The sequence below is a fragment of the Solanum dulcamara genome, chromosome 8, assembly GCF_947179165.1.
Source record: "Solanum dulcamara chromosome 8, daSolDulc1.2, whole genome shotgun sequence".
Classification (NCBI taxonomy): domain Eukaryota; kingdom Viridiplantae; phylum Streptophyta; class Magnoliopsida; order Solanales; family Solanaceae; genus Solanum; species Solanum dulcamara.
In genome coordinates this window covers 67212429-67273376 of record NC_077244.1, presented here as the reverse complement: position 1 = coordinate 67273376, position 60948 = coordinate 67212429, and the positions used below count along the sequence as shown (strand labels likewise).

Sequence of the window (60948 nt, the reverse complement as noted above, 5' to 3'; positions counted from 1 at the left end):
CTCTTTCTATACGTATATAATAAAAAATATTCGTTCTAATAAAATATTAAAATGACGATTATAAATAATTGTGATAGTTTGTTTCGAGTGTTTGATCCTCAATTTAATTTATTGAGAAAATCACATTAACAACATAATGTAAATTGTATTTAATATAAAAATATATAGGATATGGTGCTGAAAAAGAGTACCTATCAAAAAATTTAGAAGCTTATGAATTTCTTTTAAGTTTTATATATTTCTACATCTTGAAATATGCTCTCCTTTAATTTAGTAAAGTTTTTTTTTTTTAAACTTTAAGAGCTTAATATCATTTAATTTTTTAAGATCATTTATACATTAATATAGTAAGGTTATTTATTGTAAAGGAATAAGAATAATTTTTAGAAAAAGCGCCTGCACAATTCATCTATTTTTGGTGTGAGTTTATTTAATAATTTTAATATATTTTTAAAAATTACATTGCAAATATCATAAAGAAATAATTAGTTTATAGATTAAAAATGTAGCTAGCTTAATCACATCTAAAAGTTTATTATCTCTTGTTAGAGTGGGAGAATACTTGTCAACTATTTACTCCATAGAACTCAACATATCATTTTTTTATATCTTAGCAATACCAACAGATAACAAAATGTACATAAAGAGCCTTCTACTCTTCTGTTACTCCATCTTCTTTCTTTACCTCACCTTTTTTTTTAAAAAATAAAACTTTGAAAACGGCAACAAAAAAATCACCTGAAGAGAAAAAAAAAGAAGGTACCTTTCGCCGGAAAAATCCACCGATGCAACGTGGAACTGCCGGTGCCGGAGGTGGTGGACTTTCTCGTTTCCGTTCAGCTCCGGCGACATGGTTAGAAGCACTTCTTGAATCCGACACTGAGAACGAAGTTATTCTTAACCCTTCTTCTCCCATTTTACACACACCTAGTAAACCACCACCTCACCCATCAACTCAGAAGCTCCCGGAGCTTAAACTGGAAACCGGTGGCGCTACCAGGTTCCCTGGCGATCCGGGTCTGTTTGAATCAGGTGGCAGTAGCAATTTTCTCCGGCAGAACAGTTCTCCGGCGGAGTTTCTTTCACATATCAGCTCTGATGGTTACTTCTCAAACTATGGAATTCCGTCTAGTTTGGACTATCTTTCTCCATCCGTTGATGTTTCTCCGTCCGCTAAGCGAGCCCGAGACGCTGATTCGGAAAGTTCCCCCAGAAAATTATCATCCCAGTTGGTTAGTATACAGTTTACCATCTTACCCAAAAGTTCGACTTTTTTTTTTTTGGGGGGGGGGGGGGGCGTGGCTTGAACCCACCATCTCTGTCTGCTTGGATATATTTGAAGAATTTATGCTAATCATTTGGATTTTAGTTCATTTAATGAGTTCTATTGAAGAGCTATTACTATTTGTACGTTGATCGTTTTGTGTTTTCCTGCGTCTTTTTGCAATTCCTTGCTGTTTTCTTCGATTGTGTGTAAGATGCTTAGTAAATTAGCATACTACCTTGCTTTCCTAAAGTGAGCTTGGAATTTTTATATGCCAAAGTTAATTCAACCTTGAAAAGTAATGATTTTTACTTGTAAATTAACACTGTCTTGATTATTCATCTCATCCGAGATGGGATACATGAATTGACTTTCCTTAAAAAGGTTTGTCTACCCTTTGTATTGTATTTTATGTTTCCCTGGAAGTAAGGCCATCTTTCTACTTGGAAGAAAGTGTTCCTAGGTTTCTGAAATATATACAGATGATTGTGTTGTCTGAACCTATGTGCAGACTGTCGGGGAGTCCGACATATGTTGGCCTTTCTATATGGTTCTTTTCTTTTTATTATTTATGTCTGGATTGATCTTCAAGTCTTTTGGTTATTGTATAAATTTAACGTATGCTGAAAGATCAATATATCGGGATAATAAAATTGGTTCCTTAAGATTAGTGGTGAGAAATTATTACTCCCAGTTAATGACACTAACAACCAGTAGTTGTTGGAAACTGTTGTGCATAAACTTTGAAGCAAGTCTGTCTAATGTGTGTATCATCTGAATTTTTTTCCCACTCATGAATCCCTATTGTTTTTATTTTAATATTTTCGTACTTATGGTTGTTTGTGTTGGGAGTTGTAGAAGGGAGAGCCAAGGGGGCAGTTACATGGTTCTGGTGGGTCACTGGATGCTGAAATGGAGAATCTCATGGATGATTTGGTGCCTTGTAAGGTTCGAGCAAAGCGTGGCTGTGCTACCCATCCTCGCAGCATAGCGGAGCGGGTAAAGCATTTTTTTTCACTTCTCTCTTTTTGCTTGTAATTACCTGTGTTTATAGGCAATTTAAATCAACCAAACATTAGTCTAATAAGGTTGCGCTTGTACTTCTCTTGTGCAAGGTTCGTCGAACCCGTATAAGTGACAGAATTAGGAAGCTTCAGGAACTGGTGCCAAATATGGACAAGGTAAGTTATTTATGGGAACTCCTTGTACATCTTTTAAAGTTGTGCATAAATAGCAATTTCATGAGGGCTTTGACTTGTGCTAGCTTGAGGGATTTGACACCTGAGATTTTCACACTTGTATCGTGTCTCCCTCTACAGGAAAAATGATGAACAAGACACCCATCTTTAATCTCAAATTGATAATCAACTTCTTTATGACATCAATGGTCCTAATGGGTGAGTCTACCGAATGCATGAAGAAAAGTAGCTATGAGGACTAATAAAACATATTTTATGGCATTTGAATCCAGTTTTGCTGACAGCTGATTCTATATAACACTATTCAATCTTAAAGATGATTTTAGAAAATTCGAAGAATAAATTGTCCAAGTTTTAGCCATAGTTAAAAGGTCAACACTTTTTTAATACCAGTGAGTCCCTCCCAAATGGTTTGCCACTTTCTATTGGGGTGATCAATACTCATTACTCGCCATTTGAGAGATTAGTTCTTACCTATTCACCAAAGTTCAACCATCATTTGAGTCAGTCTAATCTTTAGAAATTGTAGGAAATAAGATAAATTCTGTTTATCCTCGTTGAATGTCTCCTTTGCTTATTCCCAATCCATTTGTGATGAACTCACAAGTCACAATAGCCATTTAACATTAAAAAACTGAGTTTTTGCTAAGCAAAGCTCCAACTCGATTTTGTCAAATCTCAACCCTCTTGTTGCCAGTTGAAGTAAAGGCCAGATCTTAGGCAAACTAGATTGATTGATTGGTTAGATATTTTAGAAGATTACCCTTAAGTTGTTTGATATGTTCTTCACTGGGATGAACATGTCGGGAGTTCCAAAAAGTACGATCGGATTATCATTTCAAAACAAGTATTTTGGTCAAACATCAATTACTATGTGGGTTAAAATGAAAGCCAGATTTAAGCAACAATACATTCCCGCACTTCAAAAGATACAACCAATAGATCATTGTGTAACCTTAGGATATGACAACTAATATCATCAGATAGGTCTTGATCTCATGATCTATATTCTTAAGTCTTTGTTAAAGAATCCATATATGTTATTGTTTTTAGGTGTATAGATGAGTCCTTACTTTATAAAAAAAATGAGTTTTTATCTAATGGATCAAGTGCTTAACTTTAAGCAATGACCAATAATATGACCAAGTACATCTTGATTTGATGTATAATTTAAATCTGGGTTAAAGAATCCATATATGTTTGTTCTAAGTGTATAAATGAGTCTTTACCTACTCAATTAAAAAAATGAGTTCTTATCATAGTAAGAGCAAAGAGAGCATTCTCCTGCTTCTTTATAGAATGCACACCAAAATGCTTTTTCCGCCTGAATGCATACCAAAATATTTTAGATTTGAGAAGTAATTTAAAATGTCCTTCCATTGACGGACATTCAAGATTGGAGAATACGATAGCTTAGATTTGGCCTCTCAAGATATCTTAGAGTTTGAGTAGTACAGCACCCCCCTCTTTAATATCTCAAACTCTCTCACTCTTCTCTCTTTATACCTTTTACTCTCTCTCTCTCTCTCTCTCTATCTATCTATCTATCTATTTATCTCTCTCTCTCTCTCTCACACACACACACACCTTTTCACTTCCAGATCATTTGTCGAGCCTGCAGCCGTTGAACTTCTTTTAGACCTCAATGTTAATTTGGCTGATGTCCTGATCTATCCCTACTTCTTATAAATGTCTATGTGATCCTTAGTGTTTTGACTTCACTAAGAAACATTGCCTTGCTCATTTTGGATATTTTTGTGCTGGACAAGATGTCATGTATGTGGTTAATGATGATCAGCAGTTAAGAAGGTACAGAACAAAGAAGAAAATCTATCTTACAATAATGTGATATTTAATGGTGGTAAAATTTGATTTTCTTTGATTAAGAATGAACTGGTGAAACTAAGGTTAGTAATAAAAAGATAATAAATCTCGGCAGATTTGGGATGAACTAGAAAGGTTGATTTATCTCTAGTTGTCTGTGCTGTTCTTATTGTACTTCAGGCAATTCATGACTGACATCGAGTTTTTCCATCCACAGCAAACCAACACAGCCGACATGTTGGAAGAAGCAGTTGAATACGTCAAGTTTCTGCAGAGGCAGATTCAGGTAATTCACGAATTCACTCCAGTGATTGAATATCCTGAAGCTCACTGGAAAAGGAAGTGAGTTAGACAAAATGAAATAACTTGTACAAAAAGAAATTTAGTGGCGTAGTCAAATCTTTTCCGTCTATAACCTCAGAAACAACAACCACATGGTTCCTAGCTTCTGTACGTCAGCAGAAAAAGTGAGTCAACGCCAGCCCCATGCAATTTCTTAGCTGGTCGTTCATTTCTGCATAGAAATTGCTTCCAGTTTCTGATTAATTACATTCGAGTTATTACTTTATGAGATCTTTCAAAATAGTTATGTCACATGATTTGATTAATGGTAGTTACTGGTCTAGTGAAGCATGTACTTAAAAGAATTGTCACAATTCTATCCAAGGGGTGGGTTTCATTTTTGAAATCTAATCCTGCAGGAACTTACGGAGCATCAGAAGAAATGCACATGCTCAATGAAAGATCAATAATGAGAAGAAGAAAGTTCCACTATAGTATATAGGCAATAGTTTGCTTAGATGCATGCAGTTTAGACATGGTAATTCAGTCCTCCATATCCTATTCTTCTTTATGTGTAGATATTTATGGAAATTCGCAAGAGCTTTGCTTCTTTAGAATCCAGAATCAGCTTCGGTTTTTAATTATTAAATTTAGGATGTACACTTTTCTGGTGTAGTTGTATCATGTTGTATATGTAGTGTCAATTTGCTTGATAGTCAAATTTCTGCAGCAGAAACACTTCGCTCTCTGAAGATTTAATCATGATTTGCAGACATGTCATGTTGAAAGCAAAATCAAATCAATAAATATTGTTGCTTCAGTGTGAAGTTTAACAGTTGGATCTCTTGGAAAGACAATATTTTTTTGATTTTTTTTTTCAGGGAGACTTGTATTTTTATCTATGTTTCTCTTTCCATGTTAACAGGTTGGGATATTTTGTACTTTTAGGATTTAGCGTTCAGATGTTGAGTCCCCAAACTTGCATGTTTATGAAGTCCATATAGATGCTTTTCTTAAACTGAAGGTGCAGTATTACTAATCCAGCTTTGTCTTTTCAAAATGGGGCCTTTTGTAATCTTTCATTTCTCTGATTGTGCATTTTTACATTGTTGATAATACAGGATTTAGTTTGATTATGATTATTTATTAGTTACTAGTCTGACGAGGTTCAGTTGCTTTATTAAAAAAAATGTACTTGGGTCTTAAAAAATTAGAGGGGCTGAATATATCGACTGTGTTGATCTGAAGACCTTATTGACATTTACCATGTTATCCTTTGAGGTTTAAGACTGCTTAAGAATGTCTTCTTATTGGGTGATTGTACTTATTTGTACACGTTGATCAATGCCTGTTAAAGCATGAACACTTTTGAGTAGAGGCTGATCTAGAATTTCTAGAACATGGTTGCATCACTAAAAAAAAAAAAGGAGGAAAAAATGCATTAAGTGGGAATTGATTCCTACTCCTTTAGGTAAATAATTCGACATTCAACTAAGTGCACCATTCAATCTTCTTGGAGTATGGGTGCCAACAGATAATATTATACCAATTCTGAAAGAATGTACATAAAATACCTAGTTTTACGGAGAGATCGTGGGGTCATGTGCACCAAAATCTACCTAATAAATCCGCTCCTGCTTTTGAGATGCGTTTAATGGTCAAGTTCCTAGTTATATACTTGAAGGTCTTGAGGATGCCCCAAAAGAGAAGAAAGAAAGAAAGAAAGCCAAAGAAAGATTTCAAGTGTATTTTTCCCCTCAGTAAATACTGATAATATGGAAGGTCAAGTGTATCTTTTCTGTTACACACACAAATAGACATTCTTGTGAAATGAATATTGATGCTGGAAAAGTTTGGGTCTACACTTCAGTCATTCTCCATTTAGTACTGATAAAAGTGCAAGTATGCCTTGTCAATAGAAAGTGGAAGTTTCTTGTAAAAGTGATACATGACACATCATAAAATACTATACATATTAAATTTTAACTTGTAGGAAAATCATTATGGAAGCAACTGGCGTGTAGATTGGAAAAAAGCTCATTGCAGGTCTATTAATGAGAGAAATTGAATGAGGTAGCAGCCTTTCTAGTATTAGTTGCATATGCAGAACTTGAATAAGTAGGTTAATGTTATCTGCTGGAAATAAGCAGTTCTTCATAAATCATGTTTTGCTTGGGAAGTGAGGAAGAGCTGAAGAAATTATAATGTTTTAGCATGTATATTATCCCCATATACATGTGGTCATAGAATATTATAAACAGTGCTGTTGCAGGGACCAACTGCCTGCTATTCACTCTTTCCCTGGTGAGTAATCTTCTTATTTGTATAAAAACATAATAAGGTATTACAACATTGCTTTTAGATACTTAGAGCCCGTTTGGATTGGCTTTTGACCAACTTAAAGCCCCTTTTAAGCTTTTGGACGTGTTTGCCTAATGCTAACTTTAAGCCAGAAAGTTCTTAAAGTCAGTCAAAAATGAAAAGTTAGGATTCCTAACTTTTTTTTTTTCTAAGTGCTTAAAGTCATTTTCTTTGACCATGGAAATCACTTTTATATCCCTTATATTTTAACTAAATTTCCAAACTACCCTTTTTATTCTTTTAACCCTAAAATTCACATAATTTTCCTCATTTAAGCACTTTTATCCAAACACTCAACTATTTATTTATAAAATAACTTTCAGCACTTTAAAGTTCTAAAAGTACTTCATACATAAAAGTTACTTTTTTTAAGCCCATCCAAACGGGCTCTTACTCTCTCTTGCTAGATTTGACTCAATATGTATCGAACCAGTGGTGATACACGACATTGTAAGGAAAACTGACATTAGGTTAATTATATCACTCTGGGTTATGAAAGATGAAATGGAATACCTGTATTTGGCGAGGCAATGAAAGGAGGGGGAGGGTGTGTGTTATTGCATAATAAAAACATCCACAGAAAGGAAATTATCTATTTTAGTTTGTGTTATACATCTGACATTCTAAAGAAATTTTCTTCTGTTTTAGATAAAGAATGTTGTTTTGTTGAATCTTGTTTGTTATTTTCTATTATTCTGCCAACAACATATATAAAAAATTATGATTGATCCAATCTTCAGCATGAGTACAGTACAATTACCTACTATCAGAAAGACTTGGGCCCTGTTTGTTTGTTTAGATTGAGGTGTATGAATTTGTAAACCTATCTAATTATTAAGGTATTGTATCTAAATATGGACGCCAGATAACTAAGACATTTTTTCCCATAGCATTTAAATGTGTGTAATTCATCTTGATATCAATTTTAAAGAGAATCTTATTCTATGTACTCTTTGTTTGGTTTGTTTTGACTTGACACGAAGTTTAAAAAAGTAAGAAGACTTTTGAATCTTATGGCCTTAAACTAAGGATACGTAGATTCAAAAGCATTTTGGTATCATTTGCCTTGAACAAGGAAATGACAACATATATTAACTTAAAATTCAATTGAATAAGTTCTCCATACTCCATAGAAAAATCAAGAAGGCAAATTGTAATTATCACTGCTAAATACATTGATTATTCCATTTTGTACATAATTATACTTTGTATACTAATTTAAAGTTATAAAAATAAGATAAAGATTTTTTTATTGTTATGAATTTTGTAGATTGTTGTGTGGCGTAAAAATTTCATAAAAAAACAAACAAAAAAAACTAATAGGCCGAAGGACCATTGGCATTTTGATCACCAAAAATAATTTTATTCACTCGCAATATACATGTTTATCTCGCATAATTTATCCGATTCAATAATAATTTAGCCACATGAACTTTTGAAGTAAAAAAATAAAATGTTAATAATAGTTTTGAACCAGGTGCGTGGATGAATAATTTTGGAGTAAAAATATGAAATTTTAATACAATTCTATTAATAAATTTACTACCATATAAAAGCGGCTAAAATCAGACATCTATTCGTCGACATACCTATTTTTAGCTGAGAGTATTTCTGAAAATTTATTATTCTCTTTGTTTTAATTTATTTGTCTTACTTCTTTTTAGTATGTTATATATTTCATAATTTATGTAAAAAGTACTATACATCATAATAACTTTTAACTTAAATATTAAAAACTTATATAAAAATTTGAACTCTTGAAATTATATCAATATCATATAAATTGGAATAGTGAGAGTAACATAAAATATTTGAAAATTGAAATAAAAAGCACTATACATTACAACAAGTAATAACTTAAAATATTTAAAGAACATATAAATTTTTTTGAGTACTTTTGTAACTTTATCAGTGCCATATAAATTGGAACAAAGGGAGTGACATAAAATATTTAGAAATTACATAAAAATAATTAACAGCTTAAAATATTTTTAAAATATATATAAAATTTGATTATCTTTTCAATTTTCATCGATGTCACATAAATTAGGATAAAAAAGCAACATATATTAGACGTATGGATTTATGTATTTTGTAAATATAGAAAGATGTTGATATTATAAAGACCGAGTTATCTATTCTATAGATGCTATTAATTTATTAAAAAAATCAAGAAATTAGAAAGAGTGAGATAGGGTTGACTAACAAATAATGCATAAAAATGGCGATAGAGAAAATATTTTTTTTTCCAAATATGATTAAAAAAAACAAAAGGATCTTGAACTCATTTTAAATTACCGAGTATATATATTTATTCTTCAATTTTTATTTCTCACTATGTATACACTAAATGTCCCCTCATAAATGCTTTTTATGTGATTACTTAAATTGAACAATTAATGAAACTTCTCTCAATTATACAAATTAATTATCAAAATAATTTTAATCGTTCAAAAATATATACTTAAACTGAAGATGTTCTTTAATCGTAAATCTTTTTCGATTATTCTACTTATTACAATCCCTTAATATGCATAACTGGTCAACTCGTTCATTTTTAATTTGGAAAATTGATAAAGTGGGAAAAAATAAGAATTTTAACAATTAAAAGTTTTACAATCACATTTATCAACTTTATTTAATTTTTACTATTAATTTTTTTTTCTAAGATTCCTTTTTAGTTTATTTAAAAGATGGAGCAAATTGTTTATATTAAGAAAAACAATTATGAAGTAGCTAAAAATAGTAGAGATTATACCACATTGTATAATTCATTTACAAATAAATAGTGCTAGACATGAATGTAAAATTTACACTACAAACATGGATGTGAAGATTTGTAAAGAAGAAAGGAAGATGAGAGTTGAGAATAAGAAGAAATAGATGGAATTGCTCCTATTTGCATGTTCGGAGGATCCAGAAAAAACAAATCATATACACAAAAATGATATACCTGATTTTCTTGTTTATTTGGACATGAAAATCAATGAACTTGAGGAGGCAATTGAAGCTACAAAAGTTGTTCAAAATTCAACAATGGAAGGTGAAAGTAGCAATTGATGATGATTTTATTTTCCTTTGAAATGGGATATCTATCTTAATGTGTTCTTGTGTTAGTCTTTTCTATTAATGAAAAATATTTTTTTTAATTTAAAAATCTTTTCTAGTTTTCATTTGTCGTTACATTCAATGTAGTTATCATTTTTTTCTTGAACGATTCTGTTGAGAACGTCGTCCTCAGAATTGGATTTTGCGATGTGCGAATTTAATTTAATTGGGGCAAATTTATTTTTTTTTGAATCCTAATATGAATATCAAACAATGACCGAGAAACTAAAAAAAGAAAGAAATGACAATATACTTAAACTTCAATTTCAATTGAATAAGCCCTCCTTATGTCATGACCCAAATCAGGTTATGAGTGACACCCACACTAATCCTTTAGTGGGAGAACCAAAACTATACCCTAAACTAACATCCTAACATAGAATAGATATAAAAGATGTGGAAATAATTTTTATATAAGTTTTAAATTGAGTTCCCATGAACTCAGGAAATAATACTCAAACGCAGTCATAAAATAGTCAAAACATGTGGAAGTCAATCTCCTAGAAATTGAAAGTCATTGTATCAAAACTACTAACAAAGTTCTAAGATAGGGGATGCAATCCCCGAAATGATAAACATTAAAAGTCTTGAAATAGTCTAAAGTCCGAAAAGATGGACTAAGAACTTAAGATAGATCCACGACAGCCTGAAAGATCTGGCTCACCCTTAAATCCGTACAATCACTGGTTTCCTGGCTGAGGTCTGTCAACAGCTGCTTGAAGATGCCTTGTACTCAACAAGGAAAAGACAAATGTATGTGTACTGGTAGGATCACGAGGTCAACCCAGTTAGAGAAACATATAAAAGCAACTACAATATAGTAAAGACATGCATATATGAAACACATTACCAATTAACATTCCATAAGCATTACTCAGTTCATTGTGTCAATCTCAATACAACAATCAACAATAGTCCTCTCATGGGACCTATACTCAAACTGTTAGTTTCTGTTGTGTGTGTGTGTATGTGTGTGTCGAAATGTGACAACCGATCCAATATGTATATGTGTCAGAACGTGACACTTGATCCAGTATGTATATGTGCCGAAATGTGACATCTGATCCAATATGTATATGTGTCGAAACGTGACACCCGATCCAATATGTATATGTGTCGGAACGTGATACCCGATCTAATATGTAAATCGCAGTCACAAACACAATCACAGTCCACAACAGATACTTTACATGCTTGCATAATCAAGTAACATGTTCATTGCATGAAATTGATAACAATAGTCATTTTACCAAGTTTATTATACTTTTCTAGTTTCACACATGCAGACAATACTATCAATTACAATAACAAACACATGTAGCACAGACAGGAATGTAAAACCATCACCTACCTCAAAATCAAGACTTGAGAACTCTAATGAATCGGAGTTTTTCCTTCCCGAAGTCTCTTGGCTTGTTCTTGGTCTAAAATTAAACAAGAAATACAAAAATCAATGAACCATTGGCCTGCAATACCCACGTTACATCAAATTTCTACACCATTTTGTTGTGGTGTGTGAGGACAGCTACTCTGATGCAAAATCCCTTGAGCTTGAAATAGTTCAGTACATTGAGAATTGAAGAACTCAGTTCTATTATCAGATCTAACAATTTTAACATTAGAATCAAACTGAGTCTTGACCATTTGAAGGAAAGTTTTGATAGCCACAATAGTCTCAAATTTGAACTGTAACAATTGAATCCACACAAATTTACTATAGTCATCCACTATAGTCAAGAAATAGTGTTTTTTGTCTAAAATAGGGGTCTTATAAGGTCCCCAAAGGTCCATATGGACTACATTAAATCTCATGCATGCTTTAGAATTACTGATAGGAAAAATAAGTCTTGGCTGCTTAGCTAATAGGCAAACAGGACAACTAGCTAATAGTTCACTACTTTTATTGCTGGATGCTAGATTTAAAGACCTGAAGGTTTGTTGTGATGGGTGTCTAAGTCTCTTGTGCCATAGGTTGATATTTGGAAATATTGCTCTTGCAGCTACCACTTTCTGAGTGCATTGTACAATTTCTTTTTATTTCAACGCTCTCTTGAATATGTACAGACCACCTTCTTCCTTACCAATCCCCTTCACCCTGCCACTGAAGAGGTCCTGGAAAATAAAAAAATTAGGGTAAAATGATACAAAGCAGGACAATTCCTTTGTGATCTTGGACACTGACAACAGATTGAAGTGAAAGTCTGGTACATATAGGATATTCTTCACCACTTCTTTGTCAAATATAGATACTTCTCCCACATGACTGATTTCTACTCTATCACCTGTAGGTAGATGTACTTGATTCTTCTGTGACTTAGGCAATTCATGACTCTTTGTTAATAAGTGTTTATTTGCTGTGACATGATGCGATGCACCAGATTTGTAACAACCCCTAAAATGTTGTATGTCGGTATTTCAATTGTCGATGAAAATAATATAGCCTCTGTATTTTAGGCATAACTTTTTATAGGTTGGTCCAAATTAGGTGATTCAAATTTTTGAGTAACCACAACATCATTACCTACAACTTTCATGAAGAACACATCTTAATATTAGGAGTATAAGTAGATCAAATAAATTAATCTTTGCAAGATATAGTGCTGTGACGGAATTGAGTGTTTATAGAAGAAAATTAATATCTCACTGTAGGTTGCTCCAAATTGGTTGATTCTTGAATGATATGAAACTAGACTTCCATATCTAATTTTCTTATGAAGAAACCAAATCCTAATAAGGAATTTATCTTATTCAAACGCAGCTTCGAAAAAGAGTATTCTGTTAAAAAGAACTCATCTTACCTACCATGGAAAAATCTAGATACATTTGACATCATTCATGACATAAATTGTCTTCCATTTAAAATTATCCATGAAATCAATATATTCCATTAAATTTTCAGATTTTTCTTTATAATTATTTTATTTATTGTTAGGTCCCTCTTTCCCACCTATAAATACCCACCTTATTTCCTCATTTTATTCATCAAGCTTTCTTAAGCATTTCTTCTCTCTATATGCTTTTTCTCAAATATAGTTTTAGTTTTAGTAGTATAAAAATACTACTCCGGTTATTCTTATACTCCGGGTAGTACACAAAACGCTCCGGCGAGAAGAAAAGGCTAGGGGTCCAAGAGTGTTTCAATTCGGAGTAAACCTTCGGATTTAAGATATGTAAGGCTTTCATAGCATTGGATTGAGTTCGTCCATGCGCCCAATATTTAAATTCATTATAATTGAGTTATAGTTGAGTTTTATCCAAATCTTGAATTCTAAATAAATTAATTTTTCTTCTATTGAGTTTGATATATTTATGCATTAATATTATTATTATTGTTATCTCTCATATTATTGGAATTATTGTTCATGGCTATTTTCCCATGAATCCTAATTGATTTGATGTTCATGAATATTTTTACACATATTTTGAGTAAAAATGTTGGCTTTTTATTATTTTCATTGATAAAAAGAAGTTATATGAATTAATACTATATATGTATTTTATTGAGTTTTGAAAGAGCAAAAGAGTTGAATTTGAATGAATTTGAGCAAATGATATTTTGAGCAAGATGTTTTGATGAGATGTAAATGATGTTTTTGGAAGTATAATGATTGATGAACATGAAATGAGATGAGTTTGATGATTTAAATTAAAGTCCAATGAGACTAGATGATGAGTTTAATATGAGCAAATATTTTGGGAGTAGTATTGAGCACCGAGTTGGGTAAGAGTTTAATTGACTCAAATCCCAGAACTACGTAGCCAGCGTAGGATGGAGTCTATGCCTCTTGAGTCCCAAAAAGAGGACTTTGATGAGTGGATCCAAGATGGTGATGTCCTTTACCCTGGCAAGGTATTGAATGGATGTGGCAACGACATCGCTTCGTTGTATCATCGCTAACTCATAAGTGATGGTTGTCGGTTAGAGAAACTCCCAACTGAGTAAGCATTGCTTATTACTATTATTTTTATTATTATATTTTAAACTTGCATTACATATTGATGTTGAGATGATATTGAGTTCTGAGCTGAGTTTTATTGAGAGGAGTATCTTGATATCTGTCCTTACCTTCCTGCCATTTTACATACTCGTACATTCCACGTACTGACGTCATTCGACTTGCATCATTTTATGATGCAGATACAGGTATTAGAGATCCTCAACAGGCGCATCGTTGAAGATCATTTCTTTTCGGCTATTTGGTGAGTCCTTCTTGTATTCGAAGGAACTCCTTATCCTTTTATTATTGTTGAGTGTGATGTTTCTTTTGAGGTAGCCATGGACATGTCATTGGCACCATCTAAGAGTATTAGAGGCTTCATAGACAGAGTCTGATGATGTAATCAGAGTAGTTCTCCTTAGAAACTACTTCTTCTAAGAATTATCTATTTTTCCTTTGATTATGACAAGCCCACATTAGTATTCTTAAGTCTTCCGCTGATGAATAAATAAGAAATGAGACCAAGTGGTTCTCTCAGAAGCCAAAAATGGTTTCTGAGTGCTGGCCACGCCTAGGGTACCCTCTCGGGGCGTGACAAGATTCTACTATCCACTCATGAAAAAGAATTCTTGACATTAAACAAGTAGCAATACTTGCCATATTGAGTCTAGGTTCTTGAACATCTCTATTCAAAATATCCAGTATCTGTTTATATTCTTTGTCAGTGAATGTTTATCCTTTGGCTGTGATTGGATGATTCTCTATTTGACTAGTTGATGCCATTTGGGAATGATCATATTGTCTATTGGTAGCATTGTTTACTGAGTGTTCCTGCCCTCTATGACTGCTAGCATGTAAGGAGTTGGCTATGTTTCTTAGATTATTTGTTGTGATCTGTCCTCCTCCATGGCTATCAGAATTGTTCCTCATTCCACCATTTTCATAACCCAACTTCTTCCTTTGCTTCCAATCAGTTGGATAGACAATTAGCTTCTAGCAATTCTCTTTGGTATGACCAGTGAAGTGGCAGTATTCACATTTCCTTCCTTTGTAATACTCCCTTCCTTGGCTCTTGTTCACATTCATTATTATCGAATTTGTTTTTTCAACTACATTAGACATGCAAGTTGTGTATTGAATCTCGTCTTCAATGAACATAGCATAAGCTTGATTGATAGATGGTGTAGCTCCCTTCAGTAAAATCTGTCTTTTAGCCTGATCATATGCTTCATTTAGACCACTCAGAAATTGAATTAATCTCAGTTGTTGCAGGTGATCCATATATTCCTTTGATTGAGGACATAAGCAACAAGGACTTGGCATCACTGCATCATACTCATTTCATAATGTCTTCAATTTGATAAAGTAATGAGATACAAAATTTGTGCCTTGTGCAAGTGTAGTAATCTCCCTATGTAATTGATATATTCTCATGCGATTTACCTTGTCAAATCTTCTTTCAGATCTGTCCAAATTGAGAATGCAGTTGTGGCATAAACAATACCACTGAGAAGCTCATCACTGACTGTGTTCATCAGCCATGAGAGAACAACTGCATTACAAGTCTCCCATTGTTCATGAAGCTCTTCACTGTATAGTGTCTTAGTGCAGGCACCTGTCATGAAACCATACTTTCTTTTTTCCAACAATGCGATCCTTATTGACCTACTCCAAAGTCCATAGTTTTTGGATCCAACAAGCTTGATTGGAATCAGTACAGCACCAGAGGTATCTGAAGGGCCAATGTACAGAGGATCGTTTTGATCAATCTTTGTGATTGCCATTTCTGCAAAATTTAGTAACAAACCAAGCTATTATCTAATAGAGATCTAAACTCTATCAATCTAACTCTAATCAGCCAGCATCGAATGCTCTGATACCATGATAAAATGTGAGCTTTAAGAGCTCAAAACTCCATTACAAGCTAGAGAAGAAACATAGAAGGAAGCAGAAGAGAGAGGCTGAGTATTTTTTATTTATCTGACCCTCTTGAATGAGCTGTACAACAGCTTTTATAGCCATGGTGAATTACAAACAAAATATCTTCTAACTAACAACTAGCTTGCCATGTGCAGCCATGTGCACTGTGTAACTAACCATGTGCACACTTCTTCACTGCCTTCATTGCACTGTGCACGTGTAACTAACTTTCGGAATGATAATACAATGTATACAACATATTTGAACAACTCTATTAACATTTTTTCTAAGATTATTTCACACAAAAAGAATTCTAAATTAATTTGTTACGATCGTCTTTATTCCTTTTTAGTCTATTCTAAAAAATTAAATAAATTTTATATATTAAGAAAAAAAATTGCGCAGTAGCTAAAAATAGTAGAGACTACACCATATCTTATAACTTCATTTACCTATAAATAGCGCATGGATGTGAAATTTGCACTATTAACTTTTTGTCTAAGATTATTTTCACACAAAAAGAGTTCTGAATTAATTTGTTACTATCGTCTTTATTCCCTTTTAGTCTATTCTAAAAAATCAAATAAACTGTATATATTAAGAAAAAAAATCAAGAAGTAGCTAAAAATTGTAGAGATTACACCATATCATATAACTTCATTTACCAATAAATAGTGCATGGATGTGAAATTTGCACTATTAACATTTTTTCTAAGATTATTTTCACACAAAAAAATAATTCTGAATTAATTTGTTACTAACGTCTTTATTCTTTTTTAGTCTATTCTAAAAAATCAAATAAATTGTATATATTAAGAAAAAAATTTGCGAAGTAGCTAAAATTAATAGAGATTACACCACATCATATAACTTAATTTAACTATAAATAGTGCTAGAAATGGATATGAAATTTGCACTACAAACATGGATGAGAATTTGAAACTCCTTTCTTCTGTTGCTATCAAGATTGATGAAGAAGAAAGGAAGATGGAATTGCTCCTATTTGCATGCTTGGAGGATCCAGAAAAAACTAATCATATGCACAAAAATGATAGACTTCATTTTCTTACTTATCTAGACATGAAACTCAAGGAGGTTGAGGAGGAAATTGAAGTTAAAAAAGCTGCTAAAACTTTGATAATGAAAACTAAAAGTAGCAATTGATGACGATTTAAGAAATAATTTCTTTTCCTTGAAATGGGATATCTATATTAATTTGTCCTTGTGTTAGTCTTTTCTATTAATGAAAAATCTTGTTTTTATTAAAAATCAAGTATGTTCTTGTTTTTTCTAGTGTTCATTTGTCTCTAATTTCAATATAGTTATCATTTTATTCTTAAACAGTTTTATTGGGAGCGCCACACTTCAAATTGGGCTCTGTGATGCATAAATTTGACTTTAGTCGAGCGTCAATCTAAATATCAAAAAAATTAATTTCACTTTATTAGTGAGAGGTCGATTTTGCACCTTGTAATTTCATTTCTTACCCTCAAAATTTTAATTTTAATTTTAAAAAAATATTGGACACTGATTTGAAAACCTAAAAAAAGGAAATGACTACATGAACTTCAATTCAATTGAATAAGATCTCCTTAGAAAGAAAAAAAGGAATTATTTTCATATTTTTAACCATCAATAGTTTTGGTAAGTTATTCTTGGGTGACGTTTTCACCATGTGTTTGGCCATAGTATATTTGGAATTCTTTTTGACTTTTTGAAGAAATATAATTTATACTCATAAGTTTTCAAAACTATTAAAAATATTGAGATTTTTGTATTATCATTTTAAAATGAACATGTTCCATAAAATATCACGACAATGAATATAACTAATATGAATCTGAAAAAAGGGAAAGAAAAAGAAAGAAAATTTTTGTTGATCTTAGAAGTGGTTTTGGAGACCAAACTCAAATTAAAAATGTATAAAATAGATATATAATTGTATAAAATTCAGTCCAAGATTATACAACAACAACAACCCAGTGAAATCCCACATCGTGGGGTCTAGGGAGGGTAAAATGTACGCAGATCTGACTCCTACCAATGTAGGACGACTGTTTCCGAAAGACCCTCGGCTCAATAGAAGCATAGAAAAAAGTCAGACAAGACTATTAAAAGTAGGTAAGTAGATAACGAAAGCGGTCCAAACAATAGTAAAATCAAAGCACCAAAAAAACAGTAGATATTGTTAGATAATAACATAAATACCATAAATAACATAAGATAACATAACATACGTAACATAAATAACATAAATCAGAGTACAAAAAATCATAGTGCATTAATACGTCTATGGATAAGGGGGAATAATGCCAATATGTACTAGCCATCTACCCTAATGTGTGTCCTTCACACCCTCCTATCTAAGGTCATGTCCTCGGTAAGTCGTAAATGCGTCATGTACTGTCTGATCACCTCTCCCCAATATTTCTTCGGCCCACCCCTACCTCTTCTGAAACCATCCATGGCCAATCTCTCACATCTCCGCACTGGTGCGTCTGGGACTCTCCTCTTCACATGCCCAAACCATCTCAATCGCGTTTCACGCATCTTGTCTTCCACACAGTCCAAGATTATAAATAATGAATATATTTACAAAATATAAAATTTAGGGCAGTTTTTAAATTTTTAAAATTTTTCAAAAATAGAATTTGGCCCTAATAGAATAATGGATAATTTTACAGAAAAAAGCCTGCATGTTAATTAAGGAATTATATCTACCATAAATAAATATATCAACATCTTTATCATGTTTTTTTACCTACCACCAAATAACACTATTCTCTTTATCTTTAATATGAGGTCTCGAATTCAAATACTCTGAATATGAAGTTATTTTTATTTGGGAGCGTTTTATCCTAATGTAAAACTTTTCAATGTAAATTTTAATTAGTAATATACGTATCGAAACCAAATGAAAAATAATAACGATAAAATGATTCCATGGTAGGGCATAGTAGTGCACAAAAATAAAGAATGCTTTCCCAATTTAGAAATTTCCTAAAATGGAAATAATTCTTAACGTTTGGGCTACAATGTGCCTACATATCAACATTTTAATTGTGTAACATTGTTTGATTTACATAAAAAAAATTAAAAAAATTGTGGCTTAATAAAAAAAGTAGTACATTTTCTATATTTAGTATTTCTCGCATTTTAATTTGTTGTCTTACTTCTTTTTAGGCCGTTTAAAAAAATAATATTTTTTTGATAATTTTTAATTTTGACTTTTCACATGATATATTTAAGAATACAAAATTAAAATTTTGATATATTCTATATATTTTTAGTGTACCATCAAAATCAAAATTTTTTTTTACTTTCTAAAATTTCGTGCTAAAACTATAATCAAACAATATTTTTATTAAAGATATATAAAATGTTTCAAAATAGCAGTTAATCTAATCATCTTGCACATGTCAAGTGAAAAGTTAAAATAATTTTTTTTTAAAATAACTTTAGAAAAAAAAATATGATAAATGATTTGAAACAGAAAACAAAACTTTATTCACCGTAGAGTTGTCACTATGAGCTAATCAAAACCCATCCGAGCTAGCCAAACCACAAGCCCTTTGGAATTTTCCATCACTAGTAAATCTGTCCGCGCGAGGATAATTAATATCGATTGATTTCCTAATGATTATAAAGATAATAGTCCTCAAGTCTCAATATATCAGATTTTATATTTTAGTTCAACTTATCTTTTAGGTGAGACGATACATTTCTTCCAACTTTTGCCTTTTCTCTTTTTTCTTCTTTTTTACTTCTTTTTCACACGTTCATTTTTTTCGAGGAAAATATCAAATCTCCCTTTTCTTTCTTCTTCATTTTTTTTTATATTAAAAGAAGTGAGGCTACTCAAAAACATAGCTGAAGTATGCAAGTAATGAGACTGAAATCTATAATGAGGCAATACAATTCATGGGATTAATTGACGTTATGCTTTATCCAAAATATTTTTGAATGATAGTCTTGTCATATATATTCATGTGTCAGAAGAAGAAGACTTTGATGGCTTCCTGTCTATTTATCTACTTTTATACATAATGTAAAACAAGATTGGAGATCATCATGCAATCCAAGAAAAATAAAAAATAAATGAATGAAGAGTACAATTTTTAATTTGAAATGCTCTGTCATTAAACAATTATTCTCTGTAACTGAACTACTCAAAGAACACGTGAATATTGAAAATTTGAATACCTGATATTTGTCCACCCTCAGAGAAGAAATCACACAACCAACAAAAAATGGTAAGATAATAGTTAAAATAGAAGAATTTAGAAAGTCAAAAATTGAGTTCTGCTCTTCAAGATATCGTAGTTTGGCTTTACTTATCGAGTCGAGTCTAATTGCTCACTTGTGAAGATCCATCCTATATTAGGTTCAAGCTGACAATATTTTATCGTTCTCATTAATAGTGATCTTGAAACCTTCCTCCAATATGTGTCAGCCTTCTATCTCGTAGAGAACTCTTAGTAACTTATCTGTCCACCCTGCAAGAAAATGAAATGTCATCACATAAAACATCATGCATGACAATAATATTTTCTTTTTCTGAATTTATAGTAAAATTAAATATCCTAAAAGTATGCCATAGAGTACAATATTTAAGTTGATTAGTATATTACTGACCTTGTCAACGTCTACATCTTGTATAATAGCATTGATAACATTTTCATTGTAGGTCTCAATCTCATCATCTAAGGCCTCCCTTAATTAATTACTTAATTTCTATATATTATGTTGGCTTTTATGAAAATTTCAAACGCCTTCTTCAGGTGCTTCTTATTTGTCATCTTTCTTAGGTGGACTAACATGACTCAAAATGGCCCAAGAATCCATCTGTATCAATATCTCCCTGCAAAAACATCACGGATTAGTTGCATGTGTTCTTTGCAAGCCCCATTTAACATTAAATGTATGTGATGGCTAATATTTTTATGTAGTTATTATAGAAGTCATTTTTTAACTAAGCCCTTGATGCCTTGCAAGGGGGCTTGGAGTACTCAAAACTATACAACATAAAACGTATTCAAAGTATTGAATACTCAAAACTATACAATATTAATCTATTAAAGAATACAAAAAGAAGAAGGTCCAGCAAGAAGAAAACTAAATTGCAAATGAAATTACGTACAACAAGCGGGAAAGCAAAACGACTCGTGCTATTTTTATGGTATTTGTATACATCTTAATTTCCTCGTAGAGTTGTCAAAGGTTGTTGTACTGAATCAAACCTCGATGAAATCAATTCTTTTTTAACTAGATTGTCTGTCTATCCTGACTTTTTTTTCCTTTTGTTTCCAATAGAGAGACTACATGTTCACATAAGTTAAAAAAAATTGAAATGGCTATGTATATAGTATTTGCATTGAGGAGTAAAACACAAGCTCAAAATAAATATATCTTATGAAGTATACCTTTTTAGATGAAGATTCTCAAATAGAATGAGATAGATGCTTATCGTTCTAGATAACTTATCTAGTCTTTTAGTTCAATATATTCTTCAAACAATACCTTCACCAGATAACAAAATTCATAATAATATTAAGTCAATATAAAAAATCAAACAATAACATGGCAGAAAATGAGAAAACATATAAAGGGTTTCATCGAGAAGGTAGAATTGAGTGCAAGGAAAGCATGAAAAGTCACTACTAAAAAGAGTCCAAAAAGCAACAGAAAAAAAGCAACGGACAACGTCGCAAATAAAATGTGACGGATAAAACGACGTTGTCAATCGTTTTTATTTATTATTATTTTTTTACTAGGAGCGACGGACAGTGACGCTTAGTCCATCACTTATTTTGGCAATTTTTAAAGCTAAAAATAAATAATATTTTTATATAAATATTTTATATATTTATTAAAAAATAATTTTTTATAAATTAAATATTATTACTCTGTCCATCGCAAGTATTTATTTTTATTTATTAATATATTTTTAACATAGCGACGGACAGGATCGCTAAGTCCACGCTATTGGTCAAAAGATTTGATCAAAAAATTTAAAATAGCGACGGACTGGATCGCTTTGTCCATCTGTTTTTGGTCAAAAGGGCGGTCAAATATTTTTAAAAAAGCGACGGACTTAGAGACGTTGTCCGTCACTTTTATTAAAATATATCTGAAACAGAACGTTGTTTTTCTGTTTCCCTTCTCTCTAAATTCTCTCTTCTCTCTCCCTTCTCTCTACAAATCCACCACTTTCCGTCGCCGCCCCGCCTCCCACCGCCATCCCCCACCTCCATCGCTGTCCCCCACCTTCGCCGCTGCTGCTTTAGGAATATTATTCATCTAGAGGTTAGGGCTTAAATCTTATAAAAAATTCAATTTTTTTATTTGTCATTTGTTAGTTAGTTAATTAGTTGATTACATTTAGTTTGTTGTAGTTCATTTGTATATTGGATTGTGAAATTAGTGAATGTAGTTATAGTTTAGATTTTAGGGCTTAAGTTAGATTTGGGTTGTTGAATTAGATTGTAAATATTTTAGTAATTTGTGATGTTGTTAGTTAATTAGTTTATGCCATTTAGTTTGTTGTAGTTTATTTGTATATTGGATTTAGTTTGTTGTAGTTTATTTGTATATTGGATTGTAAAATTAGTGAATCTAGTTATAGTTTTGATTTTAAGCTTTAAGTTAGATTTGAGATTTTTATATTAGATTGCAAATTGGATAGTAATTTGTGATTTAGTAGTTACTTAATTAGTTTATTCCATGTAGTTTGTTTGTATATTGGATTGTAACTTAGGAAGTTTTGAAGTTTGAAACTTAGAGAAAAATATTGGAACTTAATTAGAGGCTTGAGTTTTAGGACTTTAGAACTTACAATTAAAATAATTTAGAACACCAATATCAAACAACAATGGAAGGAGATCAATAATTCGTCGCTTTATATTAAATAATTATTTTTTTTTAAAAAAAAGACGGAGCCCGTCATTTTTTTATATGTATATTTTTAATTAAAAAAATTTAGGGGCGACGTAGTCCGTCGCTTTTTGCGACCCTGTCCGTCTCTTTTTTAAAAGCGTCGAGCAAAAAAGCGACGAAAGTGACTGCGTCGCTTTTCCGTTGAGTTTGACCAAAAAAGCGACGTAGCACTTTAGGCCTGTTCCAGGTCAGTCGCTCAAAGAAAGGAAAGTACGTCGTGAGCTGCGTCATTTTTCCACATTTTTTAGTAGTGAGTTTTGAATTGAAAAAAAAGAATACTATCTATGAAAGCTAATGCTAGAGACTAAAGTTTTGATTCATTTGTTCAATGATAACATAATAGCAGGAGCTCAACTGCAAGATCGAGAATTCAGAGCTAAAATAGGAGTTCAACAAAAGAACTCGAGCAAAATAGTAAATATAATAGAAAGAGAGAAATGCACTTGAAGGACTGTAATTCAGCAAAATGTAAATGTAATCATGATCATTCAGTAGTAGGAATATATCTCTACATAGCTATAATGAAATCAGATCTAAAAGCTAAGGCTAACTGATACTAACAAAATTTTCCTCCAACAGTGTATTCAAATCAACTCCTAACTAACATAATAAACTGAAATGTTGACATGGCTTCTCCTAACTAACTCGATCCCCAGACTAATTCTAATCCTTACACCTGCATCTGTAAACCATGTATCATCCAACGGAAAAAAAAGAAGAAGATTTGCAGCATGACTTTTCAAAAAATATCTAAATTTCATGTTCCTCCAAAAATTGATTGTTTGATAGTTCAAGAAATCACCAACAAAACTTCTGTAGTGTTTCATTTAGGGTTTATTTGGTATGGGGGATAAGGAATAATTCCAGATTAAAATGAAGGATTATTCCATCCTATGTTTGGTTGATGGTATAAGTAATCTCATATATATATATATTGGGATAACTAATCCCATGATATATCTCAATCCATGGGATAATTTTATCTACCCATCCCCATACCAAGCAGCTCCTAATCTTTTTAGTTATTTAGAAGTCAATATGGACTAAACATAAATTAGAGGTATATTAAATTCACATGAAAATGAATTGCAAGAGACACTCTGGCAGCCAAAGTTGAAAAATCTTCTTCGCCACTTGACAAGGACGGGAAGAAATAAAATATACCTGCACAACAATTAAACTATAAATTACAAACAATAAAAGGATAAACTACTGACACCCTAAAGAAATACAAATGACGAAATCAAAGAACAAAAAGTCTCAAACAAGCATTTTGATAATAAACTCATTAGTATGTTTCATAGTTTTATAAATCACATATAAAATTTACCGATAAGGATAATTGTTAGCCTAAAGATTTTCCCAAGTCTTTTGGTTTTTTCACTGCAATGGATGTTGTTGGAATCGAAAACCTGAAGTTAATTAAAAAATATTAACTATCCAGAGTTTCTACCTACAACATTCTATAGATCACCTTAGTAGTACGACCTCTTATATGTTCATATTGAGGTACAATCCATATTGTTGTATTACAAAATCAAGGTGCGATTTATATTATGACGACAGTAGGGTTCAAATAACTTTTTTGGTCTCCACTTACACTCATATTTTAGACATATTCATGAACCTATTGATGGTCTCTTATCTCTCTGTTTCTTTAAATTTGTTAGTTCATCCAGAAAAGGAAAATATTGTGTCTACAACTCGATTAAAAGCTAAGCAATACTAATTTGCGATGCATTGGTTCATTTTTTTATTGGTTGCATCTGTTCATAATAAGTTCTATATTCACAACTGAATGCACACAAAATCTTATCATTTTAAACAACATTCAGAAGTGCTAAAATTGTTATACCAAAGTTCCCATGAGACATTAAGACAAACCAAATAAATGGTCAAGTAAAGTTGCACAAAACAAACTCTCATCCCAACCAATTCAACAGCCTGCAGGTCAAAATGTATCTTGATAGCATTGATGTACGTAAACAATTAAAATAATTGTATTGTTAATGAAAAACGTTTATATACCCTATCAAAGAACAAAAAATTCAAATTTGATACCTTTCGAGGATTGAGAAAATAAAATAATGAATCTTTTACTCTACCCCAATCCATGTTAACAACTAAAAGCCTCTTAGTTTTCTAGTTTGTTTCACATTCTCCTTTTGTTTCGCACCAAAATTTTAAAAAGAATTTAAAAAATCATTGGACAAAAAATCAAAATATCATACCCAACCACAAAAGAAGATCTTTTCAATTGTATACCTGCATAAAAGCTTCTTCCTTCTCTAAGTAAACCTCATCCATTCCACCATAAGAATCCTCTGGACTTGCCAATGAATCATCACTTTCGTGGTCTGGTGGCGTTTCAAGTTTCTTCAATTTATGGTCCTCGAATTAGTCCTCTCTTGATCAATTGTCACTCTATATTTCTTTCTTTTTCATCACAGCTTTTAGATTCAGACACATTTGATTTCTCATCTGCCTCCTATATCATTCACCCACAATCTTTTTATTCATCTTCAATAGGGTTTTGAGAGGAGGAGTTGTGGGGTTCTGCCTCTAATATAATATAATATACAGAACTTCGAACTTTCAAATATTGAAAAATTCATGATACTAAATTCTACATCCAATAGGAAATTCATACACCTATAAAAATAAAATCAAAAATCAAAAAAGTTCTTGATGACCTTTCAAACTATATCCACCCCTGCTCTGCTGGTACTGATAAACTGAGTGTTTGAATTAAAATATTATAATCAAAGTACAAGAATAACCCTGAAACAGTAAGTAAACAGAAAAAACGCTACAAGTATGTTTTTACATGCAAATAATTACAGAGATAACAGTATTAATGACTGGTGGAATGCAGGAGTTGGCTTAGGTAAACAAGGTGATAAGACAGACCCATTAGCGTGAGTGTATTGAGTACGGATGAGATTACATTCAGCTTCTTTAGCGTCTGACTCAATCTCTCAACTTGTGGTTTCAATCTTGCTGTTTCCTCAGACAAACCTTCTTGTGTTTCAATAGGTTCATGACTTACTGTTTCCCCTGTATTAATCCCTGTTGGATCCTTCAAAGCATCCACACTTGAAATGCTTGGTTCTACATCAAAAACATCTTTCCCTTTCCTTTCCTCTTTCTCCAGTTTTAGTCTCTCCCTCATCACCTGCAAATGAATAGAGGTCATTTTGCCCTGCTTTTGGAATGGGGAGGGGAATTACCAACAATAAAAATTTAGGATGAACCACTAAGATTTCTCATTCGGGCTGGCTGCTTCTTAAAAACAAATTGGAGGCCAGAAGGAAAATATAGAAGGGATTTCCAGATGGGGAATGGAACAATGAAAGTTTAGGCAGACAATCAACTGATGTACTAAAATTTCTCATTCGAGCCTGTGGTTAATTTTGACTATAGGCAGGGAAAAAACAGTGGTGGTAAATGCATACCTTAGTGGCTCGAGGCTCCAAGTACAAAGAATTGAACATAGTCATGGAGAATATGACCAGAAAAACAAGACCCTGGATTATTTCTGTCAGATTAGAGTAATATGGAAGCATATGGCCCAAAAATGCCGCGGCGACACCATAAGACATAGTCTTGAAGTAAACAGGGTAAATCTTACTCTGTACCATTGCAAATTGCTGCTTCGGCAAAGACCTTGCCAAGATATTACTTGATATGAAAGTCATCCAAACACAAACCCCGTAAGACAATGCAAATCCAAGCAAATGGATTATTCCCATCAAAGATCGAATGTTCTTGGAGGAGAAGATGTATGCTGACACATGAGAAAAGAACCTGCGAACAACATGATAATCCTTTTTGCCTTCCACTGTAAGCCTTTCTGCGTCTTCTTTCACTTTATCTTTTATCAAATCAAGATCTTCTGAAGCATTCTTCTTCAAATGAAGTTTCAGTGTATGTGCTGTGTCAACTGCTTTTGTTCTCACTTCCTCAGCAGTTTCCTTAACCCCTTCTTTCACTTCATCCACTTTCTTGACAACATATTCTTTGGCTTTTTCTTTCAATTCACTTGCCTTTCCTGATGCCTCATGGGCTTTATCTTTCACTTTCTCAAAACCCTCTTTAGCCTCTTCTTCAATTTCATGCACTTTTTCAGAAACAGAGTCTTTAGCCCCTTCAAGTGCACTTGCTATCCTATGTTTGCACTTTCCAAAAGCATCACAAACAAGTTCTCTAGCATTCAACCTATGAAACCCAACATTTTCTTTAACTTGCTCTGCTTTTTCTGATAATTTATCTTTGACATCTGAAACATACCCTGTTTTTTCTTTATGCTCTGTTTCTTGTGGGGAAATTGAGACCTTGGTTTGTCCATCACTTGGCCCATATTCAACAACTACAACTCTGTGACCTTCTTTGACTATAACATCTTCTTTGTTTTCTGGGTTTGGAGAAAAGACCCCTGCTGTGAAAAGTGTGGCCAGTACAAGAGAAATGGCGAAAACATTCATCATCTTTGTGAAAAAATGGAGAGACGGTTAAGCAAAGTGTTGGAAAAATGGTTTAAGTAGAGTGGAAAGAGGGAATTTGGGGATTTGAATGAGGAAGTTAAACTGGGAATGCCCCATGTTATTCGGTGATGCTGGATGGAGATGAATACGTGTACGTCTTGCATGCGGTTCTTGGAATTCTACGTGGCTCTTTGCTGAAAAAGTGAAGCAAGTGCGTTAAACTGTAATATTCTTTTGTTTTGCATCACTAAAATCCGAATTCAGTCCCCCATTGACTGATAAAGCAATCTTTGATAAAAGCGATTTCATTTTTAGCGGACTTAAATTTAAAATCTACGTACCATTTTCACCATATATCTGGTTGCTACCAGTAATATTCTTATTCTTGAATGTTATCTGTGAAGGATTTTCTTCTTTACTTCTTGTTTTCGTAATTTATATGCATAATTTGATTTTGAGAGTTATGTTATTTAAATATTAATTGTATATTTAGGTATATAATTTTTAAGATTATTGAAAAATAATGTGTATCCAAAAATTACATAATACTTAATCTATGGCATATTAACTGAATTTTTAGAGTTTGTTTTATTATTTAAAATTACATAATACTTAATCTATTGAAAAATAATGTGTATTCAAAAATTACATAATACTTAATCTATTGCATATTAACTGAATTTTTAGAGTTTGTTTTATTATTCAAAATTACATAATACTTAATCTATTGAAAAATAATGTGTATTCAAAAATTACATAATACTTAATCTATTACAAAGTTATACTCCAATAAGAGACTATTTGTATTTATGTTTTCACATGTAATCATCTTTATGAGGATGATTAAATAAAAGAATAATAGAGAAAAATATGGTTCAAATTTTATCCTTGAATGCTTTTCTTAATATGTGTGCATTACCTTAGAAATTCAGTTAATATGGAATAGAGGGAATATGTGATAATTTTTGAATTTTGAGATTTAAACAAATTTATTTTTGATTGTAAATTTTTTATATATCTTTTAAATATTTTGAGTTGTTAATTATTATTATTTATAATATTTTTTACATAGTTTACAAATATATAAAACTTATTTTAAAAAATTTGACCAGGTCAGGATCCTATTGATAAAGGGTTTATGAACCCTATCTAGGGGGGTTCCATGGGTTCGCGTGAATCCATGCTCCACTTCCTAGATTATAAATAGTAGTGTTATATTTTTTAATTAAGCGATCGCCCGCTTAATTAATAAATCATATTTTTAAATTTTTAAATTTTATAAATTTAAAAATCTGAATTAAGTGTAGTGAGTAAAGAGTAATGACAATAACATTCATCATGTTCCTTAAATCTCTCTTTTTAAAAAAATTTAAAAATATGATTTATTAAGTGTAGTGAGTAAAGAGTAATGACAATAACATTCATCATGTTCCTTAAATCTCTCTTTTTTTTTACCTTTGTGAATGATGGTGGAGAGTAAAGCTAAGTGTTTGGATAATATATATATAGCAGTCAGGGAAGGCAGGGTAAGTCAATTCAACGAAAATTTATTTTATTTATATAATTAAATTATAATATAAATATAAATATCGGGGATTTGAATGAGGAAGTTAAATTGCGGATGGAGATTATTATTGCATGAGGTTCTACGTGTCTCTTTTCTTGGTTGTAAAAAAAGTTTAAAATTTAATATGAAAATAGTTTCTCAGAGTTCTCTGTTAGTTGTCTGATAAGTACTACATAGCCACCAACAAAAATTGTGGTGTGTCTGATAAGTACTACTTAGCCAACAATATCAATAAGAATTTGATAGAGTAGTAAATATTTTTTTATTGATTATCAGATATTTTGAATTTAAATTTTAATGAATATAAAATTATTTTTATTAAAAAGCGCTATAACTTTTAATACAGAATTTTATAACACAAATTAAAAATTTAATTAAATTTTAGTTCAAATATCAAACATCGAATAAAAAGAAAATGAAAAAAAAACTATGAAGCCTAAAAAAAGAGAGAATTACATAGCCGGCTCGTAACACTGACGATGATCCTGATGCGTCTTCTTATTCGATACAGAGGCAATTCTTTTTATTTGTAATAGTAGTACAGTAAATATAAATTATTAAAATAATAATTATTCTTCCCTAATAATAGAAGTTAAATTTTAATTTAGATGAAATTTGAATGGTGAATAAATAATGAATTAGTTTTTAGGTTTTAATTTTTTCGTGAGTTGGATGGTTCGAATTAAAAAAGTTTATATGAGTTAGTAGTACGTAATTGGGAAAAAAAATGGTGATATTTAAGGATCACATGGAAAAATGATTTTTCTATCAATTCAATTTGTTAGCGTTTATGTTCATTTTAATATTAAAATTAGAATATTAAAATATATAATATATTAATTGATATAAAGTAGAGAAAGTATTATCACTATTTTTTGTATGTAACCACTATGACATTTTTTTTTCACTATCTTTTGCTAATTATTCCACTATATCTTAAGTTACTATCCACTTTTTAAATATTTATTTGCGAAGAAATCTTACATCTACTTAAAATATGTTTTTTTTTTCTGTTGTGTGGATTAAAGATGGATAAAAAGTTGATGAGAAGTATATAATGCTGTAGATGAAAAAAAGTGTTGTATAATATATTTCGAGGTTGATATAGCAAGAGAGAAAAATAAGGAAAAATTTATTCTAAATATTCAACTTATTTATTATATAAAAGAGAATAATTTTATATTAAAAAAATATTCTTTTAATGGAATTTTTGATTCTTTAACTATTCAAAGTTGTTTGAGTTATACGATATTTTGTTGTCAAATTATCGTATCTTGAAAGAAACTAGCCAAAAATTATATTACTGAATTGATTTAAGATTATATTATGATGAACGTATATATTTTTAAAGAAAGCAAAATATATTCACAATTCAACTTAAATATTTATTTATTTATTATATATTTTTTTTTATTTTTTAAGTTTAATGTATAATATAGTATTTACCAACCCAATCTGCCATGCATTTGTTGATGACATTTAGGCAAATTTTCTTCTTCGATATTTTGGCCAGATGGGTGACGTTTTGGTTTGTTAAGAAGGCTTTGGAAATATAAAAGATAATTCATGGTCTTTCATTTTTACTTGTTCATTATACTATAAGTATATATTTATTATTTAATTTTTAATTTATTCGTATTACTATTGATTATAAAAAATTATAGTTCGCTAATGCGCCTACTAATAAGAAAAAATAACGAGATTATGTACTAGTCTTCTACCCTAATGTGGGTCCTCCATATCCTTCTATCTAAGGTCATATCCTCGGTAAGTTGTAACTGCGCCATGTTCTGTCTAATCACCTCTCCCCAATATTTTTTCGGCCTACCCCTACCTCTTCTGAAACCATCCATGGCCAACCTTTCACACTTCCGCACTGGTGCATCTGTGTCTCTCATCTTCACATGTCCAAATCATCTCAGTCGCATTTTTCGCATCTTGTCTTCCACCGAGGTCACTCCTACCTTGTCCCGAATAGCCTCATTTCTAATCCTGTCGCTCTTGGTAAGCCCACAGATTCATCTCAATATTCTCATCTCGGCAACTTTCATCTTTTGAACGTGAGAGATCTTAACTGGCCAACACTCCTCTCCATATAACATAGCTGGTCTAACTACCACTTTGTAGAACTTGCCCTTAAGTTGTGGGATTACATTGGGTTGTTGTTGTGGTGGTGGTATATTTTTAAAAAATAAAATTATCATTTTATTAAGTAATTTTTTTGAATTTGAAGAAAATAATAAGTATTGATTTAATTTCTGTGAATTCTCAGAATCATTAAAATTGAAGTTATTCTCTGTTAGTTATTTTATACTACGTATAATCGTATATGATTAATGACACTGACGATGATAAATTCAATAATTTTAAAATTCTTTATTTAAGGAAGGTATTCCGTAAAATAAAAGCAAAATTGTTCAATTAGAAATGATAAAATTAACTCAATTTATTTAATTTGTTTGGTGTTTTTATCTATTGAATCATGACTAGATTATTAAATTAACCTTTCACTGGTTGAATCTAAAATGATTGATCAAATAGTTGAATAAAATATATTAAAATAATGTAACTTGTCGGATCAAAAATATAGCTCAACTTAACAAAAAAAGAATATTAAAACATTTATTCTTTGACAAGTCAAAATTCAAAATCCTTTTTTTTTCCTTTCGTTTTCTAATTAGGTATATTTTAATTGGGTTAAAGGTATTAATGGAAACTCAATTTTTTTTTTCATTTCTAGAAAATAATTCCGGTTGATAATATCAGCCCCATATTTTTAAGCATTAAGATAATAGAATGAACAATTAGACGTACTATAGAATGCAACATGAAGTGAATTGTCACATTCCTTACCAAAATATTTTAGGACATAAATAAAATGATACTTTAAGCTATTATCTTTTTCATTATTCTCAAATTATTTTTCTAAAAAAATGTAAAATTGTTAAGAACCACATTAAATGAATGGTAAATATGTTGGCTCTTGAACTTTGGACAATTTACTTATTTTGGATTACGAAAAAAATCTCGACAATTTACTTAATATGGACCAAAGGGAGTATTGTTTTATTATCTAATTTTGATAGAAAATTAATGTGTTAAGTTGATTGCTATATCTGAGCACAAAACACTTGAGATTGAAAACATTTTATAACCTTCTTTACTAGATTAAGGGTTAGATCATGTTTAATAAACTTCGTCTAAATCTATGGTAAGCAATCTACTATCAATGATGATAAGTTAATTTAGTAAATCATTCCACCTTCAGCAAATTAATATTTGTCCTCTACATCCTATTATATGTATACCCTCGTCAAGAGCAAATTAATCAAAAATGTTAAAAGACTTATCTCCAAAAAAATTTAAAATATAATGGGGTCAATGTTATAATAAGAATGATAGAGAACAATCCCATTAATCGTGTTTCAACAATTAGCTAGAAACTATAATTTAATATTGAGAAAATAAATTAAATCAATATATAAGGAAGAAAATCATAAAAATAAATTAAATTAAACAACCTTTATTATCAATCAATAATACAATAATTTCGAAGAACAAGCAAATTACATTAAGAAATAATAATTACTACAGAAGTCTTATCAAGTGCCATGATCTCACATGCATGACCCTTTAATTATAAAAATACAAACAATGAAGAGAAACTATATATGTACTTAATTAATTAAATAATAACATGTATCTTATTATTTTTTGTATAATGATGGACTTCATTCACCTTTGTTCTTCTTCTACCAAGTAAGTGAAGGAATGCTTTGTTCATTCCTAAAGAAATTTGAAGGATCCACCTTAGTCTTCACATGAACCAATCTATCAAAATTATTCTTGAAATACTTAATCCCCCAAACCTTAGCTTGCACATAGCTTGTATATCCCTTTATGTTGTTCACTCCAATATCAAGATCTCTATAGTTGATATAAGCAGCTCTTGGAAACTTAGAAACAAAAGGAGCCATGTAAGAATAAAGCCTTCTTATCCAACTTATATGCCTCTCAGCTACTTCTTCCCCTTCTTCATCCCAATACACCAAATGTTGGATTTTGTATAAATTCCCAGCCCTATGGGGGAACGGGATAGCAGATGGTGAAATCTCATTCATCCTTCCACCATATGGACTCAAGATCACTTGAGATGATTTAGCTTCATCTTCAAAGAAGAATCTCCATATTCCTTCGAGACCTCCCTCTGGAATTGGCTGATACACGTAGTCTGATTTTGCCTTGAAGTAACGCGTTGAAAGTTGAACCCTACTTAGCAAGACGTCAAGAGATCCATCTCTTGGGAGTCCTGCAAAGTACAGTATAGACTCTATCCAGCTCATCTCAATGCAATCTTCTCTTCTCAACCCTAATTCAAGGAAATTTTCTTGCATGATGGGAAGTAATCGATCTATACCACCGAGGAATATGGAGTTGAATGAAGCTACAATTGTTTGTTTGTTGTTACCATCTTGATTACTTGAGTTCAATCTACTAACCAAGATCCTAATGAACAAATCTTCATGGAATCTTGGTGCAACATATTGCCACTTATGAACAAGCTTAGTGGCATTTTGTTCCAATGTCTTGTCAAGTGTGAAAACAGTTACTTTCTCAGGAACATCTACCAATTTGATCTTCCATGCAAGGACAAGTCCAAAGCTATTACCACCACCTCCTCTAATTGCCCAAAATAGATCTTCCCCCATGGACACCCTATCAAGAATTATCCCATTGGCATTGATCAAACGTGCATCTACAATGTTATCAGCTGCTAGGCCATATTTTCTCAACATAACACCATAACCTCCTCCACTAAAATGTCCACCAACACCAACCGTTGGACAAACACCAGCTGGGAACCCTAGGGTTTTGCTTTTCTCCGCGATTCTATAGTAGAGTTCGCCAATAGTTGATCCAGCTTCAACCCATGCACTCTTGTCATTGACATTAACATTGATTGTTCTAAGGTTGATAAGGTCAACTATAACGAATGGAACCTCGGAGACATAAGAAAGGCCTTCATAGTCATGTCCTGCACCACGAACCCTAACATGCATCCCAGTTTTCTTAGCACAAAGAATGACTCGTTGGACCTCGGATTCACTCACTGGGGTGACAATCACAAGAGGTTTAGGAGTTTCAGTTGTATTGAACCTTAGATTTTGTATGGAGAATTGAAGGATTGATGAAAAAGAAGAGTTATTTGGTGTGTAAATATTGGAGGATGTTTGGTTACTATGAGATAAGCATTGGATGAATTCTTCATGGTTATCAGCTAATGCTGACCACGAAGCTGATGAGAGAACAAGTAGAAAAATAAAGGAAAACCAAGAAATCTTCATATTGTTTGAGATTTTGTTTAGTTTGTTTTATGGAAATGAAATTGCAAACCCCTTCTATTTATAATAAAATATGTGAGGAAGGAGCTAATTGTTTAGTTGAATTTTCTATAAATAACATGCGTGTGAAAGGTCTATAATACTTGTTTATAAATTGCAATGAAAAAGAAATAAGACCATAAAAGAAGAATAGTCTAATCATCCAGAACAAGACCGCCAATTGATATTTGACAAATTAGAACTCGTGATTTTTTCTTACGTTTAGAAAAATAAACAAGTCTGGGTAATAGCCTTTCACATTGGTTGGACCTTAATAAATTGCGAAAATCAACTTTTAGCCATATATTCAACCCTATCAGCTAGTATTTCTTAATGTTATGTTCCTATTGCAACTTGCAGGGCATGAGACTTGATTTCCACACGGTTTAACGGAGATTTTATATAGTATTGTGCTCTTCCATCTCAATAGCTAACTTTTGGGAGGTATGATTCTTAAGTTTTATATATTAATGATATCCACTGTTCGTTTGGATGGTGACGCCGGTATTGCAATATTGGCCTGGGGCTATAAATGATCTAGCGCACAACCATCGAGAGCAATGGATGCGGAGCATGGTGATTTTATTATGATTTGATTGCGCAAGATATGATACTTGAATCCCATGCACATATGTTAATCGAGAGTTGAAACATTGCATTTGGCGTTGCATTAATCATGGATTCCCAATAAAAGAAATTGTTCTATTTTCAAACTCCACCTTCAAAAAGCATAAATCTTTTTAAAAAAAGATAATCGCGACACACATGTTTTTCTCCTAGTAAGACAGAGATATATATGAATAAATATAAAATAAAAAATTAATAAATTACACCATCCCAGTAATAGCAGGTAAATAATTGCCTCTTATTTCCCAAAAGTTTTCAGAATTACTGGTAATAAATATTGGTTTCAATTGAAAAGGTGTTGGACTTTTATGCTTGGAGGCAACTCGATAGATTTTAGGAATTTCTTTTAAAAATAGTATTTTGTTTGGGTTGATTTTTCAAGAAATGATTTTTTTGGCAATATTCATTAGCTTTGTGAAAATTAGTGGTGAAAAAGTGAGCTCATATTTTGATAACCCGTTTAATCTGTCCATATTTTAATGGGTTGGGTGAGTGATTTTTTAGATGGGTAATATATGGGTTTAAACTCATATTCAACTCATAGAAATATGGATACTCATGGATAAAATATGTAAACTTTACCTAAATCCCATAGTGAAAAAGCCCAATTACAATGTATCCCTTATTTTTCTTAAATTACCCGATTTCCCTTTTTTTTTCAAATTTCTGATACATTACTCACCTTCCTGATACATCAGTTTTTGGGTGTAAAATAATTAATGCTTGTGAGTTATTTATGGATAGTAACGTAATTTAAGTCATGATTGGGTGTTTCAATCAATTAGAGTGCTAAATAAGGTAAAGAATCCTTTTAAGAACAAAACAGTTATGAAGATCAAGGAAAATTCTAAAAACAGAGCACCAGTGCGAAAAAAAATTCAATCCAAATTTCAATTTTCATCAAACGATTCAAGATGAATATCGCGATACTACTGATTACATGTTCTTTACAAGATTAATCATTCAAAATTTCCCAAAATATCTGAAAACAAGAGGGGCAGGAAAAATTGTATTTTTTTCTAAAAATAATCTGCGAGTCGTGCAAGGATCACAGATGGTATAATTTAAAATGCCTAACAATGTCAATGCTCTATGAGAAGTTATGGTATCAATATCATCAGACCATTTTTGTGACTGTAGGTAATGTCTTCAGAAGTGACGGAAAAGATCGTCGCACAGTATAATTGAGCGAAATCATGAATGTTAAAATAGTCAATGCTCCAGCCTGATGAGCAGTTCCTAGAGAAACTGGGACAACTTTTTATAGTTTTAGAGGTTGTATTTGATACATATTTCAATTAATCAGAATAGTATTTGAATATCAATAATTGATACATGGATGATTGGTAACTATTTTCATTGTAAGTTACTTGGTAGTGATGTAAATTCAAGTTCGACAAATGAGGATAGCTGATACATAATCATTCGACATATTCGACATATAAAGGGTTGATACATTGAAGATTGTTTTATTTTTTTCAACTGAATTGTGGCTTATACATAACATGTATTGATATATGTTGTATATGTATCAAAATCATTAAATATAGATACATGGGATGCTGATACATAGACAATATGTATCAGAATAATTAAATATTGATACATGATAATCTGATATATAATCAAGATGTATCAGAAGAACTAAATCTTGATACAAGAGATTCTGATACATAAATAATATGTATCAAAATAATTAAAGCTTGATTTATGAGATGCTGATACATAAACATGATGTATCAGAATCATTACATTTTGATACATAAAAATTTAATACATAAACAAAATGTATCAGACACACTAAAGGTTGATACGTGAGGTGTTGATACATAGACAAAATATATCAGAAATATTAAATATTGATACATGATAATCTGATATATAATCAAGATGAATCATATTCATTAAAGCTGATAAATGAGATTCTGATACATAAACAAGATGTATCAGAATCACTAAATCTTGATACATGAGGTGCTGATACATATACAATATCAGAAGCATTCAAGTTTGATAAATTAGAATCTGATACATTAACAGTATGTATTAGAAACAGTCAAGTTTGATAAATTAGAATATGACACATTAACAGTATGTATCAGAAGCAGACAAGTTTTATACATTAAAATATGATACATTAACAGTATGTATCAGAAGCAGTCAAGTTTTATACATTAGAATATGATACATTAATAGTATGTATCAGAATCAAGAAGCAGTCAAATTTGATACATGATAATATGATATATAAATTTTCATCTTATATTAGAGTTTCATACATGAGAAAAACTTAAAAGTCTGGTAATTATACATTCTTCTAATACAAAATTCAAAAAACAAAACTACTCGACGTCCATTGATTCTCCTTGACTAGGAGATATGAAATCTCTCTTAGGTTTTTTAGGATCATCGTTATCGCTAACATAACCATCATTGGCCTTCCGATAACCATAATTCCACAATAGTGTGGCATATCTTGAACGGATGAATTCGGCATGTAGTCCAGTATTTAAAATAGAAATTCCATCACTAAGATATTCAGGAAAAATAGCCATGAAAATACCACAATCCCTGCAAAAAAAGAAATACACAACTTTAAAAAAATTAAAATTGACACAGTAATGATTTAAATATACATATTTGTTAATACTCACAAGCTATCGCTTCCTTGTTACGCAATTCCTTCAACGTATTCAACTACAAAAGGGTGATGTGCTTCAAGCATGTTATCGATTGATTTATCCTTGTAAGAATCAAGCGATGACCAATTAGTACGTTCAGTCTTCTCAAAAAAATCACTATCGTGAAGGTATGTTGAAATCATCAATCAAATTAGTCGTATATACAGTGCCGAATCTGAGAGAGTGTGAGGAGATCTTCTTGATGACGTACTTCATTTTCTGCATTGACATGGCAAACTGATAAAATACAACTTGAATCTGATACAAAAACATGATGTATCAGAAGCATTAAAGCTTGATACATAAGAATCCGATACATAAACTATATGTATCAGAAGCAACAAATCTTGCTACATTAGAATCCGATACAAAAACACAATGTATCAGAAGCAGTAAAACTTGATACATAAGAACCTGATACATAAACTAGATGTATCAAAAGCAGTAAATCTTTAGAAAAACGATATTTAAAAAAAGTAATATAAAGAAGATGTATCAGACACATTAAATTTTGATACATTAAAATTTGATACAAAAAATACAATGTATCAGAAGCATTAAATCTTGATACGTAAGATTCTGATACATAAACTAAATGTATCAGAAGCAGAAAATATTCCAAAAAAATGACATTTAAAAAAATAATATAAACAAGATATATATCAGAATTAGTAAATCTTGATACATGATAATTTGATACAAAAACACTATGTATCAGAAGTATTAAAGCTTGATACATAATACTTTGATACATAAACTATATGTATGAGAAGCAGTAAATCTTCCGAAAAAACAACATTTAAAAAAAACATCTTATATGAACTCATACCTTTGGGAGATTAGGGCGTGTTGTAATCCCTTCAATCTTCTTATCGGCTTCTTTGGGTGCATTTGAACTTGAGATTTTGACTTCAATTTCTAACGTATCTTATACATCACTGAAGGATCGTTACGATGTTTGGATCTAACCTCGTCCTGTGAAACAAGAATTTATTGATTTTTATTCAACTGAGTGAGACCAACAGTAAAAGATGGAGCAAATTCTATTTATATCAGAGAACAATATGAGTAAAAAACAAAAAAATTATAGAAGAAAACAGAGGAAATCGAAGGAGGTGAGAATGAAGTGAGATACCAGTTAAGGAAAACTTGAATATACCTTACTTAGAAGCTTGAAATTGAGTAATAGATGGATTGAAATTGGAAAAAAAAACTACCGAAGACGAGGCTGAAGATTAGGCGTGAATTTAGGAAAACTAATATAAGGTAAAAGTGATGTATCAGTGAAAGATTGAGAGAGTAAAAAAAAGAGGAATTTTTGATATTTTTTCAACGGGTAGGGAGTATTAGTAAATATGATAATATAGTGTGTGTAAATGAATAATTTTCCATAAAATATTGGTAAACTATGGGCTAGCCAAATGGATTAAGCATCCAACTTTTGATTCACTCAAAATTCATGATATCACCAAGAATGTTGTAATTTCCCTTCCCTTTTATGTTCTTCATTAAAACTAATTATTCTCTCTATAATTAAAAAAAAAGTGAAGTCTTTGGCCTTCGGAGTGGGGTCTCGATTCGAAAGTCGTGTTCTGAATCGGAAGTCGAAAAAGGGTACCAATTCAAAAATTAGGTCTTGATAGGGAGTCAAGAGTTGGTGTCGAGTCCCGATTTGAAAGTCGAGACACAAATCGAGTATCGAAATCAGTTCTCGGATCAAAAGTCGGATCCCATATCAGGTGTCGAGGTCGGATCCTATTTCGAAAGTTGAATCCCCATTTGGATGTCGGATTTCGATTCGGATCCCGAATCGAGGTCTACAGATCCCTAATCGAGTTTTGGTTGAGTTTCGAATTAGTCATTGAGGTTGGGTATCGTTGTTGAGGTCAGTTTGAATCCAATTCAACTGTCGAATTTCGAGTCAAGATTGAGGTTGTGTCCTTGATTAGGTATCGAATTTGAATTCCTGATCAATCATCGAGATCAAGGGTCAATTCTAATTCTAATTCTAATTTGGAAGTTGGGTCCTAGATTGGGTGTCAGATTCTGATTTAGGTGTCAGGATCAAATTTTGATTCGGATGTCGGATCCCGAATCAGAGATCGGGGTCGATCCTAAGTCGGAAGTCGGGGGTCGGGTCCAGATTTGGAAGTCGGGTCCTGGGTCTGTTTTGGAGTCGGGTCCAACATCAGGTGTCTGATTTAATTTTAGGATACGATAAAATTAAACAAAATACTTTCAATATTTTTTCAATAAAAGTCTATAATATTTTCTTGATATTGAATTATAAAGTAGAATACTATTTGCTCATGAAAATATGAGTAAACTAGTATTTCACCCAATCCATTTGTTACCCAACCTATTTTTACCCATATAAAATATGAGTAGGTTGAATTATTACCCATTTTATGTTGATCCATTTTAATTTTAATCCGCCCAAATTTGACCAAATCCGTCTATTTGCCCCCATTAGTGAAAATCAAAGGACGATTTTTTTTTTTGATTTTCTAGAAAAACTTGATTGCGGAAATCAAGTTCTCTCCAAATTTCAAGTTTTACTGTTTGATATTTAAGATTTTTTTGGTAAACTTGGTAACATATTTTATTTTTAAGATTTCCAATCACATATTATAAGAAGACTTCCCTCTAAATTTTATAAAAAAATTATTATAATAAGGATGTATAGAAATTTAAAATCATCATCATAAATAATTTGTGAGTTTTTTTTCTACGTAGAAAAGGTTTATATATAACTTTAATTGATTGTTGTTTTTTGTGAGCGCAATTAATATACATGTGAGTCAGTAATTAATATAAGGTCACTAGCAAAATCAAAAGATTTGATCTGAAAATCAAACTAACATTGCTTTTTGGTAATAACTCCATTTTTGTTCTTCAGAATTCAGAACACGTGTTTAACTATTTTTCACACTGATTATTTTTTCTAAAATAATTCAAACATAAAATTGTTTTAAGAAAAGAAGATAATAAAAAAAATTCGACCCCTATAAAGATGACAAGTTGGGTTAATCAATTGGTCAATGGTCTTGGCTTATATTGACAATTGAAATTTAAACAAAATTGAAATTTGAAAATTTATGAGACTTTTACAATTTGTTGGTTCTTTCATGGATAATTTCTCTGACAATTAGATATTCTTCTGCCCCAAGCTATTTGCAAATTTCAATATTTTGACTTTAAAAGGTTTATGAAACAAGTAAAAAATATGGTTTCAAAGATTTCTTTCTCTTTGGGGGGCATTTTTCACAATTTTTCGGAGCTGAGGAAGGCATAAGATCTCCTTTTTTTTTAAAAGGCAACATAAATCTTTTGAAGCTTGCTAAATATTATCGTACTCATATGTTATACGCAAAGCGTATTGTAGAGTACAAATCTGTAATTACTAACTAAATGTCTAATTGAATAAACAATGTAACACTGAAAGAGACCAAGCATGATCATTGTTTTGGTCACTCCTTTTCCATCTAAGAAATAATATATGTCGGTGAGTCAAGCCATTAGAGCAAATAATAATAACATATTCAATATAATTTTACATATGAAATATGGAGAGAGAAAAATAAATGCATACCTTACTTCTATTTAATGAAGTTAGAGACATTATTTTCAAAAGACCTTCGACGACAAAGTAAATGCTCTAAAATTGAATAAAAAGAATATATATAGTTGTATTCAAATTTTATGCACAATATAATAATATATAATCATAAATTCATAGGACTCATCTTCTGTGTCCCTTAATTAATTACAGTTTAAATCTTATTCACTAGCATTATAGTAACTATGATACTATACTATATATAACTATATGGATAATGCAATATTTCTACACTTTTAGTAGACACACAAACTCAATCAGACCCCTCCTGGGCTGCTCTTTAATATCTGGAAAAAAGAAAAGAAATACTAACATCGATAAAATTAGATAAAAATAATCAGCCACCTCATGGGCTGCTCTTTGTTTAAAATGTTGCAAATAATATAGAGATTATAATAATATAAACATGCAATTCAACAATAACTTATAAGTGTTCTTTATAACATTGTGTTTATCCAAACAGTTCCACATCAGACACTTAATTCCTTATACGTCTTTACTTAGATTGACAATGACTATGTCATTAACTAATACTCCATATGGGATGAAGACTAATAAACAAATCAAAATGACTTGGTCAATTCTAATATTAAGAAAACTAACATTATTATTTAAAATATGGTATTTTTTATTATGTATTTTCTGAATAAGATATTTCAATCCATGAAATGATTTTATCTATCTCATTACATACCAAACAACCCCTAATAGTACAATTCTTCTTACTTGTGAATGAATTCAAATTGGAGAAACTAATTAAAATTGAAAAATATTAGTATAAGCAAACACATAAAGTTTGACGTTCTGCTTTGAAGCATGTAAGTAATTTGAATATTTATGTCAATCAACTGTGTTAGGTGAATTGGTCCCTTATCCATTATGTACTTTAAATTTTTTAAACGATAAATCACAAGAACTACCCTATAGATATACTTTTTCTGTTTTAATTTGTTTATCTTGTTTTTTCGTTTTAGTTTGTTTACAAAAATGCATTTTCCCTTTTTGATAATTATTGTAATTAATTATAATTTATCACGTCACGTGTTTAAGATCACAAGACTAAAGGATATTTTGGTACATTAACTTTCCACATCTCATATTGAAGATCAGTACAAGATTAATTAAAATTTTGATACATTCTACATATTTTTAATTTAATACCGTAAAATCAAAAATAACTTTTACTTTCTTAAACTCCATGTCAAGTTAAAATCAAATAAATAGTTTAAAATGAAGGAAATATTAATGATAATATACATAGTACAAACAAATTGCCCCTAACTCCTTAGTATGATAACACTAACGTGATTGGGTTAGGAAATATGTTGCAAATATGCTGGAAAGTCCAAATTATCCCTAAGTATAAACTTAATGGCAATAAACTAACATGTTGATACAAGCTGCTTGACTCATGCTTCTATAATAGTATAAATGTGGCAAATAATATATACATGCAATTCAACAATAACTTAAAGGAACTTAAAAGTATTCTCTATCGCATTATGTTTATCCAAACAGTTCCACATCAGATACTTAATATATTCCTTATAAGCTTATACATCTTTATACTTAAATATATTGACAATGACTATGTCATTAACTAATACTCCATATGGATGAAGACTAATAAACAAATCAAAATGACTTTGTCAATACTAATGTTAAGAAAACTAACATTTCCTCTTCTTTTTTTGCTAAATTTTTTTATATAGAAGCCATGGTTTCACATGATCTATATTATACAAGCCATGGTGTCAACATGGTTATTTAGGTGACAGTAAAAAGTTGCATTGAGGGCAATTTTGATAAGGATTTGCATGTCCTTCGTAGCAACAACGTAACCATTGTCAAAGGCAATTTGGTTATTGCATCACATATAGAGTACGTGGCTTGCATTTCAACATATATAATATGTGATTTATAGTATTTTTACTTAATTTTCAAATATGTAATAGATTTCATATTCAAATACATAATTAAAATCAAATAATTTAACTCAAAAAACAAACATTGCCCCAATTCTATATTATAGAAGTCATGGTTTCAACATAATTGGTTAGGCATCAATAAAAAATTGCATTGAGGGCAATTTTAACATTTCAATATAAGGACTTACGTGTCCTCCAATATCAGTTGCCCATTTTTTTAAAAGGTTAAGGGCAATTTGGTTATTATTGCACATCACATCATATGTGGCTGGCATTTCAACATTTATAACATGTTAATATAATGTGACTTATACTACTTTACTTAATTTTTAAATATGTAAAAAAAATTATGTTTAAATATTAAGCAATTTAATTCTCGAAATTTTTTTTTAATCAGAAAGTATTTAGTTAAAGGGAGTTGCCGTTCTCATTCAATATGTGAAGGTATTGCTTTCCAACCTTTAATTGTTAAGGGAGCAAAGTGAAATTTACTTTTTCTTAAATCCATCAAAAAAAAATCGGAGGGTGGGATCCTAGAAAACTCAGAATCACTGGCCTTCAAGTGTGTATCGGGTAAATTTAAATTTGTGCAATAGCTCATAAATTATAAAAAAAGATGAAAATTGTACTAAGCAAATTTGGTGTGATGAGCTCGATTGAGAAGGAGAACAGACCTTTATCTGACGCTTCACGTTTTTCATTTCATCTTGTTGTGTTGTTCTATTCATAGGTAACGTTCCATCTTAAACTAAAGATATGTAAAATGAAGTTGTAATTTGTAACACCCCAAAAAATTTCTACGCCAAGACCCGAAGCATTTTTCATATGCGTATAGGATCGAACTCGATGACTTTTAGTTGGATATATGAGTTAGGATCAATTCCTAAGTATTTGAAGTGTGTTTTATGTCTTTAGGGGGTCATAAGGGGATCTCTAACACCAAGCCAAGTCCAAAGAATTTCTATCGGCTAAGTTTCCAATGAGTTCGTATAAGGGTCAACTTCTAGCAACCATATCTCTTAGTATATAACGAATTGGGTGGCCCATAACCTATCAAACTAAATATCTTTGAGTCCTCTTTCCAACGCCACCGAGTTTGCCTCATTTCGAGTTGGGAGTCAAAAGTTATGGCCTTTTTACCACAGAATATCGCTGCAGTGGGGCTTGGCGCGGCGCGCCAGCAGAGCGCCAGAAACTAGCCTCAGTAGTTTGGCCCCTGGCGCGACGCGCCACTATAGCGCCAGTAGGGTTTTTAGCCCGTTTTCCAGATTTTGAGGTGCATTTTAGTCTTTTCTTGTATTTAACCCAAAGTGAGGTCGTTTGGGGGACTAAATTGACCCTATCTAAAGATCATAAACCTTCTAACTCTCTCATTTTCTCACAATTAGACTAAAACACTAAATCCTCTCCTCTCAAAGTTCTCCCAAGGGTTTCAAGAAGAAAATCTAGGGCTCCATTCAAGGTTCCTCAAGTTTCCATTACTCTCAAGCTTGCATTTGGGAATTTTTCTTCAAGGTATGTGGGTTTTCATTCATGGGTCCTTCCACCCATGGAGCCCAAAAGTTTTCTCAATCTAGTATTTCCATTCAAAATGATGAAATCTTATGGGCTTTTACATGATTACTTTAAATGCATAGATTATGATATATTTGAAGTTTCTTTACATATATTGATGGATATTGACTCTTAATTTCAAGTGATGAGTTTTTATGGATTTTCATACTACGATTCCAAATGTATAGATTCTTGAATATTTGAAGTTTATTTACCTAAATTGACTTGTGTTGATTCTTATTTACATGAAATGGATGGTTTATCAAGGTTCCTATATAAAGGTTTGGAAGGTAGTTTTAAAGTGCTTATGGTGGGTTGTTTTTAAGATGTTTGATTTGATGCATTTATATAACTCTCATGCATACAAGTATTCTTTAAATATATTTGAAGATCTTTATGAAATGAAACCACCTAGTTTTCTATGATAAAGTAAAGTTGAAATGAAGTTTGACTCCAAATAAAAGTTTATGAAGCAAATGCCTATGTTTAAGGGAGTCTTATGAAATGATTGGATGATGATGAAAGGGCTTTTAGCCAAAGAAAGGATTCAATGTGAAAAGGAAAATTCTCACATATTTGAATCAAATAAAATGTTTTAACGAGCTATTCCACCGATGATGATTTGATGTATAAGGTTATACAATGCTTATGTTATTATGATACTTAAATGTTATTCTGCTGAGAGCTTACCTAGCACCGAGTTGGACTAGAGGCGAATACCCATGTCCTAAAACTACGTGTCACCATTGGTATAAAGGAGATAGAGGCGAATACCCAATCTCTAAGAGGTGAGTACCCGAAATATCAAGGCTTAGTGGTGAGTACCCAAGTCTAAGAACTAGAGGTGAGTACCCGGTTTACACAATAGCTTAGTGGATCCACTTAGGCATATAGGAGTCTACATTGGCAAGTAATCTCCCCCTTTCCTCCAATGTAGGGGTAACATCGAGACTCCATGTTATAGCTCACACGGTTTATGTCGGTTAACGGACGCTCTCACAAAAGTACAAGGTCCCTTCTCCAATGTTTTAAATATTTCATATGATGTCTACTATATCTTTCCCAAAGTAAAGTATATGCTCTCATAAAGCTAAAGATTTCTTTCAAAAGGTTTATGGTATACTTATTTACAATTCATGATACTTTACAAGCATATGGTTTCTTATGATGACTCATGCGTACCTCTAAAATGTTTAAGTTTCTTTTATGATTCATAATGGCGTTCATTTTTCATTGACTAAGCTTCATAACTCTAAAGAATATTTCAAATGATTGCAAGGTTTTAGCATGGCCCATTGCATCACCTTATTGCATAATGTTTTTGCATTGCATGCTCACATACTTAGTACATTCAAACGTATTAACGCATACTTTTGCCTACATGATATAACCATGTAGGAACCGACGTCTCTCCTCGACCTCCTCCACGTGGCCAGTTTAGATTAGTTTGAAGATTGCTTGTGGTGAGTTCCCATGTTTCGGGAACAACACCCTTTTTATTCTAAGCTTATGTTATGTAGAATAGTAAGACTTTCATTAAGGCATTTCTTGACATTTATTTTGAGGGTGAGCTAGGGACTTGTCTTAGCCCTCGCCAAGTCTATTAGTAGAGGTATGTTTGGATACAAATAAAAAAGAATGTTTTATTTCCGCTTATTATTATTTATCATTTCCAATAAAATGCGTAGTGAATGCTAAGAGGCTTGGGTGAGGTACCTCCGGGTGTCTCATTCGCCGTGTCACGTCTAGGCCCTAGGCTTGAGTCGTGACATAATTATTGCTAAAATGAACTTATAAAAAGAAAAGTAAGACAATCAAATTGAAACAAAAGGAATAATAAGCTTGACTTTTCAATATTGATATATTTGCATTTTACAACTTATCACATATACTCATAAATTGAAAAGTGACTAGAATATTTAAATGAAAAACTTAAAAAAATTTCACTAGTTTAGAAGTTAATTACATAGATATATTTTAATTTGTAATGTTATGAATCTTACCAGATTTTGTTGTGTCTATATACGTCTAGATACATCCAGATACATGTATCTCAAAATACATGGAGTCAAAATTAGGCGTAATTTGTTCTAGATACACAATATCTAGATGGATTTGCATGTATCTGGGATACGTAGACAAATCTCGTTCGCCCCCCTTCCATCTCGCTCGTCACTCTCTTATGTATCTTGTATCCCAGATACATGTGAATCACACCAAATACATATAGATGCATGTATCTAGTGTGATTTACATGTATCTATGATACATGACTATCTCGCTCGCTCGCTTGCCTCCCTCCCCTTTTCACTCGTCTCTCTTCCTATATTTAGTGTATTTGATAGCAAAAATTCATATAGCTAGATATATCTTCTTTAATATATGATAGAAAAATCATAATTGGTGATAAAATATATAATTATTTAAAAGTATAGATAAAATTAACATATATAATAGTATAGCTACTAATATATATCTAATAAGATAATTTTTCCTTTTAACTTTCTAATTTAGCATCAAGTTTTTTTGCAAATAAAATTGTATACCCTTTAAATCTTATTGGTTTGTGCTGGCACATGCCATACAACCCTAATTATAATTTATGGTATAATATTTTTGATGGACTTTTTGAATATGTGTGCCTTATTTTTTTTTTAAACAAAATGTTGAACTCGATAATGACTGAACGCACAAACAAAATTAGATGCATTAATTAACATACGGCAAATATGGTATCCAGAAAACTACAAATGGACGGTCTTGAAATTTTAACCTCCTGGCCACGTGGATGAATTTTGAAGTTTTTAAAACTGGTTGACTTGAAGTGAGTTTTACCCGTGAAATAAGTGAGGTCAAAAATTTAAAACTGTAGCCTTTAAAGTCATTTTTGTAAATTATCTGAATATTGTTAAAAAAAATATGGGGGCATTCCCACGAATACTCCTATTTTATGGTGATGTTTAATTTTTAACCCTCAAATTTGTGATTTTCCATAATTTTTGTTCTTCAATAATTTTAATAGCAAAAAAGGATCGAAAATACCACTAACATAGAAAAAAAAAATGCAAGGCCAAAAAAAATAACAAAATAAAATTTGCAAGGCATAAATTATGTTGTTCTTACAAAGACATAAATTCAGTTTTAGAACCTATAAAGTTGTGTATATTTTAAAAGAGGCATAACTTATTCTTACATAACATTTTCCTTGCAAATTAGATACTATAACTTTTGTCTTGTAAAATTAAATCATAGGTAAAGATATTTGGGCCTACAAATTTTATTAATTGAGAAGTATGGAGAAAAATTATAGACCATCAATTTAAAGGACTAAAATTAAAGATCATTCCAAAATAGGAACAAACCTAGCAAAAACTTGAAAAAGATGTGGCTAATTATAAAATATATCCAATATTATGAATTTTATATGTATATATATTTTAGATGCACTGTGACTAAGTGGATTCGTATGTATCTGGATATATAAATAGACTAATGTCACTTACTTCTCTCTCGTCCCTCCTATCTCGCTCGCCACTCTTTCATGTATCTGCATTCTGGTATAGCAGATACATGCAAATCACACCAGATACATATATTCAGATACATGTATCTAGTGTGATTCGTATGTATCTGGAATACGTGAGTACACTACAACAAATTTGACTATTAGTGACGAATTATTTTATCACTAAAAAATCATATTTCGTCATTTTGTGACGAAAAATATTTCGTCAATCTTTCGTTCTTAAATGTGGGTTGCTAAAAGTATACAAAGACAACTTAATGTTTCGTCGCTAAAAATAGTATATTAACTACAAAAAGGAAATTTGTCTCCAAATATGTAGTATTTATGATGAATTTATTTGTCTTAAAAAGCGTAAATATTTTGTAGCTAAAAATATAATATCGTCGCTAAACAAATATTTAATACTGACGAATCTATTTGTCACTAACCATAATTTCAATTAGTGACGATGTTGGTTGTCTTCAAAGCTATGCTTAATTTGTAATTAAAAGAATGTGATTACGTTATTAAAAGATAAGAATTTTATAGTTGAAAGTATTTTTGATATCGGATATGCAATATTAGTGACAAGACTATTCGTCACTCTATTTTGTGTTAATTATTAACATTTTAATTGTCATCAAATGTTAAGTTAATTTATAATTAAATATATATTTATGCCATCAATATGAAGGTCATTTTGAGATATGCTATTTTGACACTAAATATAATTACTTTGTGGCAAATAAAAATGTAGCAATATTATTTATCTTTTATAGATTAAGAAGATATTTTTGTGACTAGGATGTGTTTCTTAAAATGTATAAATATTCAAGAATTAAATTATTTATGAAAAATTGTATATATTTAATGTTTTATGATCGTACTTGTTGTACTTAATTTTTTCCCCCATTAATTACATTTATATTTTAATTTTTATAAGTATGTATCTCATGTAAATAAAACCATTACAAAAATAAAAGAAAAACATAATATTAAACATTCGTACAAAATCATATATTAATTACATCTATAATTATTAGAATATAATAGTTGAGTACAAATTCATTGAGTAAATAAAATGAAATCACTCAAACATTAAAAAAAAATCAATTAAGGCACGTTAACAATGGTTAATTTAAAAATATAAAAGTGTGTTGTTTCCTCACATGCCGATGATCCTTTATCTGAAGTCTTCATTCATTTAGTCACTTTTTGCACCTTCACGTATCTGTGGGCTGTGTATATATAATTTCAGTACATACTTTTTGATATCATGATTTAAACAGTTTATATGTTTAGACTTTAATGATTAAACTAACATTAATTAGTGGTATAAATAATAAAATGTCCAAGACATAATTACCTCTATATATAAATAACTATTCAATTATCACTCAATAAAATCTTATTTCCTTATCAAAATGATGTCAAGAATTTCTCCATCAAGAAAACTGTGTGTAGGAGTTGAAAAATAAATCTATCAAATAATTACTATTAATGCTAATAGAGAAACAAATATTCAACTCTTTATAGAGCATTGCAAAATTTTTGGAAAATAGATTTCTAATATGTAGAAGAGTCTAATATATAGAAGTGTCTAATAGATTTCTAATATATAGAAAAACAAGAACGGAAGAATAAACAGAGATACACGTAGGGGGTTTTGTTTATTTTGAAATGTATATATTTGTGTTTGAGTTGAATAAAGTGAGTGGGTAGTTTGTTGTGATTCGTGGTTTACTGGGAGAGAAATGGGTGAGAGAGAAAATTTAACACATTAAAAGTGGAGGGAAGGTAAAATAATTAAAAGACCCTAAATATTTCCTGTAAAATTCCTACAATTATAATTTCATGCTTCCACTTAATAACCTTTCATTACAATATTTTTTATTTCACAAATATTATTTGGATAAAATGTGAAAACTTTAAAATAATTTTGTATATGATCAATATTATGTGTGCCCACGAACAAGCTTAGTATTAGAATAATTGTACATATTAATCGTAAGGGTCCATAAATTTTATATTTAAAAAGGAATAATTTTAGTTATGTAATTAAAGTAACCTTGGGTGTGTGTGGCCCAAATAATATATATTATATTAGAAGCATCAACACCCTTGGAAATAAATCCTAAAATAATAATAATAATGTGACTACAATAAAATTACATGAAATCCTAATTATATGAGGAGAGGTTTAGAACTAAATATGGTTCTTGACCAAAATCGTCTATGGATAGGCTTAGTGGTAATGTGACTAAAATAAAATTACATGAATCCTAAGAAGAGGTTTAATTAGAACTAAAAATGATAAAATATTAATTAATTTATAAATTTAAGAAAATAACACCAAAATAAAATAGGATATTTTCGTGCAACAAGACTCATTATATTTAGAAGTCCTTATTTCATATTTATTATATAATTATAACCAAATAATTTTTTATAGTTTAATTAATTTTGTAAAAATTAAGATAATTACATGAAAGAAAAAATTAAGAAAACTACAACTAAAAAATCTTGCCTTTTAGGTTTAGCAATCCTTAACCTGTGTGTAAATATAAGGAAATAGTACTCTTTTTTATATTTTATCTATGAACTATAATTTTTCTATTTAAATCATTTAAATGTTTATGCAATAATATAGAAATGGTACAAAATAATTTTCAAGGCAACATTATACCTGGAAAGTAAGAGGAAATTTTCAAAAATGACTATAATATGGGCTTAATTAGAGATGTATAGTTATATTTTGCTTAATTACGATTTATAGCTAAATGTTAGAAGAAGGATAGAGGCGAGCAGGATCTAGGAGAAAGAGGAGAGCAACGAGCGAGATTGGGAGAGGAAGGAGAGAGGCGAGCAGTATTTAGAAGAATGATGAGAGCAATGAGCGAGATTGGGAGAGGAGGAGAGAGGCTAGCGAGATCTAGGAGAGAGAAATATAATTGATCTGTATATTTAATTGATAAATTTTATCACAAACACAATTGATACAATTGATTTGTATCAATAAATACAATTGTATCAAAAGCTAGCTATATGTTAGAAGAAGGAGAGAGGCGAACAATATTGGAAAAGGGAAGAGAGAGATGAACGAGATATGAGAGAGAGAGAGAGGGGGGAGAAAGGTTAGAGATACAATTAATTTGTATCTGATCAATAATTGTTTCACGAATACAATTGATTTGTATCAATGAATACAATTGTATAAAAAAAATATTGTATTCGTTGATACAACTAATCTATATCAAATGTATTAACGAATACAATTTGTATTCGAATAAAATTTGTATCACTAAATACAATTGTATCAACAAATACAATTATCAAATTTTATCAGGTTCAAGTATATTAATGAAATTCAATCTGTATCAACAAATTGTATCAAATAATAAAATAATATCAATGTTTTATTTCGTAATAAATTGTATTTGTATTCACATGTATTTATACCATTTGTATTTGTATCATTGATACCATTGGGATTTTGAATCGTAGATAAGGGGTGTATATCATTGAAATATCTCATTTGTATTTTGTATTATTGAAAATAATTTGTATAGTTGGCAATTACCATTTGTATTTGTATCATTCACTGCTACCATTTATATTTGCATTGCAAAGAGAGAGGAGAAGGTGAGTGGGAGAGGGAAGATAGAGAGAGAGGAGAGAGGCAAACAAGAGTGCAGAGAGAGAAGAGATAGTAGAGGGAGAGAGGAGAGAGAAATTTGTTATAACGTACACATAACAACTTATTTTTTCATATATACATACATATATTTATTAATTAACGTGATACACACGTACAAAACACGTACTCTTAACTAGTGAGAAAAAAAGTGGCAACTTACAAAAATCCCACTAGTTTAGTACCTAATTACCTCCCTTCCCTTCACTTTTCATTATTATGAAACTTACCAGAATTTGGACTTCAATCTGGCGCGTCCAAATACATGTATCTCGGATACATGAGATCAAAATTAGGTGTAATTTATTCTAGATATATTGTATCCAAGTGAATTTACATTTATCTGAGTCTCTCGCTCGCCTCTCTCCTACCTCGCTCGTCACTCTCCTCTCTTGCTCACCTCTTTCAGATACCAAATACATTTATCTAGTATCCAAAATACATGTATCTAGTGTGATTCACATTTATCTGAGACACATATAGTATCTCACTCCCCTCCCTTATATCTCGCACGCCTCCCTCTCCTTCTCTCATTTGCCTCTCTTCTTCTCTCACTTGCCTCTCTCTTTCTCTCACTCGTTTCTCTCCCTATTTTAGTGTATATGGTAGCAAAAATATATGTATTTAGGTGTATCTGACTTGCAATTTTGTATGAAATTATTAATTAGCGAGATAATATCTAATTATTTCAAACTATAGGGAGAATTAATATATATGGTATATTTGTCTAATTAGATAGGTTTTCCAAAAAAAAAGAATCAAAATGTAATACAACAAAATATGGGCCAAGTTTAAGGTATCGAGTTTCGATTGTATCCCTCCAAATCTAGAGCGTGATATTATATTTAGCCTAAAATTTATTTATAAGAGAAATTAGTTGAATTTAATTGAAAGAGGTCCAAAGCAACACAATTAATCCAAAATCTTTGATTATATGATCGAAGCTATAGAAAAATTATTAAAATAATGAATGAAACAATTAATAATAATTAAAAAATAAAATAATAAAAGAGAGAAATTCATATTCATAGATCAGATGATAAATATTCTTGGATCAGGTGATAAATATTTCTGAAGAACATTATTAAACGATTGTATTTACAAAGAAAATTTGAGGATTTTTCAGTTCTAGATGAAAAAACTTCATAAGTTTCAACTAGTATAGGATGAAGATTGTGGACTCTTATTGTATTTAAATGATATCCCGGAGAAAGATCACTACCAATTTTCATAAGTAGACAATTCACCTCTAGCTTTATTCTTCTTTGTTCAACGATGGAATTCATCAAAGCTCATAAAATTTTATAATTGATGATTCTTGATAGCTATAACTTGTCTAATATATGGATCTTGGTAAGTATTTTTCGTTAAATCTCTTTTATTGTCCATGGATATGATGAAATATTTACAAACTTGTTGAACATCTTATTGATTTTGGAACATTATTCCTAACTTTTTCTTTCTTATTTAAACTATTTTGGTAGTGTTTAAATATAATCTAATATTTAAGAAAAAATTATATTTGTTGGTGCAGATTTATTGATGAATAATATTCTAATTTTATTGCATATAGATCAAGATATTTTTATCACTAATGATCTTTTAATCTATAACTATAAATATTTTTTCGTAGCCAATAATTGCACTATTCAGCTACGAAATTGAAGTCGTTGCCATTTGAAAATTATATTTTTTGTGACAAAAATTTTGTGTGATTAAATTTTTGGATAAATAGAGACAATAATTTACTGTCACTAGGAACTCAATCTATTAGTGACAAAAAATAAGGTCACGACTAAATATAAAATTTTGTGGTTAAAATTTATAATGATTAACTACAATTTTTAATTCGTCATTATTGTATCAATATATTTTTTTGTGACAAAAGTTTTTCGTGTCCAAAATTTAATAGATTTTAGAAACAAAAATGATTTGTCACAAATAAGTACATCATTTAGTGACCAAATAATGTGTCACTAATAATTTTAATTTCGTAGCTAATATCATTCAATAAATGGTGCCAATTCATTTTTTGGTGGGAAATTTTAGTGGACGAATTTTTGCTACGAATTTTTGTGTTTCGTCGCTAAAAGTATGCGCCTTATGTATTTAAGCACGAAATGTAACTTTCATCACAAAAAGTGAACAATCAATGACAAATTTTGTATCGTAGCTAGTAATTTCGTAGCCATATATCACAATTGTTGTAGTGCTATCTCGCTCACCTTTCTCCCTCCCCATCTAGCTCGTCCCTCTCCCTATCTTAGTGTATTTGATAGCAAAATGTATATATCTAGATGTATCTTCTTCAATATGTGGCAGAATTTTTTTAACTAATGATAAAATATGTAATTATTTGAAAGTATAAACATAATTGATATATATCATATGAATATTTATCTAATAAAATAATCTTTCCGATATAAAATATTTTGGCTATTATTTTAATGGACAATATGTGATAAAAAAATCTTATCACAAAAGATCATGAGTAGAGCTTGTAATGAGCCCAGTATTGACAAACAAAAAAAGTAGCAATAAGAATAGTAATTCCAAAAATAATGAACCACGGCTATAACAAAAAGGGAAAATTACACCTAATAGACTAATTGTGAAACTATTTATCCAAACTGAACCCAACCTAAATTATTTATCCTTAATAGACTCATTATCCAAACTATTTACCCTCTTATCCCACTTTTTTTCTTTTAATTTAGCGCATGACGCTATGCTAACGTCAGCATCACTGCTCCTTTTTGATACCATCAGAGTATAATATCTTATTGATATCATACAAATTCTACCTACATAATTAGTGATCATACAAATGCTAAGGTAAAAAGGGTTCTTAGTTGGATAACTGATGTGGTAAATGGTAATTAAAGTTCATTTTCTATTTAAAAAGCCGTTTGCTTGTAATGTTGACATTTAAAATGATTGGAGAAAAGAGAGCTCATATTAAATATTTCTCTCTTTTCTTGTAGAAAAATTAAATAAGTTCTCCTGAGACATCAATTATATGTTTTATAAATTGAGGAAAAATAGAACCAATGGAAATCAAGAAGAGATTGACAGGTTGATTAAGGATTTGATTGGGGGTGCAGTCTATTCTACGAGGAGCTGTAGCCTGTATTAATTACCATCTACATGGATGATATTGTCATGATCCTTCTTTTTACTACTGTTAAGGATGCAAATCTGAGGTAGGTTTAAAATTTTCATTTTATTAGTTTTGAATTTCAATACGTAAATATACTAATAATTGACTACTTTTGACTTTGTATATACCTAGCGAATATTAAATGAGTCGAAACTAATGAATTCATGTATTAAACTTACATCTGCCTCTAGTCATTGCTGAAATTCCCTGTGCTTTAACATAATCTAAGAGGTTGTTTGACAGAGAGTAGTAGAGAAAACTGTGCATGTATTGGCTTTGTGTATTACTAATATCTTATTTGATTTTTTAGCTTATATATAACAAATTTTTATATTATAAATACACCCTATTCTGTATTGAGGTATGTATTATTTGTTATCCCTCATGTATTTAGGTTAGCAAACCAGAAACAATAAATATGAAAATAAAAAATAGTATCCGAGTCCACAGAATTCATTGTGTGTCCTTAAAGAATTTAATCCCCTCACTGTACCCGAGGTTAAGAATTATTTCCTCCCAAGATAAAACGGATAAACTATTAAAGAAGTAGCGGTACCTCAAACTTCAATAATTTCAGCGAACTCAAAAACCAGCAACAAAATCACACAAAGACTCAATTTTGTTTGTAAGAAAATATATGCAGAAGAGGGAAAATTCAATGAAATTAAAAATGAGAGAAAAATCCTCTATTTATAGACAACAAAGGGTAGTGTGAACAGGTGTTTATTGTGGCTTATAGGAAAAGTCACAATCCTTCACAAAAGTCACAACCTTTCACAAAAGTCGCAACTCTTTAAAAAAGTCACAATTTTTTGGAAAAGTCACAACCTTTCGAAAAGGTGACAACCTTTCATTTTCCATTAACACCTTTAAAACCCAACAATCCCCCACATGAATGGGGAAATTACTACTGTTAAAACATATGCATAAAAAATTGTGTGATTTGTAAGTAAGAATTAATTGCATCTGGATAAGTATGTTTTCATTTAAACTTTCCGTAGTGAACATATATCGGATATACTCGATCAATCGGTAGATTTGATATCTTTGAACCATCGAGCTTTGGTGTATACCTAGACAACATAAGTCACACAATCAACCCTTTAACTGTTTTTGATTCTCATTATTTTGTTCATTTCAGCCATGAATACTTCTTGGTTCATAAGTGCGTAGAGAACTGGCCTTACCGGATTCTACTTGAAGCGGCTTACACTTCACACTTACATAGGTGATATCTAAATATGTTATCCCATAGAAATACTATTTAATATGTCCTGTATCAAACTTAGATATCATTAAAAGGTCCTAATGTCTTATCCTTGTTACTAAACATTGTCGCATCATGAGAATGGATCATAATAATTATTTTGACAATGTTGAACCATCATCAATGACTTTGTTTGATATCCTTGAACCTAGATCTTGGGATCTCTAGTCTTCTAGGTAGAGTTACCGCCACGATGATTTGTCCTCGGCCATAGTCCTATTCTCTTTGATGATCGCTCAACTCCCTCTCTAGTTAAGCCTTTTGTAAGTGAATCCGAGACATTATCTTTTGACTTTACATAGTCAATTGTGATAATTCCACTAGAGAGTAGTTGCCTAACGGTATTATGTCTTCGTCGTATGTGACGAGACTTACCGTTATACATAACGCTCCCAGCTCTTCCTATTGCAGCTTGACTATTACAATGTATGCATATAGGAACCATTGGTTTAGGCCAAAATGGAATATCTTTTAAGAAATTTTGGAGACATTCTGCTTCTTCACCGGCCTTGTCTAAGGTTATAAACTCAGACTCCATTATAGAGCGAGCTATACATGTTTGTTTGGAAGATTTACAAGATACCATTCCTCCACCAATGGTGAAAACGTATCCACTAGTGGACTTAGTTTCAGTTGACCCAGTAATACAATTTGCATCACTATATCCTTCAACAACTGCTGGATATTTATTGTAATGTAAAGCAAAGTTTTGAGTATGTTCTAAATACCCCAAAACTCAATTCATTGCCATCCAATGATTTTGGTTGGAATTATTCGTGTATCGACCCAATTTACTTATAGCACAAGTTATGTCTGACCGTGTACAGTTCATAATGTACATCAAACTTCCCAACACTCTTGAATAATCCAACTGAGCTTGACTTTCACCTTTTTTTTAGCAAGATCAAGGTTCACATCAATTGGTGTTTTTGCACTTTTGAAGTTTAAGTACTTGTATTTTTCAAGTACCTTTTGGATATAATGAGTTTGAGACAATGTTAGACCTTGAGGAGTTTTGTGAATTTTAATTCCCAATATCAAATCGGCAACTTCTAGATCTTTCATATCAAATTTACTAGAAAGCATATCATCCACATATAAATAAACAATGACAACTTTGTTTGGAGTGTCTTTAATGTAAACACATTTATCACACTCATTAATCTTAAATCCATTTGTCAACACGGTTTGGTCAAACTTCGTGTGCCATTGTTTGGGTGCTTGTTTTAGTCCATAAAGTGACTTGATAAGTTTGCAAACTTTATTTTCTTTACCAGGAACCACAAAGCCCTCAGGTTATTCCATGTAAAGTTCTTCCTCCATTTCTCCATTTAAGAAAGCTATTTTTACATCCATTTGGTGAATTTCTAGGCCATATACTGTAGCTAGTACAATTAACATCCAAATGGATGTAATCCTAGTTACGTGATTATGTATCAAAATAATAAGGGTCTTCTTTCTATCTAAATTCTTTGACGACAAGTCTTGCCTTATATTTGTCAATAGTTCCATCCGCTTTCATTTTTCGTTTGAAAATCCATTTTGAACCCAAAGGTTTGTTTTCTGGAGAAAGATCAACCAATTTCCAAGTGTTACACCCCGCACTTTTGAACCTTGAGACGTGTTCCTAACCTTCTTGAAAGTGGCCAAGTGACCCCTACTATCCAGACACTATCAAACGACTCTAAGGAAGGGAGAATGTGATACCCCATAATAGAGAAGGTTGGAAATAGAGTCATAAGAATCCAGAAGGAATTAGAGGCCAAGTAATAAGTCGTAGGACTCGATTTACCTACGTAATCTACTAACTTAGAAGTCTTATATACTTAAGCTACTTGAGAATATACCAAACTTGCAAAGCACGGATTACATAGGCTCTTAAAATAAAACGAGATAACGAACCTACGAAAGGGAGCAAAAACTAATTTTCGAACTTACGAAAGTGAAGAAAGCAAGTGACAAGCAAGCAGGTGACTCACCTACTTAGGTTGGACCTCACGCTGCCATGTGGCAGCTTTGGGTTGGAAGCTTGGACGAGGTAACACCCTAGGGGGTTGCCACGTGTCACCCCTAGGAGGCTGCCACATGTCACCTCCTAAGGAGATGTATATATACATGTTGTCTGACTCTTAATTCATTTTCCATCTAAAATGTTCAGCCAAAGAAGAGAGAAAAGTTGAGAGGAGCAAAAAGGGGAGCTACGGGTTACTCCCTCTAAAGGTAAGTCTTCGATTGTTTCTCTGTGAATTAATTATCTACGCTGTTCCTAAATCATATGGAGGTATATATATATATATATATATATATATATATATATATATATATATTACGATGCCTATAGAACCATACCTTCAGCTTTATACTTGGAAACTTGGAAGAAAGTTGAAAGAAAAGCTTGAGAGAACAAGCTAGAGGGGCTACGAGTTTGGGGCAACAAAAAGGTTAGGCCCGATTTCGCTCTGTGATTTAATTGTTTGAGGTGTCCCACGGATATATAATGGTGTTTTATAATATAAAATTTCAGTTTGGGGCAGTAGAGAAGTGACACAAATAGTCCGCTCAATTTTAGCACGTTTGGAGAAGTTCTGAGTTGCAATTTGGCAGGTTTAGCCAATTTCGTATAAGGCAAGGTTTCTCATTTCAATTTGGACTTTATGGTGTTGTTATGGAGTGTATTATACGCCTTGTGTGTGGCTGGAAACGTAAAAATTGTATAGGAATGCTTCACGTTGGAGACAATCTAAATTGTAGTCACTATAGTTAAATTATAGTCGAAGCAAGGTATTGTGCTTGTGGTGTGCTATTGTAGGTGTGTGGTGGTGTGTTGCAGGGCCTAAAAGTGTTCTAAAATAGGTCTGGGAGCTTCTGGTTGCAGCCACACGATCCCTCATTTCATATAATTAAAGGTTTTGCAAAATAAAGACTAGAAACCCTATTTTGGTATCGTAGTTTCGAGCGAGTCGTTTGGAGTTTATGTTGTATATTGTTGGTGTGAATTGCTTAAACATATTCTTCAGGTTGTTGTTTTTGGTTGGCTGTAGGTATTAGGAGTGTAATTAGAAATTCAGATAGGGCACATTATAGGGGAGATGCTGCCCAATTTTCGTTAACGCCTTAACTAATTAAAGACCTAGTCGAGGAGATGAACAAGGACATAGGTTCCGTGAATACTAAGGCGCAACTGAAGGCACTGAAAAGTTTAAGTTTGTTGATACTCGCATTCCTTCCATGTTAAATAGGTTTGGAGGACGACGACGTAGACGTGATTAAGAGAAATCCATACGAGGTATGTGAAGCTTTCTCTTGGCATGTTTTTGGAATAAGTATGTAAAGCTATCTTTCTTCCCTTTTGACATGTCTTAGACTTAAGTAAATTTTATGTGAAATTAGGGGATAATTCCATTCCCAGAACTCCAAGTACGCCTCATAATCCCTGTCCACTGCTTAGTATTGGAACTCCTGCAAGAATATAGTATTGCCTATTAAGGCTTCTACGTGTTAAAGAGTAGTGTGTGGAAAGCTACCTCTCTTTTCTCTTGATATATACTTGGTATGAAAATGAGATTATGATGCCATAATTGTTCACCGAGCCCCAGGATGGGCCGGGTATGAAATATGTACATGATGACCACACGAAGGGAAGTACAGACTATATAGAGCTTATTCTCTTTCTTTTTCTGACATGTCTTAGTTGTAAGTTAAATATGATATGAGCTCAGTGGTCACTCCATTCTTAAGCATCTCTTATTTACTTCTGAGTATTGAACTCTTATAGTAGTTGAACTATTTTCCTGAAAACTTCTATATGTTAAAAAGGTAACCAATGTACAGGCTCCAAGTCTTGAAGACTATATGTTAACAAATATTTTTGGTTCCATAAGCGATTTGGCTTTGCGGTAATACATTTCTAGGGTCCCCGAGATTACAACTGACGTAGCCCATAATGACATTTAGAGGACACTCGAGATGATTACACTACTACTCGGGTCCTCAGACGATAGCTTAATCCTCTTGTACTATCGGATCTCTGATGTCGATTTAAATTGCATATAGTTACTCACTATATATATATTTTCTTTCTGAAATATGAGCAGTCACGAAGTACCTTTGTAAATTCTCATTGTTAGCAACAAAGTGCACTTGTTCCAAATTTCTTAAATACTAATTTCAATCCTTTGAAAGATACCAGTGACATTTGAAAAGTCATAAACAAAAAAATTACTAGTAAAATTAAATGACACAATTAGAAAAGTTTTCAGTGGCTTCACCACACAACTTTGGCACATTAACCATTTTTGTTGTCATTAAGATGCAATTTTCATAATGAGAGATTATCAATGTTGATATTTATTAAATTCCTTAAGATTGTTATCCCTCCTGTATTAAGGTTAGCAAACCAGAAACAATAAATATGAAAATAAAAAATAGTATTCGAGTCTACAGAATTCACGGTGTGTTCTTAAGAAATTTAATTCCCTCACTGTACCCGAGGTTAAGAATTATTTCCTCCCAAGATAAAACGGATAAATTATAAAAGAAGTAGCGATACCTCAAACTTCAATAATTTCAGCGAACTCAAAAGCCAGCAACAAAATCACACAAAGACTCAACTTTGTTTGTAAGAAAATTTATGCAGAAGAGGGAGAATT

At 31.3% G+C, this 60948-nt stretch overlaps 3 protein-coding genes across 7 annotated transcripts; 1 reads left to right on the top strand and 2 right to left on the bottom strand.

Annotated features, from left to right (window-relative positions):
• Window positions 1-660: 660 nt before the first annotated feature.
• LOC129900845 (transcription factor bHLH81-like) lies at window positions 661-7164 on the top strand. 5 transcript variants are annotated; one of them, XR_008769707.1, is made up of 7 exons: window positions 661-1232; window positions 2123-2263; window positions 2380-2445; window positions 4505-4573; window positions 4989-5107; window positions 5495-5593; window positions 6563-7164. XR_008769707.1 is itself a non-coding variant. In XM_055975924.1 (5 exons), the coding sequence occupies exons 1-5, from the start codon at window positions 786-788 to the stop codon at window positions 5522-5524; spliced, it is 753 nt and encodes a 250-aa protein (XP_055831899.1). In that variant the 5' UTR covers window positions 661-785; the 3' UTR covers window positions 5525-5856. The 5 variants fall into 5 exon arrangements, 2 of the variants coding, with proteins under 2 accessions (XP_055831899.1, XP_055831898.1); XR_008769706.1 differs by lacking the exon at window positions 6563-7164 and having other exon boundaries at window positions 5495-5856; XR_008769708.1 differs by lacking the exons at window positions 5495-5593; window positions 6563-7164 and adding an exon at window positions 2584-2661 and having other exon boundaries at window positions 4989-5006.
• Window positions 7165-25558: 18394 nt separating this feature from the next.
• LOC129900886 (uncharacterized) lies at window positions 25559-27542 on the bottom strand. The gene is made up of 2 exons (XM_055975968.1): window positions 26288-27542; window positions 25559-26007 (listed from the first exon to the last, which is right to left on the bottom strand). Exons 1-2 carry the CDS (start codon window positions 27317-27319, stop codon window positions 25687-25689), a joined length of 1353 nt encoding a protein of 450 aa, XP_055831943.1. The 5' UTR covers window positions 27320-27542; the 3' UTR covers window positions 25559-25686.
• A 4978-nt stretch (window positions 27543-32520) lies between these two features.
• Window positions 32521-34241, bottom strand: LOC129900575 (tetrahydroberberine oxidase-like). The gene has a single exon (XM_055975576.1). It carries the CDS (start codon window positions 34226-34228, stop codon window positions 32636-32638), a length of 1593 nt encoding a protein of 530 aa, XP_055831551.1. The 5' UTR covers window positions 34229-34241; the 3' UTR covers window positions 32521-32635.
• Between the last annotated feature and the right edge of the window lie 26707 nt (window positions 34242-60948).

Bases quoted from the DNA above. Each gene is read 5' to 3' on its own strand.
- LOC129900845 (XM_055975923.1), top strand. From the start codon at position 786: ATGCAACGTGGAACTGCCGGTGCCGGAGGTGGTGGACTTTCTCGTTTC. The intron at 1,233-2,122 runs GTTAGTATACAG...TGGGAGTTGTAG, and splicing joins GAAAATTATCATCCCAGTTG to AAGGGAGAGCCAAGGGGGCA. The intron at 4,574-4,988 runs GTAATTCACGAA...CTAATCCTGCAG, and splicing joins TTCTGCAGAGGCAGATTCAG to GAACTTACGGAGCATCAGAA.
- LOC129900886 (XM_055975968.1), bottom strand. From the start codon at position 27,319: ATGATGAATGTTTTCGCCATTTCTCTTGTACTGGCCACACTTTTCACA. The intron at 26,008-26,287 runs GTATGCATTTAC...ATTCATTTGCAG, and splicing joins TGGAGCCTCGAGCCACTAAG to GTGATGAGGGAGAGACTAAA.
- LOC129900575 (XM_055975576.1), bottom strand. From the start codon at position 34,228: ATGAAGATTTCTTGGTTTTCCTTTATTTTTCTACTTGTTCTCTCATCA.